The 72,089-nt window shown below is 44.7% G+C and overlaps 1 protein-coding gene across 2 annotated transcripts; it reads left to right on the plus strand.

The window, feature by feature from the left end:
* Positions 1 to 9,489: 9,489 nt before the first annotated feature.
* Positions 9,490 to 18,741, plus strand: LOC126545604 (uncharacterized). 2 transcript variants are annotated; one of them, XM_072286586.1, is made up of 5 exons: positions 9,490 to 9,717; positions 11,971 to 12,113; positions 13,082 to 13,150; positions 14,206 to 14,286; positions 16,605 to 18,741. In XM_072286586.1, exons 2-5 carry the CDS (start codon positions 12,065 to 12,067, stop codon positions 16,712 to 16,714), a joined length of 309 nt encoding a protein of 102 aa, XP_072142687.1. In that variant the 5' UTR covers positions 9,490 to 9,717; positions 11,971 to 12,064; the 3' UTR covers positions 16,715 to 18,741. The 2 variants fall into 2 exon arrangements, with proteins under 2 accessions (XP_072142687.1, XP_072142685.1); XM_072286584.1 differs by having other exon boundaries at positions 9,490 to 12,113.
* The last annotated feature ends 53,348 nt before the right edge of the window (positions 18,742 to 72,089 follow it).

Here is a 72,089-nt window from a genome sequence, read left to right on the forward strand (position 1 = left end):
CACCATTACAACACCAGTGGCCGACGGCCAGCATACTCGCTAACTAGTTGTGAAAGGTGCCTTCTTGTTTACATTTTAAAGAAGCTGTCCACTCAGCGGATTAAAACAGCAGACATCAGCAGACAGAGCCGACATCCTGCCGCCTAACGGCTGTTTGCACAAATGGGTCGGGAGACGTTGGCTGTGATTGGTGCTGGAGCAACAAACCATGCACTGACTTTTGCTTTTGCTTCGAATTGGGACATGCGAAACGGCGAAACTTGCTTTATGAAAAATTTGTAGATATTGAAGAAAGGCACTTTTTCTTACGCATATGCACATGCCAGCATGTGAGGTTACAGCCGGAATGGTGACACTATACATTTACTTTGGCTATCTATGTAAAACTGTACTTTTCTTTGCTGCCTCATAAATACCATGACAAACTACCACTCCTTCTTACTGTTTTATGAATCTGGTTATTCGGTGGTCTTTGATGTGTGTCTTAACTTTCCGTGCTTAGGGAAGTCAGTGTGGTGTTACGTTTCGCCTACGACGCGCGGTATAGCCGGCGCGGATGCAACGGACGCCGGGGCTTCGTTCAAAGCGGCGGACATTTTGGCCCGTTCAGCGCTGCCGCAACGCCTCCCCGCCAAACGCGTCCAGGCATATGTCAATGCCACGTGTCTTCGTGTGTGCGTGTGTGTGCATGTTGGTGCCCACGCTTGTCAAAGCGCGGCAGCCGGGGAGAGGAGCTCCCCAATTGTGAAGCGAGGAGGTCTGACCGGCGCCGGCCCGGCGGATGCGTCACTACTCGTCTCAACGTGCCCGAGCGGCGCCGTCACGTGCGCCCCATCCAGAGCCGTTCCTTCTTGCCCTCAACTCCGAGAGTATAAAAGCAGCTGCCCTCGGACGCCAAGAGAGCCTCCGATTTCTTCCGTCGAGTAACTTGCTCTCCCGTCTCTCCACTTCGGTCGACCTGACCGGCCGCTCTTTTGCGATGCTATAATAAACAAGTTGTTCTGTTAGCAGTCGACTCATCCTTTGCCCGGACCTTCGGATGCTTCCAGTTGTGCCCCAGGCCGCCAGGCCAACGCTACCCTTGGGGCTTGCGACCCAGATGCAACAACTGGCTGCCAGCGGTGAGATCGCGACAACGGAGGCCAGCAGCGAAGATATGCGGTTGACTGTATGCTGAGCAACACAACGACCATCCGGGAGCAGTGCAACGAGCCCTGTGTGATGACTGGTTGCCTGCAGCGGAACGACTGCGCTGAATTCTTGGCTGCGAGGTTTGGTGAGTGCGGGACTTTCTTCTTCTGAGTTTTGCCAGGCTTTTGTTAGTGTCAGAAACAGAGCTGGTAATTGTGGTTGTCGTTGCTGCTGGGTTAGTTTGCGGCAAGACAATAGTAGGCAGTAGAGAAAGCAGCATTCAGAGCAGCCATGGATTGGAAGTCGTTGCGCAAACCGAAATTGCTGGAGCTTGCAAGAGAGTTGGGTCTGGATGTCTCAGACAAACTCAGAAAACCAGAACTGCTAAGAGCTATTCTTGAGTTAGAAGCTGAGGATGACGAGCTGTCGGAATGCCTTGAGACCATTGAGGAGAGGGAGACGGCAATAAGACAGGAGCGCGAACGTAAAGAACAGAAAGAGCGAGAGCAACAAGAGAAAGAAAAAGAGCGCGACCGTCAACACGCTTTGGAAATGAAGCGTCTCGAGATAGAGATGGAACGCGCTCGTTATGGAAGTCAGGCACACGGTGCAGGAGAACGAGTATTGTTCAAAATGACTGACCTGATGCGGCCGTTTAAGCTTGGAGAGGACATTGGTTTGTTCCTGGTTAACTTTGAGCGAACGTGCGAGAAGCAGGGGTTCTCTCGGGAAACGTGGCCACAGCGCTTGCTCACTTTGTTACCCGGCGAGGCGGCCGACGTAGTCGCTCGCTTGAAGAGAGAGGAGGCAGAGGATTTCGACAAAGTGAAATCGAGTCTGCTAAAAAAGTACAGGCTGTCAGCGGAGGCGTTCCGTAGGAAGTTTCGGGAAAATGAGAAAGGCAAAAGTGAGTCATATACAGAGTTTGCCTACAGGCTTATGTCAAACATGCAGGAGTGGCTCAAAGAAGAGAAAGCGTTTGGTGACCACGAGAAAGTTCTGCAGTGTTTCGGGCTGGAACAGTTTTATAGTCGGTTACCTGAGAACGTGCGGTACTGGGTCTTGGATAGGCCCGACGTTAGTACGGTGGCTAAAGCCGCCGAGCTAGCCGAGGAGTTTGTGACGCGTCGGGCTCGCGGAGCTAAGGACGGTCAAAAGGGTGAATTTGGCTCCAAGTTTGAGAGGCCGAAGTTCACACCCATGAGAGCAAGGGGGGACCCACGTAGTGCGGATGCGAGTGAAAGCAGTCCGACCGAACGTAAGGAGATGGCAGCAGCCGAAGCCGAACGCAGAAAGCGGTTCGAGATGAGGCAAGCGCGCGTGTGTTATACGTGCCAGAAGCCGGGTCACTTTTCGGCGCAGTGTCCAGAAACGAAAACAAATGTCGTGTTTTTGTCATTATGCAGCACTGACGAGAACATGAAGCTTCTCGAGCCTTACATGCGAGACCTCCTCGTGAACGGGAAAGAGTGCCGAGTGCTTCGCGATTCCACAGCTACAATGGATGTAGTTCACCCCTCTTACGTAGAACCCGATATGTTCACGGGCGAGTGCGCATGGATCAAGCAAGCCGTGGAAGCTCATAGCGTGTGTCTGCCCGTAGCAAAAGTGCTTATTGAAGGACCTTTCGGGGCGCTTGAGACAGAGGCCGCAGTGTCATCTATGCTGACCCCCCCCCCCCCCCCCCCCAGTACCCGTACCTATTTTCGAACAGGTCCGATCACCTCCAGCGCGAGAAGGGGCTTTTGTTTGGTGAGGCTAGAGTTCAGGCCTTAACCAGATCGAGAGTTCGGGAGGTCGCTGCAAAGGCGGTAGTTGCGGGGCCGACGTTGTCGAACAATGAGAAAGGGTCGGAGGCGCAGCAAGCTGATATTCTGAGCACGTCCGAACTGAATACAATTGAGCCTGTAGCGTTGAAGGCACCAGATACTGGAGAGGATATGCCCGACACGGGAAAGTTAGAAGAGCTATCTGCAAATTTGCTCATCGCACCTACGTCAGATGGACTCAATAGGTTGCTAAAAGTCAGCCGGTCGGCTTTCATAGCCGAGCAAAAAAAGGATGGCAGCCTAGAAAACATGCGCTACAATGTCAAGGAAGGTATCCCCAAGAAAAAGGCTCGTTTTGTGGAAAGAGGTGGGGTCCTGTACCGGAAGTATCTAGACCGCAGGGGAGTGGAGTTCGATCAGCTGATCGTGCCTCAGTGCTACCGTCAGGATCTGTTGCGCTTGTCGCATGGAGGTTCGTGGTCTGGACACCTAGGAGTTAAGAAAACTAAGGACCGTCTCTTGCAAGAGTACTATTGGCCAGGGTGTTTTCGTGACACAGAACACCTTGTGAGGACATGTGACACCTGTCAGCGGGTGGGCAAACCAGGGGACAAATCGAGGGCGCCGTTGAAGTTGGTACCTATCACTACGGAGCCTTTTAGACGGCTCGTTATTGATACAGTGGGACCTCTGCCGGTAACAACCACGGGGTACAGACACGTTTTGACTGTGATCTGCCCAGCGACAAAGTTCCCTGAAGCAGTGCCGCTTAAAGAACTCAGCTCAGTTGAGATAGTCAATGCACTACTGTCCGTATTTGCGCGAGTTGGTTTTCCTGCGGAAATCCAGTCAGATCAGGGCACAGTGTTTACGAGCGCTTTGACGACAGCCTTTCTCGAAAGGTGCGGGGTAAAGCTGTTACACAGCTCAGTGTACCACCCACAGTCGAATTCCGTTGAGAAGCTCCACTCCGTCATGAAGCGCGTGTTGAGAGCCTTGTGTTTTGAACAACAAACTGACTGGGAGCTGTGTCTGCCTGGGGTGATGTTTGCATTAAGGACCGCGCCGCATGCGGCTACAGGGTTTTCGCCAGCTGAGCTGGTGTACGGTCGCTCGCTGCGGTCTCCGCTTCGCATGCTTCGAGAATCGGGAGAAGGCAGGGGCGACGACCCAGTCGTGGTGGAGTACGTGCTTAGGCTCCTCGAACGCTTAAAAAGGGCACAGGAGTTGTCAGGTGAAGCAATGGCAAAAGCCCAGCAGAGGGCCATGGTTTATTATGATCGGACAGCCAGGGCCCGTCGTTTTGAGGTGGGCGATGAGGTCATGATATTGCGCACATCGCTAAAAACCAAACCCGACGTGCAGTGGGAGGGCCCAGCACGGATTGTTCAAAAACTGTCGGACGTTAACTACGTGGTGAGTCTGCCAGGAAAACGGAAAGCACAGCAAGTTTACCACTGTAATCTGCTCAAATCCTATAGACAACGGGAAGCAGTGGTGTGTATGATGGTAAACGTTCCCGAAGAGCTTCCGGTCGAGCTTCCGGGACTAGGCTCAGTGACGAACAGGGAAGACACGGATCAAGTCATTAGTGACTTAATCAGTAAAGCACCGCTGTCGCCTGAGCAGAAAACCGAACTACACCAGCTCTTACAAGAGTTTCAAGGTCAGTTCTCTGAGAGGCCTGGTAGGACTTCTGTCCTTACTCATGATATAGAACTTACCTCCCCAGAGCCAGTACGATCCAAGGCGTACCGGGTGTCGCCCCGCCAGCGCGATATTATGGAGGCTGAGGTAAAGAAAATGCTACAGCTCGGTGTTATTGAGGCGTGCGAGAGTGATTATACCTACCCTTTGATTTTAGTTGAGGTACCGGGCAAGGAACCTCGTCCTTGCGTCGACTACCGCAGGCTTAATTCCATCACTAAGGATCAAATTTATCCCATCCCTAACATCGAGGAGCGCCTTGAAAAAGTTAGTAGCGCTCAGTTTATTTCCACCCTAGATCTTGTCAGGGGTTATTGGCAGGTTCCACTTACAGAAGAGGCTAATCGGTATGCGGCGTTCATTTCACCAATGGGAACACTCCGTCCTAAAGTTTTGAGTTTTGGTTTGAAGAACGCGCTATACTGCTTTTCAAGCCTCATGGACAAAGTGTTGCGGGGACAGGAAGAATTCGCTTTACCGTAATTAGACGACGTAGCGATATTCTCCGCATCCTGGTCTGGGCATATGGCACACTTGCGGGCAGTGCTAACCCGCCTGCGCGAAGCGGGCTTGACAGTCAAGGCTCCCAAGTATCAGTTAGCACAGGCCGAGGTTGTCTACATCGATCACGTGATTGGACGGGGTCGTCGCCGCCCCTCTGAAATAAAGGTGGCCGCTGTGCGAGACTTCCCGCAACCGCGCACGAAGACCGATATTCGGTCGTTCTTAGGTGTCACTGGCTACTGTCAGAGGTACATCCCCAGGTACTCTGATATCGCGGCTCCCCTGACGGATGCTCTAAGAAAAACAGAGCCCCAAACAGTCGTCTGGGACGAGACAAAGGAAAGAGCTTTTAGCGCCCTAAAGAGCGCCCTAACAAGCGAGCCTGTGCTACGATCGCCAGACTACACAAAAGGGTTCGTTGTTCAGTGCGATGCTAGTGAGCGAGACATGGGCGTTGTACTGTGCCAACGGGAAAATGGAGAAGTGGAACACCCCGTCCTGTATGCTAGTCGTAAGCTGACCAGTCGTGAGCAGGCGTACAGCGCCACCGAGAAAGAGTGTGCGTGTCTCGTATGGGTCGTTCAGAAATTGTCATGCTACCAAGCCGGCTCGAGGTTTATCATTGAGACGGATCACTGCCCTCTCCAATGGCTGCAGACCATCTCTCCCAAAAATGGCCGCCTCCTGCGCTGGAGCCTCGCTTTGCAACAATATTCCTTTGAGGTGCGTTACAAAAAGGGGAGTCTCAACGGTAACGCCGATGGCTTCAGTCGAGTCCCCTAACGTAGGAATCAGCCTCAAAGTTATTTGTTACCGATGTTTTTCTTCCTGAGGCAGGATTTTTAACATATTGCTTTTGTTTAGTGTTTCAAAGTCATGACGTGTTTTCTAGTGCAATTTTCCAATTTGTGGACGCGTTCTGAGTGCTGCTAGACTACGGTAAGGAACTAGGCAGTAGTATAAAAAGGGAAAGAGCCTGGCAGGGCTTAGTGAGGGTTGTGTCGTGCTTGCTGACTGAGCGGTTGAGTTTCGGCGTAGTTCTAACGCTTGCTGGGAACCAGAACAAAAATGGCAACTTTCCCGAAGTCACTTTGCAGTGTCCTGTGTGAACCTGAACGTGATAACGAGGCCTTCTCTGTGCGCTGCGCTCAAGAAACGCCGAAGGACGACCGCCTTCGGTTATGAGCATCATCGAGCGACATCCCTCCGGACAGCGGATGCAGTCCCCTGACCATCGGGATCTCTTTCTCCCGGCGGGGCGGTCTGTTACGTTTCGCCTGCGACGCGCGGTATAGCCGGCGCGGATGCGACGGACGCCGGGGCTTCGTTCAAAGCGGCGGATATTTTGGCCCGTTCAGCGCTGCCGCAACGCCTCCCAGCCAAGCGCGTCCAGGCATGTGTCAATGCCACGTGTCTTCGTGTGTGCGTGTGTGTGCATGTTGGTGCCCACGCTTGTCAAAGCGCGGCAGCCGGGGAGAGGAGCTCCCCAAGTGTGAAGCGAGGAGGTCTGACCGGCGCCGGCCCGGCGGATGCGTCACTTCTCGTCTCAACGTGCCCGAGCGGCGCCGTCACCTGCGCCCCATCCAGAGCCGTTCCTTCTTGCCCTCAACTCCGAGAGTATAAAAGCAGCTGCCCCCGGACGCCAAGAGAGGCTACGATTTCTTCCGTCGAGTAACGTGCTCTCCCGTCTCTCCACTTCGGTCGACCTGAGCGGCCGCTCTTTTGCGATGCTATAATAAACAAGTTGTTCTGTTAGCAGTCGACTCATCCTTTGCCCGGACCTTCGGATGCTTCCAGTTGTGCCCCAGGCCGCCAGGCCAACGCTACCCTTGGGGCTTGCGACCCAGATGCAACAGTGGCTATTATGTTCTGAAAATATCCGACATGCACAGCCAAGTTTGGAAGAGGAGAAGCAGCTGCATGAGGTAGTTGCAAGCAAATACGTAAGATCAGCAAAAACTTCGGCGTTGAGTGAGGCGCCTGAATAAATGTGTCTGGTAAAAAAAAAAGTTAGTTCTTCGATTACTAGACAAAATTACTTTGGTGTTGATATTATTCATAGAAAAGTTCAACGAAGACGACCTGATTAGACTAATAACCAGGCGTGGACATCATTGAGTGGGTGGGATGCCTACATTGTGAATGTGGCTAACCCCCGAAAGGCTGGAATGAACCCCATTTACTCGTACAAGCTAGATTGGCGCGCACTAGCCAGTATGATAGTGTGTATTGGTAAACAACCTTTGTTCGAGGGACCTCTATGTGCTCCTGTACAGACTTACAAGTAATCACATTCCTAATTCGCAAGCATGCTTCTCTGCACTGTACATTCGCCCACCTAATGGTGGCATCGTCCCACGTTCAAATAAATACCAAGTGCTAACTGCACATGCTGGTTCTTGTCTCTGGCACATGGTTCCCTCATGAGAGCCACATTTACATTTAGCAGGCCATAACGTAAGCAAACTGTGCTTGTGCACGCTGCTCGCAAAAATGGCTATGCCGCCATTAGTTTGGCAAATTGCCACGCAGAATGCTAGCTTGACAATTACGAAAACGATCTAGTCATAGACTCTTATGGTCTTATAGCCTCTTAAGGTGGCTAGTGGGTACTGAGGGTCGTGTTCTAACTTCGGCGCGGTAAGGTACTGAGCACGTGACATGAGAGGAGAGCGCTGCTGGTGTCACATGTACTTAACATACGCAGCCTTTCTGACGTCATGCGCTTCCATCCTTCCTCTCTTCTTTAAGACCTGTAATCCGCCTCATTCTCTAATGATTCGTCGAAGCAGGCGCGAAAACTACGGACGCAAGCAAAACAAAAACGCCAACTAAAACGCCAACTATCAAGTGAAATAAGGTGCAAGTTGCGGAAATAACCTACAAGCTGCAGAAAAGAAAAACATCACCAAAACAAATTGTGTGCACGTGATTTAGCGCAAACAAACGTGGTTCTGAACAAACACGTACATCGACTTGGCACAGAAAGGACACATAGCAATAACGGAAGCCAAATATGCTGGGGGGTGTCGACAGACAAAAAAAAAAAAAATTAAATCGTGGGGTTTTACGTGCCAAAACCACTTTCTGATTATGAGGCACGCCGTAGTGGAGGACTCCGGAAATTTCGACCACCTGGGGTTCTTTAACGTGCACCTAAATCTAAGCACACGGGTGTTTTCGCATTTCACCCCCATCGAAATGCGGCCGCCATGGCCGGGATTCGATCCCGCGACCTCGTGCTCAGCAGCCCAACACCATAGCCACTGAGCAACCACGGCGGGTGGTGTCGACAGACATGAGAAGAGTGGAAAAACGCTCAGAGCTCAACAGGGTGTCCCACGTAATTTTAGCCAAACTTTAAAAATATGCGAATGCCACGTAGCTGGACAGAACCAATGTAATGTTGTTTGCCGTCGCTTGTAGATACTAAGATTAACTTTCTCATTCTACCTAACTACATAAGTAGTCCTAACTGATTAAATAACTTTTCAAATATTATAATTAGATGAAAAGTGTCAATGAGAAAATTCTAGAGCAACATGGAAAACTCCCGATACAGCTTTCTGTTGCTCCATACGTGCTACATAAAAGTGTTTTTACGAGCGTGAAAGAAGCCCGTGAATACACACGAAGTGCCTCGAGCGGCCAGTCTAGCGGCAATTTTGCGTGCATTAACGGGCTTCTTTCACACTCGAAACAACACTTTTTATGTAGCACGTATTGGGCAACAGAAAGCTGTATTGGGAGATTTTCATGTCACTCTACAATTTTCTCATTGACACTTTTCATCTACTTACAGTATTTGAGACGTTCATTGATTAACACCCTGTATAAATGAATCAAGGAATGATTGGAAGCTCAGCGAGTTGTAAGTATTTATGAACCCGCCGTGGTAGCTTTGTGATTACGGCGTTGCACTGCTGAGCCCGAGGACGCGTGATCGATCCCGCCGCAGCAGCACCATTTCGATGGCAGCGAAATGCCAAAATGCTCCTGTAATTAGATCTAAATGCACGGTAAAGAATCCCCGGTGGTCATAATTACACTCTAAAAACTAGGAAGGGTATCGCAGGAGTGAAGCTGCCGGTTCACTCTTCAAAGCGTCGTTTTACTCTCGCAAAATGTCGAGGAGAGTGAAATGCATTGTTCACTCTGTCACCAAGGAGAGAGTGAAATGTGCTTTTCACTCTCCCCTTCAGAGAGAGAGAGTGAAAAGACTCTTGCGACAATAGAAAAGAGAGACTCTTGCGGCAATAGAAAACAAAACGTAGCGTAATCTTCTGCTTCAACTGTAGGTGGCTGGCCCCGAACATGGCAATGTATCATTCATGCACGCTGAGCAAAGAACACATCGTTTTGCTTCTAAGAGAACAGGCCGCCGCAGTTCAAAGGAACGCGTAGCGAGCGCTCTACTTTTTCACTCGGAGTGGCTCCACCGCGCGCGCGCGCGCTCAAGATCGCGGAACAACACAGCGCCGGAGAAAGTAGATCCATCCAGCGAGCAAAGGCCAGCCGAGGGAGATCGTGTGGCAGCCATCTCGCGTCGCCACGAAAACACGACAGTCGTTCGTCATGCCTTGGATATAACAACAAATCCTCCACGGTAAGTGAATTCTAACTTAGGTGCACATTCTCCGTATATGTCATGCTATCGCCAGGAAGTTGTCGCTGCGCTTAGCCGACGCGATTGACAAAGGACTAGGCGTACGCGCTGTCTCTTGATGTCAATCGAAAAAGCCAGTCGTCGCGATAACTGCATGTGATTTTATCACTTTGCCGTTGTCCGTAAGAGCTTTAAAAATCGCAAACGCTGCCAGAACTATGGTATGTTCAATAAGACGCCAGGCGAGAGGACGCTTAAAATGGTTAGTTCACCAGCCCGTGATTCCGAGCCTATGCGGAGCGTGATTAGCGTGCGTTTTGTGTGTTTGAATTTATTCAGTTTGGCAGTCTACTATGTACGGAACGCTGTTGAACTAAGGAATCACATAACAGAAGCCGTCATTTTGCTGGCAGCATGCTTTTTTTTTATAAATAAACCGCGCGCTTGACGGTGTCTCGCGCAGGGGGAATCTGCGACCACTGAAGTTACGTGCAGCACCAGTGCTAGTTAGAAACTTTGCCGCAGGCATTCAGCTGCATGCTGCAAGAGGTCAGTTGGGCGCGTTATCTTGAACTTACTGAAAACGCATGAGGAATGCATGTTTTATGCTGAAAAAAGTATAAACCCCATATAAGCGATCTTGCGCGCGGCAGCTACAAGCGACGCGACGGAGATGGCTGTCGCGTTCGCTCGTCGCCTACAAGTCGTACTCCGTGCGAGCGACGATTTTGAGCGACGCCTCCCCGGTGTTGCCGGCATGAGGGCTGCAGTCACGCGTGACGCGTGCTTTAGTAATTTACGTTGATGTATTTCACTATAAAAAGTAGCATAAAATATTTCCGGAGGTCTTGCAGTACGTTCTTATCCTTGCACGTATAAAAATTGGATCATTTGCTCGTTCCGCGCGACAATCGGTAGTATTTGAGCGATGTATGTACATCCAGTTCCGGCTTCGCGCTATTGGCTAGTCGCTCATAGCACTTCTGGGCGACGAGCGACGATTTCTAGATTTCCAGAACCGAGCCATCTGTTCAAGCGACGGCCCGTTTTGTCGCTCGTCGCCGTCGCGCACTAAATCGCTCTCACAGTGTTTATCCCTAAGACTGAACTGTTTTTGCTCATGTTGAAATGGTGTGATTATAGGTCTGGTTTTGTCTCCTGTTGCGGTTTTCGTGCACGGTGCGAAACTGAAAGGATGCTTATGTCTACGAACTCGGTGAATTGTCGAGCAGCTAGTTACGCATCGGCATCGAATATAACGGCTGCTGTGTGGAATTACAATTGCAGGGGCGCTTTGCATACGCTTATTGTTTTGGACATGCCTGTGCATTTGCTAATATGAGTTGGCGTGTCAGAGTTATGTCATATGAACAGCTAAAACAGCCTTCCTCTGGGTGTTACAAGCGTAATGTGTGCATTTTGCTATAGCATGGCAGATTATGATGTGTTTATCGCTTGAATATTTTTAGTAGAGAAATAAAATATCAAAATAAAATGTTGCTTTAATTCCGTGTTACCATTCTGTCGTACACAGAACAATAGGTTGGTGTAATAAACTAATAACTGCGGTTTAACTGCAACTTTTACATGCCTACAAGAATCTAAAATGCTAGATTTCAAACTGCAGCACTAGTCGGGTCTGTCAAAAATGAACTCCACTGCGCACCTCATGCATGAAAATAAGTTCATGCCTTTTAGTAAGCTTAGATGCAGGCCGCAGTGAACTTGTTAGTATTGAAATGTGGGTAAGCTTGCCATAACAAGCCTTGTTGCCCTTTTTTATGGGCACATCCATATATCCATTGAGCTGAAGGACAATATTTTCATCCCTACTGAGCATCATGTTTGCAGCTATAATCCTCAAATTATGGCTTCAGCAGTGGCACAACCAGGCATGGTGCGGGGGCGTGGGGGGGCACACTGGGCACGTGCTTAGGATGTGTCACAAGTGGTGTTTGCGATACACCAGACTCATGACAGACCTATGACGTCTGAAAATGACCAATATTCTATTCATTAGCAGGAGTATTCTAACATTCATGAAAAACAAGGATGAACTGTGGCTTGTTTTTTTGCTTAAATCTAAAAATTGAAGTTAGTTTAGCAGTTGACTGTTTCAGTCATTTGGATGTTTTGCATGCATTTCACTAGGAAGACTAAGAGCTAAGACTTTTTTATTGCCATTGCCTTGACTGTCTTGATGTTGTTTTGCACCATGTCCTTGTGTTGACTTTTGCATACGATATTTTTCAGGCACCCGCTTTATATAACGCAAGAAGGCAGCTGCAAGGACACGAGGATGTGAAAGAGCCAGTGCAGCGCGACTTCACGTAGTGCAGAGGAGCCAATGCCAAAAAATCAAAATACATTGGCATGTTATTTGGACAAGAAAACTAGTATGTGGGTATATTGGGTGTACCATTTGACCAAATGTCAACAAAATCAAGATACAGTATGTTACACGAAGATGAAAATTCTCACGTGCTCCAGGCAGTCATCTTAACATGGTATATTTATGTAATGTCTCTGATTGGAAAGTCAAATCAAGTATGCTCTCTCGAGACAAACACATAGCAGCAAGTGTCATTGAAAAGTTAAAAATGTGTTTTAAGAAAGCTGATTAGTTCTGAGAAGTGACTGCTTTTTGTCTTGCCTCTCAACAGATATAGCCATGTGATAAAGAAATAGTGGTACAATGAAATTGCATATTTGCTTAGCGACATGATACATACTTGCAATGAGCACGGTGCCTGTGTTTACTATAAAAAGCAACAGCCTATGCTCGGTTAGGTTAGGCCCACTACAACATGCAGGCATGGGTGATTGGCGCTTTTTTTATTTCTGTATCGTGAGGTTTCTTGATGTGCGTATAGGTGCAGTGGCACGCAGTATGGCTAGTACAAAAAAAGGGGGGGCGGGGGCAGATATATGTAGCTCACTGTACACGATACAGGGCAAAGGAAATCCGTGTTCAGCAACTATGTTAAATGCCATGTACATAAATTTTACAACGCTACTCGTTCGAAGCGCGCACAGGTGCATATTGAAGAAAAGTTTCCAGGGTAGATAATTTAGTTCGTAATTTACACTAATTTTGCTCTAACCATGAGACATAATAATTTGAATATACTGCACGGAAAAACCTAGAGCCAATTAAATTGTGTGTCAGCTTCGTGTGTATACATATAGTCTTCCCTATGCATTAGGTTTTTTGCGTAATGCATTAACAGTTGACAGCCTATCTTATGATGTGTACTCTGTTTACATTACAGATGTTTATTAGTTTACTCGTTTGTTTTGCGACTGATGAAATGCCGGCATATATATATTTTCAACATCTGACATAACCCTGTATGTTTTGCAGGGACAACCCAGGACGTGCATTTCTCAGCACCCAGTCAACTGCCAAAAGTGACTCAAACACAGGCCACCAGTAAGTGGACATCAGTTGCAATTTCACATTATGCAGTTGGCAGCTGCCTTGTACGGAGGCTTTTTTTTTTAATGAGATGGTGATGTCGTTCTAATGTACATTTTGACCACAAAGGTGCGATCATGTCTCACAGAGGCATATATGGTTGCTATTCTCTGCGAGGGACGTGTTCTCGTGTTCGTGAAGCATTTGTGTTTGGCAGTATTGTCGCCCAATGAGTCGGATATAAACACTAACTCGCCACTGCCGGCAAGTAGTTGCGAGAAACGCATTATGACGCTGTAAAGTTATTTCATTAATTCGAAGGAAAGTTTTGCAGCAGGAAAAAAGCTTGCTATTCCAGGTAAACATGTCTTTTTCTCACAGGTTATTTAGCCAAACTGTGGATGCATGAAATTCGTGACTTATGAATAGATTTTAATTTGTTCTTTAGTAATGCTTCTAAAAGAGACTAGAAATAGCATGTGACTACCTCTGCAATCAGCAGACCATACATTTACAGTCATAAGTGGCAGTTCCATGCAGTCTCGCACTTTATATAACCTTTCCTTTCAGCACCATTGGAACTGGTGGCTGCGTTTTCAGAAGGAGAAGTGAACTTGACACTGTATATGTATGTGTGAATTCGGTTTTCTTTGTATGTGTCGGCTCACTGACAAACAGTGCAAAAATCTGTTGTACCATGAGCCTGACGACGCCTTCTGCTGCTAGAAATGCGGCACTTCGTATTTTATAGTACTGCATGACATTTAAATCAAAGCTACCACATAAAATGATCAAGAAAACTAACCGCTGTTATAGCTGTTTTCCTCAAAGAACGCTTGTCCTTTATGGGCTGTGTTAATCTGAGCTCTCCACCGATGTTTCAGTAATATTATCCCTTAGTGAGTGAGAGATTGGGGGCAATTAATCGTGTTAGTGTTTAAGTGGTGTCCTAATTATGTGCATTTGTTCCAACAAAGTTGTCTAGATTACTTTATTGTGTAGTGTAAAGCTTATGAAACCATCAGCAACTACTGAGTTGCTAACACGCATATGGATTTGTCACTATACAGGTGGAACTCGGCTGTACCACTGCAGTGCTGCGGAAATTGCCTTCACCAGCGGCTTTGCAACAGCTGTTTCGCAGCATGTCGGTATGTGTTAATTTATAATTATGTTGGGATGGGCTAGTATTATGGACCACTGCTACTCTGTATTGTGACAGATCCATATGATAAGGGATGTAATGGGCACAGCGAAAACCTTTGAATTTTTTACTATGGTACATAAACAGGCTCTCCTTTTCGTCACAGGAGCAGGAGAGAAGGGCATGCAGGCACTCCTGAATGTACATATATTTCAAAACATGAGAAAAACATATACACACACACACACACACACAATTAAACTAAAGGCAGGGACGTTCCATCTTTCATCTTGAATTGAATTGTGCAGCGCAAAAATACAACACAGACCACAGAGAAGCACACATGTTAACAGGTTTGATACACACGTTAGTTCAACAGATTTGATACTTCAAGTGTGCTATTTTACACAAGGGGGAAGGGAAAGGGGAGAAAATCAGAAAAAAAAGTGGAGTGGAAAAAAAGGAATCGTGCCAAAAAGCATGAGAAGCATCGCGCAGCCATGATCACCAGCAGGACATCAAAAAAGCACTCTGATAAAATTACATACAGGACAACCTTACGTATAGTTTGTTTCAATCAACTCAGATCACATGCAGCCATTACTGCAATCAAGTTGTTTCCTTATGTCATATGAGGGAATGATGTGGGCCCAAAAAACTGTTTAGAGCTGAAGGATTATGTTCCATTCTAGCCTCATTGCCTGCTTTTTTATCATATTGTTATCAGCTGCTTATGTTAGGGACACAAAGTAAGAGTACGAACTGTTTCCCAATTCGCCATTCCACACAACATGTCTTTATGACTATATGTACATGCAGATGATCCATAGCTGAAAAATATTCAGTACAGTAGAATCTCATTACAAGATGCACTTGGTTGTAAGAGACATCTGAAAATGGTTTGGTTGGTTTTCCGATGTTTGCCACGTTAACAATACTGTATACAAGAGACACCTTTGTTACTAAGGATGACTTTTTAAGTATTCACTACTTCGAAGGGACACAACCCACACACATTCACTTTGTGCACCTTGTGTGCTCCGAAGGGCGTAAAGAACACGCAATCCTTACACAAGTCAATCGCGCATGTCTCTTTTAGCATGAACCAGAAAAGGAGGGCAACGAGGACAGTGCAGGGCAGAAAGTGTCGGCAGTTGAAGCTGACGAGCGTCTAAGAGCACCTCAAAGGTACTGCGAGCAATAAGGCTTGCAAAGTGAAGTGTTTAAATTCCAGAAGTTGGGAAGGAAGCTAACACAATCTACAGTCACTAAAAAGCTGTGAATGTCTTCTTTAAAGGGCCCCTAAACCACCGAGGTTGAAATTTAGTTGCGGTGTTGCAGTTCTACACAATAAGGCAATGAACAGGTAGCCACAAGAATTTTTCGAAACGGTGCAGTAATAGTGGAGCTACGTGTGTTTGATTATCGAAAAGTAGTCCCCACTCATTTTACTCTTTCATCTGGTACACGCCATATGGACAGTATCGTCTTTTCCTTGCCTAGTACACCTCCAAATGTTACGGGACAGGCCAACACCAACGAGCTCTGTTGCTGCCGCGCTGGCCCGTCGTCCTGCGAGGGGTGGCGCTAATACAACGGAACTGTATGGTGACTCGCGTTGAAGAGCCTCATAGGGAGACCCTTCTGTTGGCGTTTCTCTTCTTTGCCCCCATTGGCTGCCCACAATGGCATCGCGCGCAACGCGACGAGGAAGAAGGAGTGTGTGTATTTGCTTGCAGGCCTTGCCGGCAGTCGTACACTTTCGTTCGACCAATCGACAGCACCGGAAACTGGTGACATCATCAGAGACAGCCTGGTGACGTCAGGACAAACTGGGGGGTGCAGGATAGGTCCAGCGAGGCGCACAGGGTCATTTTCTTCATATTGTGGTGCTCCGGCAGTGCTACGCACTCTGGCATTTGGCTTCGTCGATCGTGACGGCATTCTGATTTCGATACGCGTGTTTACTTGAAATGTTCAAAAAATGTCGAGAAGTGGTTTAGGAGCCCTTTAAGCCACCCTGAGCATTTATTCCTTCAGATATACCAAAACATACTTTAGTGATGATGCATAATAAAGTGATCTAGTCTGGCTCCTCAGTGTCTCAAAATTTTTGGTTTCGAGAGACATGTTTCCCGTGCCTCTTGAATATCTTCTGATGAGGCTTTACTGTAATATACACAAACAATTGTGTAACTCCTCCTGCAAGTATTATTCATTAAGCCCGGTCACTTATGTGCAAAGTTTGTGGTTAAGTCTTGATCTCCGTACTTTTTAGAGCTATGTTTATTAATTCATGCTGTTCTTATTGGTTCTTCGATGCAGGAGACAATGCCTACGAAATTATTGGCCCTGATCATGAGAGCCCTCAAGGGGCAAACATCTCTGTTGCAGAAGTGAGCCCGGTACCACTTGGAAGTTACCATGACAGATGACACGGCAGCAATAGATACAGAGACTGCCACGTCTACTGCAGCTGCAACAGTGTACGAGGCAAGCAGCAGCGCGTCAGCAGCAGTGTCAGAAGGAACCACACCAGGCCTGGTAGAGCAACATGTGTGCTATCACTGACTTTTTTTGTAGTGGATACAACTCATTTGCTCAACATACAAAAGCTTTTCACCACGACTGTGAGCCAGTGTTATTGTGCAGCAAGTGCAAGACTAAGTTAAGTATTATAACACAGTACAAGCATCACTTTAACATATGAAAACATATTACAGTTGTTGCCTCCCCAGCCAGCCCACATAGCCACAACAATGTTGAACACATGGTGGGACACACATCTTCTCCATTAGAAGATAGTAGAGACTGTCAGTGTTGTTGTTAGATTAACTGGTCTTTGTAGGCAACTAGGACAACACAGGTGTCATAAGATTGTTGTTGATGTTGTTGTTGAAGAGGTAAAAAAGTTTGATGCAGCTGAAGTGCCAACTGATATTGAGCAAATCAAAAGCAACCACCTGAGAAAGCAACACTATCGAAATTTGGGTATCTATGTGCCGCCAACTCTGGTAAGAATGGCATAGGACAGAAGTGTGATGAAAATCACACAGACACTGCTGTTGCATCACTGGCCACAGTGAGCAGCGACTTGTAGGGAAAGAGAGTCGACTGAAACTAACATTATGATATAGTGTCATGCTCCCATGTGACCACATTTCAAGTTATTTTGCAAGATACAGCTCAACCTCCAGAAACGAGACTGCAAGTTGTCTGTAAAAAAGCTTTCACAAAAAATTATTCATAACACTATTAACATAGCAGTATCTTTTTTTTTTGTGTCGGTTCGAGGTTCCCGGCTGTCCATTAATGCAAAAATTGAGGAAAAAAAGAACATGTGTCGTACTTACACCTTTTTAACAAGTACGAGGGGGACAGAACTTTTCTAGTCATGCATCTTCATCATACTATCAAGTTTTTAAATGCCTTTTATAATTATTATTACCAGTTATATCTGAGTGCATTGTATGCATGTAGCAGGTGTAAAATCAGGTCAGTTGGATCAGATGCCTTATCTGCAAGCGAACCCTATATTCAAGAAATTTGAAATAAAATAGTTACGTTAGAGACGCAGTCTTTCAGCACTTTATTGCCTGTGGTTTAAGCATTGCTCAATACTTTTGTGGGTGGCAATTTCAACCGGCACAGCACTGCGCTTTGCCACAGTCACATTTGTCTTCAAAGCGGTGTTTACCATTTGTGTTGATCTGTTTGTGTATGCATAGAGCAAGTTTTTAATTTATATTTTTCTGCATTCTTGTGCTTGCACTAAGCTTGTATAAGGCAGTTACAAAATGTGCGGCACTATAACGAACTGTTCTGTTGAGCTTACACTTGCAAATAATCGTGTTCAGATGGCCGCACTTCTATGCGGGTGCACCGCTAGCTTTGTGTATGTTCTCATGTTTGTATAAAGCTTATATAAGCTAGTTAGAAAATGTATGTCACTAAGCATTGTGATATTCTTTAAAGAACTGCTTGGTTGGTTTTACACTTGTGAATTAGTATTGAGGTGGTGGTATTCCCATGTATGCCCACTGCTAGCTTTCTGTGTCCTCACGTGTTTGTATTAAGTTTCTACAAGGGAGTTACAGCATGTACGTCACTAAGCGCTGTGATATTTTTTAAAGAACTGCTTTGTTGGTTTTACACCTGTGAGTAATAGTACTCGTGTGGCACTAGTCATGTGTAGGTACACAGGGACCATTTGTATACATTATGCTCATGTAAAGCAGTTACAAAGTGTATGTCACTAATTACTGTGATATTTGTTGAATTGCTGTGATGGTTGTACACATGTGAATAATAGTGGTCAGGACACAGTACTTGCGGTGTATAGTTGAATTTATACACAGCCAAGACATGGGCTGTATACGTACCAAAAGAAATGTATGTCATAATATTGTTGTGATTATTACTGTTTGGATTTTAATAAACTGTAATAAAATTGTTTCTTGTATCTATTGAGGTATGGCAATTTGTCATGCAACCAAACTGAGGACCTGCACTTGTGCATACAAATAAACAGCTAATTTAAGAGTATACTGCTCATATTCTGCTAAACCAGTTTAACAAATCTTCTACTACAATGCTGGAAAAATGACAGAGCTGACTCGGATGCACAGAAAAAGTTCTGCACTGGCTGAAGGACTGCCCCACACTGGAGTTCGTAATGTTGCGTTTATTGGAGTAGAACAGAAAGTGCACTTCTATTAAAAATGCGACAGTCAGTGCAGAAACATAAGGCAGACGAGCGGATGTGGCACATTTTTTTCAGGGCCCTCCATGCCTACTACTGCATTTCTAGTCTTCCTGTGCTCTGCGTATAAGCCCCTGTTCAGCCAAGGTTTTTACTCCATGACGGTTGTTCTACTGGGTTCGTAGCAATATTGAAAAAAATTCAATGGTTTTCAAGGACTTTCGAGGCCCCGACACAGTAACTTCAAGGACCTCGTTCAATGTGTGTAGTAGTTTGGACAGGCAATAACTTGTTCAAGAACACCGTTAACTTTAATGCAAACAAAAGAAAACAAAACAAATCGCATTTCAGTGATTTCAAGGCATTTGAAAGACTGCTAATTTGCCTTTCACCGCCCACCACTAAACACACACAAGGAAGCATTTCAAGAAAGCGCTCAAAGTTTTTCTGCAATAGCACAATTAACTACTTGGACCTGCAACATTTGCAGTTTTTGAATACTGTTTGGTTTGACAGTGTATGTGATGTCATCTGTTGCCTCAGCTTTTTTCACCATCAAATAAGCAATAGTCATTTCTAATTTCTTTTTATTGTGTCTGTCGCTCTCAATTTACTCTTCACGGCTTCTCTTCGAATGCCTCAACTGTTGAGCTTCCTGCTTCTGCTCCTCCAAGCACATTTGTCGCCGGTTCCATGTGCATAAAACTGGTATCTGCAGCTCCTTTGTAATTTCAACTTTAAGGATGTCGCTTTCCTTCTATTACCTCCAGAGACAATTTTCTGTGACATGCGAAAGAGTGTCACAGAAGGGAAAAAAAGCGCTTGGCAATGTCTGCTAAGTCTAGCCAAGTGTACAAGTTTAAGGACTTTCCAGTACTTCTAAAAATTCAAGGGTTTTCAATGCCTTGAAAATGGCATTTTAGAAATAAAAGATTTTCAAGGATCGCTACAAACCCTGGATTCTAGCACCTAAATAATTTTACAAGCTTATTTTGGCATGGAGTTAGGAAATTCATGCTTTCTAGCTAACGCTGCACTATCTCTGTACAGTGAAGCCACGAGAGCGCAACTATTTTGGAGTAAAGAAAAATACTGAAAGCTTTTAATACCACTCTTCTTTTTTTCTATGGAGCTTCGTATTGCCTAGTTAAGTTTACGAATGCGCCTGGTTTTGGCGGGCGTTTTTTCGACATTTTCTGGAAGAAGCAGATGTCTAGCCCCCGTATTCAGAAATGTATCTTAATACAAAGCTCATGCTTGACTTGATATAAACGACGCCTGGTGCGAACGTCCCCCAAGACGCTCACTGCCTTTCTTTTGGTGCGTTCACGACTTGCGTCGTTTAGATCAAGTCAAGCATGGGCTTCAAGTTATGATGCATTTCTGCATATGGGGGTAAGCGTGCACAATTCCGGGCAACGCACTGTGCCATTGACACTGAGAGAAAACGGGGAAAACAGAGTTAACCACTTATGCTCCTAAACTTTCGCGTACCTGTGGTGTGCGTGTATCGTGGAAGAAGAAACAGCGCAAACACAAGGACGAAAAAAAGCATCAACCACACCAGCGCTTCGTGGTGTGGCATGTTTTTGCGTCGCCCTTGTGTTGCGCTGTTTCTTCTAAAATGCTCAACCAATTAGCCGGCAAGTCCATCCTGTGCATATATAAATTGAACACACGCCTGAGTGTAGATGGTCTTCGAAGCTTTTAGAACGAGCACTGCCACAGGATACGAGCAGTGCAAGCGTAACAAGTGGACACATTAGTCATTTAAACATGCGTGCCAATGCATTTGACGCGGCTATCGGCATAAGCAGTCTCCAAATGCTGGAATGCATGCGCTTCAAAACGCTAACGATCCGCTGCTAATGCAGGACAACAGCTCGCAGCGGACTGAACCAAACTCTAAACTAATGCACTTGAAAAGAACGTCTACACGGCAGCGTGAGGCACGTCGAAATGCCTGGTACTGGCGTCGCAGTTGCTCACCAGTATACGCGCGAATTAAATTCACATACGTGGATGGTTGGCGCAATACTTTGTATCCGCGTATTTTGGAGAACATGGACTGGAGAAGCACTCGATCATGAGCTGAACGGCACATTTGTTATTTTCCTGCGGTGACGACAAGCCGTGAATAGTTCTCACGTTGTCGTCTACGTTGTCTTCCTTGGTTAGTCGTAGCAAGGAATGGAAATGATGCAAACGCACACGTATTCCAGTACACAACAGCACAGCACACTGCAGAGAAACCCCACCCACCACAGCAGATTCATCAAATACGTTTGGTATATATATAAGCTCTAAAAGAACACGACTGGGCGTGGCGGCGCTGTGGTGTAATGGTTATGATGTGTGTTTCGAATTGTACAAATTCGAGTGTACGCGGGTTCGAATTCACATGATGTATAGAGCATTGTGATTCTTGATAAGTATGCGATTCCCTTGACAATTGTATTCTAATTAGATTGTGTGACTCCTGATTGTGAAATTTGCGAAGATATTTGCAGATTAAGTGTTAAATCGGTTTTTTTTTCTCCTTAGTGGCGTTCGTGACGCATACGCATCGGCCGCTTCAGAGCAGTCACGCCTCACGGTAGGCAGCAAATAGCCAGGAAAAAATGACTTTAAAATCCTGCATAACTTTGCTCACGCCTATTCTGAAGGCCGCTTGGAATCGGGCCAGTGTCTCTGAGGAGCCGCCTAGGGAACAGTATATCAGCGGCCCTAATTTGATCTGATTTCCTGCCTGCATGCGTGATCAGGACTTGGCTAAGAGGGTATTGGGAAGAGTACTAGCACTCTGTTCTGAAGGAGTACAAGCACTCTGTTTGGGGGAGTAGAAGTACTCGGTCTGGCGGTGTACTATTAACCCTGCGGGGAGAGTATTAGCACTCTGCGGAAGAGTACTAGCACTCCCTGTGGGAAGAGTATTATCACTCTGCGGAAGAGTACTAGCAATCCCTTGCGGTGGAGTAACAAAACTCTGTCAGGAGGAGTTGACCTACTCTCTCTCAAAGAGGGTCGATCTACTCTCGAAAAGAGAGTGAAATATGGGACAAGCATCTACTCCCTCAAAGAGAGTGCCCGGCACTCCCTTAGTTTTTAGAGTGTATCCGATGTTGCCCACTACCGCATACCTCATAATCAAATCATGATTTTAACATGTAATAGCCCCGAATTTATTATTATTACTAAGTGTAAAGTGCCAACTCGCGGCTACACTTCCTTGACCCTCCATGCATATTAGACTACCTGTTGGTGCACTTCCATGCGACGCAACTTTACTGCGCGGCTTGTTGCTGGACCTCCATCCACCTTCAACTACCTGTTGGTGTACTGTCATGCGTCGCAACATTACTGCGCTGCTTCTGGCTGGACCCTCCATGCACCTTCGACTACGTGTTGATTTCATTGTTTGGGCCTTATCTCTATCGCTCTTTCTGTGACACAGGCTAAAGAATGTAGGTAGTCAATACGGGATAAACGTTTATTTTTGCAGCTCGCTATAAAAGGAAGGTGTGCCTGCCTATCCAGAGATAGACCAGTTGAACGGAAATACATTTGGGATATAATAAGCTAGACACACCAGCAAATTTGTAGAATTCCGTATCAATTTTTTCGGTATCAAATCGGTATCAAAGTTTAATTTTAGTCGCAGCGTCTTCGAATGTGGGCACACAAGTCGTTGCCTCTACCAGAGATTGAAAATGCACCAAGCGGACCATCGTGTGACTCTTTATTGCCCTGTCGCAACTGCACATGACATCCCGTGATCGTCCGCGATAATCCAGTGGCTTTGGAGTTACGCTGTTGAGCCCAAAGTCGCGCGTTCTATGACGGCCGCGACGGCCGCATTTTGGTGGAGGCGGAATGCAAAAACGCCTTGTGTGGCGTGCATTACGTGCACGCTAAGGAACCCCAGGTGGTCATAATTAATCCTCAGTCGCCCATCACGCGTTTGTCATCGTCAGATTTTGATTCTCGCACGTAAAATCACAGCATTTAATTAAATTCCAAATTTTTTATCCCAAGTTTGCAGATAGAGAAGTTTTATTCCGACGCAGGAATGAAGAAATGGGACATTCTTATTCTCTAGGCATGCCATATCAGTAATTGCGCTAGCCTAAGCCAGTCTTCAATTTAATTTTTTTTAGTAATTCGGTTTTACGTGCCAAAACCACTTTCTGATTATGAGGCACGCCAATTATTCTTCAAATATTCTTCATAAAGAAGAATAGACGTAGCTCAACTGATATCTGTTGAGAGTGCACACGCGTGTGCACGATAGACGGGTAGGAGCTGACTTCGCCAGAGCGTGTGGAGACATTTTTTCCCTTATTTGTTGCAACTTTCGCGACATTTTAAATGATAGTGGACGTTTGTTTAACTTGCGTGCTCCTGATTCTCATTTTTTGGGCTTGCATTTTCGACATATGAATGTTCTCTAGTTCGCTCAGTTTTATATCGGTTAAATGCTCTTCCTCTAATTGGTTCAACATTTGCTTCAGATATACGCTCTAAATAATAGCAGTCTTGTCTTCCTCATCTTCCTTCAATCGCAGGAAGTTCCAGTCGGGCTCCATGAAATGAGTGACTTTGCCTTCTCTGTACTCTGGACGTCTTGATGATGACCTCGCTCCTGACGACAAGCTGCCGCGTTTCTGGGTCTGTGTTCCGGTTCGATTAATGTCACGCTTTGTTTTGATGATGCTTGCTCTATGTGTGCAGTACAAGTAACAGCAAACGACATAAAAGGTACCCAAGCGCGAGCGTTTGTGGTGACGGATAACGAGGGAGAATTACTCCAGAAAGACCGAAGAGATACATTGCGCAGGCTGTCAAGGGTTTAACCCCCGTTTGAGCACGTTATATGGGTTACAGTGTGTACGTGGATGACCCGTGCAGTCATTACTCTTGTATTCCATGATATGACACTCAGATAATGATTACGTGATATCGTGGACCATTGACAACTTGATTGCTTGTTAGTGCACTTTTGTCTTCGCTATGAATGATTATCTCCAACACGCGATATATTTATGCTATGCAATAAAGTATATGGCAATGTTCTGAAAAATCGGTAGACCAATTTGTCAGCCTTCTAAATTACGTTACAGTTGTGCATCTTTCTAGTTTACCCTTGCATCCAAAGGATGCAAGGAAGACCAATAAAGAGCCTCCACTGTTTAACTTCACGATTTTTAAGCTTCACATTTTGTACATTGAGCAAAGAGAGCTGCTGCTAATTACGAATGATTCGCTTTAAGACGCAGTGCCCAAAACGCCAAGCAGAACTCGCCTTTAACATTACATTGAATGTATCTTCGTTAGCAGAGGCACCACCTATCAGCTCATGTGGATGATCAAGGGCATTTCCACGTGCTCCGTCTTCGTACCGGTACATCCAGGCAGTTCCTGTGTTGTCTTTTGTCCTTGCTTATGTAGTAATTTTTCTCACACGCCCTAGCGTCCCGTGAAGCGTCGGATATCAGGTTGCAGGGCGCTCTGGTCGCCCTATAGCCTTTAGCGTGTGCACGCCTCAGAATCCACAGCCAGCGAGCACGTACGCCGCCGCTTCCTTTCTCCTTCGGCATAAACGCTTTTGGTGGATAGTCTGCGGACGACCAGCTAGAGGCGCATGGACACGGAGTGCAGTGTAACATTGGCGCATACTCCCTGTGCGTGATCACATGGTCACAGGTATTGACTCTGATTAGAGCGACTGGCCTCGTTAGCGGTCCAAACACTGGTGGAGGCGATGCTGCGCCGCAATCACGCGCCGGCCCTCGGCATCCTGCCTGCTGCAGAACAATTGGCGCGAACAACGAGGGGAAGAAGAGGCCCCGCACGGAAGGCCCGTGGCGGCTCTCCGCACGTGAGCCGTGGGCCGCGAGCGAGACTATCGGCCACCGCAGGGGTCGAGCCGCACCGCCGAGCAGTCACGAAGAGCGAGTTTTGCGGGTTCGCTTCGCGGCTCATTAGTGCAGCGCGGATGGACTGAGCCGACGCTTTTTTCTACGCGGACACATTCCTGGCCCGCTGCTGAGCTGGCAGAAAACGGGAGCGCACATGACGGCTCCCACGGACCGGGGCGAAATGGTTGCCGCTTTATCAGTGACTCTCAAAACGCTTTTTCGTGCTTTTCTTTTTTTTTTCTTCTTGAAAAGTATGCGATGTTAATGCCGCCTTCGACACAAAGCAACCCGAAGCGCTCGCCCGCTGATTGAGTATGGTCGCACGCGATTGCTTGATCATTGTCGCCAGTGGCGTTGGAAATGTAGGGAGCGTTTTCTGCGCAGTAATTTCGATTTGGTGCCGATGACCACGGGGCAACGGCCCGGCGTTTCGTGAGGTGAAGCTAGGGGCACCTCGAGCAGCCAATTTCAGAATGAGTCGTTTTCAAACAATCACAGGCGCACACTTTCTAATTGCGTCTGTCGCTGCAATTATGCAGACGGCTTGGTTGCCTCAACTGATCACTCGAGTGATGTATGCATGCGCAGACGCGAATGTATTGGAGTCATTACAATATCTAGGTTTCACCAAACTTTCTTGTAAGGAAGGAAATTACAAACTGCTTAATGAGAACAAATTAAGAAAACAAAGTAAAACTGTGGTCGTAGTAGCATACTTGATAAGATTACAATTTTTTCTTTGCACACCAGTATTTTCTTCTCCCTTTCCAAGGGAAGTGCCCCCCGGCAACCGTCCGTTAGTGTGGCATTACTGGGCGTATCGTTCGGAGGTTACGAATGAGCATATATTGAGCCATTAGAAGAAGCTTGCTTCTGTGATAACGTTGTCGTTGTCCGTCAATACCAGAACTCAAACAATACTGAACAAAAATCAATGATAACGTGTGCGTGTGTGCGTGCGTGCGTGCGTGCGTGCATGCGGGCGGGCACCCGCCCGTTAGAACGATGAGCTGCTTTGTCTACTTGAGTGACGGCATATATGAATGAACCATAAATTTTAAGCCGCCATCTGTATTGAGCTGAACTGCCCACTGAATAATGTTTGTAATGTTGTAATGATCCTACAAGTACAGAATTTTTCAGATTATTTCATCAAAATATATTAGCCATTGATGTCTGTCGAAGGAGATGTCCTTCACTGATTAGTGATGGCGACTCGACAGAAATCATTCATAACTTTTATTTTATGTGCACTTATTGGGCATGACAAGCTTATATCGAAGGCTACAGTGATAAAGCTTCCTTGAGCAAGAGCTCAGAATATCATTTACAAAGCTTTTTTCCAAACTGCTGCGCAATGTTATCACATGTTTAATGGCTTCGATCTCTTTTATAGTACGAAAGTGCGGTAATAACTATTGAGTCTTACCTAAAAAATTTAACTAGGAATCTGTAATTACGACACTATGTCGCATGTTCGCCCAGGAAGTCAATGCATTTGTGACACCTGTCCGGCAGCTTTTTATGTCCCTGCCAATAAAATTCTTCTTGTCCGCTGTTGGTACCACTCATTTACACCATTAGTTGCCTCCAAAACACTCCCGAATCGTTGTTGTTGTTGTTGTTGATGATGATGATTGCATCTCCTTTGAAAAGGGACGGTAACACATGCGACCAACCTCATTCTTTAATATGTTCTGGTGCGTTGATATGTTTAACAACTACAGCGAAGCTGTATGTGGCTAGCTGATTCGTCCATCCGTCCGTCCATCCACCTGTCGGCCGCCTGTACACTGCAAACTCCTCCGGCGCAACCCCATGCGCATGCGCGAAAAAAAAAAAGAAAGAGAGAGGTGCGCGATGAGCCAACACCATATAGATAGCGCAAGACCTGTTTATACTCCGATCCATGACGTCACGCTACCTGGCCCGAAATTACCATTGACAAGGCTGGCGTGATGAAAGAAACCGGTCACATCAAAATCACTGTTGCCTGCTCGGGAGCATCCCCATTAGATTCTATGACAGTTGGACAAGGTAACATGACGTCATGGATTGGAGTGAAAAGGCTGTGTGCTATCTAGGAGGTGTTGGATTAGCTGCGCCAGTAGTGACGTCGTTGCTCTCCGTCGCAGCCGAGCGCACGCAGCAGTTTCTCTTCGGCTCCTAATTCGGTAGGCCACGCGTCATACGCAGTCCTTAGGAGCAGGCAACTTCCGATCAGCAACGCCGCGAGCAGAATCGGGAACGAGCTCGTCTATACCGTGCCGATGCTGCCACCCGGGCACAAGAACAGGCTCGTGCAGCCGAGCGCAAGTAGCAACTGCGTACCGAGGATCCGGCAGCCTACCAAACCGTCGTTTATTGAACTGTCAGGATTAATCCAGTGATAAACACCGGGGCCACACGTTTCAGCTTCACTGGTTAACCATCTGTGCGGAGTGCTTGGGCGGTGATTTTCTTTAATGCTCTAAGCTACAATATTCGCATTTGCATGTTGACTTCATCGCGTGTTATCCCATCTTTGCGCCAGCGTTATTCCAGCCTTCTTTTACTTGTTTCTAGAGGCAGCTTCATTTATGTTTCTTCTGCTATCCTTAAGAGGAAGTTTTAGCTCTGGGGCTCGTATCGAAATACATGGGAACAGAGAAATCGTTTTTCTCGGCAATAACAGCACCGAATTCAATGAGGTTTGTTGCATTTAAAAGGAAAAGTTAAAACCTAGTGACTCTTGGAAATGAAACTTTAGTTAAGGTTGTGAATTCTTTTAATAAAATGTTTCGAAATTTCAAAATTTCGATAAGGGAACTATCACCTTTACAACTTCATAACTCAGCAATGAAAAAATTCTATCAATGAAAAACATTTCTATCTGCAGCACCTAATAACATATCTAAAGGAGACAAAGCTGATGTTTTATACAATGCTATGAAATTACCCTTACTATGTGAGAAATTTTTTGGCAAAACACTCCCAAATATTGTAACAAATTCACATAAGCTGTAAACTCATATATCAAATTTGACCGCTTTAGATGCTCTAACATATTCTGTTTGCAGGACCAAGATGTCTGTTTTTGGAGCAGAGTTACCCATTTGTATACATAGTGCTTCTATTTCTTTGAAAGAAACAATTTTTCTCAAATATTTCTAGAACATTTCAGACCCTAAATAAAATATGCGCCGCTTCGAACAGTCACTAGGATTTAACTTTCTCTCACAAATGCAGCAATTTCAATAGAAATTGTCCTAGGGGTTGTTTCATTTAAACGTTTCATCGTTTTACGTGTGTTTGAATAGGCGACATCGGTGCTGGCCCCGAGCTAAAGCTTCCTCTGAAAACGCCTTGGTTAAGACTACTGATTCCGCATTTGTCGTTGTATCAGTACACTGGCATTATAACCTAGTACGCTCAATGATTTCTAAACAATTTCCATACCGTATGCACGTATCATCTTCACCTTAAAATTTTCATCCCAGAACACCTGTTCCCACAGTGCCTCATCTGATTTCGAACAGTAACGCACTGCCATTTGAACTATCATAAAGCTTTTCCAATAGCTTCGTAAGGCAACCCAAGATAAAGGAAATGAATAGCATCTGTATTCTCCACTTGATCTTAAAATAAAGCTTTCACTCGTACAACACATATGAGCTGGAAAATTGGCTGAACATGTCCTTCCATCCGTTCATTCGGAATAATTTCGAAGAGCTGTTCATAAAAGAAAACTAATGGGAAGTGGTATGGAAAATCTATCCAGCATTCATACGGCTTCAAATCAAGCGCTCTAACCCCTCTAACCACTCTAACCACTGCTCCATATCGGCTTTCCGCTTAGATGAACAGTTATAAGTAAGAAAATGGGGTCACCGTGTCCATTCCCGGGTGAGTAGATTCCCGGTGCCGGGCAGAACGAAACGCAATAGAAAATAACGGCGTTAGGCACAGAGAGTGTTAAACCATGGAGGGCAAATAAAGCTCATCTAGGGCAAAGTGAGTAAAAAACTAAAGTGTCCTGAAATTCCTTCTGTGTGCAATTGTGTCAAGAGAGGATGTTTTGTGGGATAGAGAAAAAATTCTCTGCTATAGCGCTGAATCATAACGAACATACTGTATGTTTGAAACGTAACTCGGCAAATGTGTTATGACCCGAGATCCGAGTTGGGCAGCGGCGGGCGTGCAGTTCAGGAAGCGTTTCGCAAAATACAAGTTCAACGTTGCGTGCGATGAACGTGAAGCCTTCTCCTACGGGTTGTTCTGCTTAAGATCACATGGTAGTCTAAACTTTATCGCTGTTCGTGTTATTACTGTTTCTATTACTTAAGAAAAACTAAGAGTCTTTGGTACCTGTCGCCTTCTTCTTTTTTTCCTTGTGACCAGTACTAACAAATGCGCTTGTTTCTCTGCTCAGTAATAATAATAAACTTGTAGTGCATAGGCACCGTATTTGCTAAATTTCTTTTTTTGCCTCAGGACAAAGCTGAATGACGATATGCTATTGCACTCACGGGCACCATTCATCGCGGGATGGTGAATGGCCTGTATGGCCTATTGGCAGACCGCAGTTCTTAACGACTCACGCCAAGGTTAGCGCAAAATTTCATCTGCGAATTTAGCAGGCTGCGCCACTCTGGGAACACCATCCTAGGCCGCTATTTTGTAGCGATGCCTTATGCCTTATTCCATGCTATTCTTATCATCCATCACACACGGCCGTCCGATCCCATTGATAATGTGGGTAGACCGTCGCTCTGACCACTGGCCAAGCGCGAAAAGCGTGAAAAAGCATAGAATCGGAAAAGGCATCGCTACAAAATACCGGCCCTAGACTACAGATAAATATTCACAATAGCGTGCAAGCTATTCTGAGCATTACTGTCGCGTTGAGGTCCGGCTCTGAATGTAGCGCGTCCGTCCCGTACGCAGCTATTTTTATTGTTCCGTGACATCAAAGAATAGTCGGTTATATTCAGTACAGCCTATGGTAATGACAATGCACAACCTTCCAGGGCAACCCAACCGCCGGTAATTACGTTTAAATGCTCGGAACATGCGACAAAACCGTAACCACAGAAGTATGCTGCATCAGCGTGCTACGTACGTGCGTTCTTCCACGTCTGTATTTGCGGCTGAAGTTTCACATGCGATTTTACAGAAATCATTATATACGCAGAGTACAGCATCAATAGCGTGCGCAGCCCATCTCGCATGGTCATGCGCGTGAATTCACAGACCCTCGAGGATCAGTGATTACTACAAATAAGTAATATAACGTTGCAGACTGTTCATCTCGGGCTCTAGGGATTTCTCCTACATTCCTGCTAAGTTGCTAGACATACAATTGTTTGCCTACTATGTTACAACGTAAGTATATCAGGTCAATAGGAATGATTTAAGTACTGGATCACAACGGCTTTACGTACCACAGATTACGCCGCCTAAAATACAATCAGAAATAGCACTGGACGCAACGAAGTGACACCAAGGATGATGGTGTTGTAAATGCGAAGGTGTACAGGTAAAATGTTTCTGGTAGTTCCACTGTCTTGGTACCCTTATTGTGCTATCCAGCTTCTCGTCTTTTGGCTAAGGCGGCTGTCCCACTTTTCATTGCTCGAAGCCGCGCTTTATTTGGAGCCATCTCTGTGGTGTTATACAACGCGCCAACCCAGAGTGCCAATGTAACACACTTTACTAAGGAGCGTTTCCTCTGCGGCTTACCGAGCGCAAGTGGGCTGTCAACACGGTGCCAATGACGTCATCACTTACGCAACCAATCAATCAGCGCCGTGTTCTACACTAACCTTTCTCCTTTCGTTCTCAACCCTCTCACAGTCTCCTCTAAAGTTCCCCTTTTCTCTACCTACCGCCTGTACGCATTCCCGCTCCTTATCACAGTCGAACAAGTACGCCATCAAAACCCTTCCAGTTTTGTAAAGAAAGCCTGGCTTTAGTAGTGGAATGGCAGCTGGCTGGTCGCCCCCGCCCTGTATGATGAACGCGATGAGAAAAGTGCGAAAAGTAAGCACAAGCAAACTTAGCACGACCATCTGCTCGGCTTTTCTGGTGACTGCCGCCACAGTCCTGCTCTCTTTTTCAGCTCTCAGTGCTAGCAATCGCCGACTAGCTGCATGGACTGCGTGCGCACATCCCCGCGACGAATACCATGAGAAGACAAATTTAACTTTGCGTGATACGTGATAAGTTTTCAATGGCCTGTTAGGCACTCTGCGAATGCGACGTCTCTCCTCGCAACCGCGCAAGACATGTCTAGAGATTATCTTTTTAGCATACCATCATCATGCAGTGTTCAGAGTGTAGAATAATATTGAATGATGCAGTCAAGACTTAGGCTCACTAACTCTATTGCTGTGGCGCGATCTGCTAGGTCGAAAACAAAACACTTTCCTGACTCGGTGCTTCGGAGCCGTAGTTCAGGGCCTATTAGGGTCAAAATAAATATCTGATCTGAACAATAACGATAAAACATCGCTAATAATTTGTCCTCTGCCTAAAATTGGACTAAGCGATGGCTTGTTTTCACCATTGATTTCTTACTGTCCTGACAAAGAGCAAGTAGCAACGGCGAATCGGGATCAAAGCGGACGGTCCGAGTTACCGTAGTCCGGGCTGTTCTGGGCGCTGTCGTGTTGTTACGCAGCCCCGGTAATCTGTGCATTCGTCAGTGGTATAAAGGCCTCTTCACATGCTATGACCGTCACGAACAGAATTGCCGCAGTCGATGCGATTTTCGGTGAGCACCATGGAGGAAGGAAATAACTGAGTAGAGGTCCTACTCAGTCCGCGCGCTAGGAGAAAAGTGTGGAGTGGTATGGAGTGGAAAAGTGTGGAGTGGAGTTGTGTCACGTAGTATTTTTTCATGTGGCAGCCATGTTATCGAGCAACAACGTCGATTTGCTATGGTGGTGTGTGCTCCTGTTTGTGCTGCTCCTTATGTTTCGTAACGTGACAAAGGCGTCGCTTGGGCAGGTTTGCGTTAGTCTGCATATTTTGTGCAGCCGTGTTAGCGACACCATGTTCTTTCGGCTGTTGTTGTGGCCAGATGGGGCTCTAATATGTAAATAGCGTGAAAAGAGCTCGCGTACAACGCATACAATTTTATAAATAGCAGGTTCTCTCAGAAACAAATGGCAGCAATTTTTTTTCTGGGAATACGTACCGATATGCGTGTATACGTTTCCGCAGGATTGTACAAGGAATTGACGCATTCACTTGGCATTTGCCAGCCAACATGCCGTATCATTTGCATGCATGAGTGTAGGTGGTACCCTTGTTGACCAAAACCTCGTCTCTGCGCGTCTGTGTGTGTTGCTCAACCAGCATGCCGTAATAACTGCAAATTACTAAGTCACCTTGGTCAGAACACAAACACGAGGCACGTACGACATCGACAAGACGCCAAGGGCAAACTTATATAAATAAACTTCCCTCTTCAATCGATTTTGTTCCTACGCAGGTGCCTAATATTAGACCCGGCACAATAAGAACAAATACGTCATTAATCCTTCCGGCCGGTAAAAATTGATCAACAAGGGCATTTGGCGAAGGGAAATTCACGTTGTCAACATGCAATAAGTTTTGATGCGCAGTCGTATCAGTCGATTCACTCCCGCTGCAAGGGAACACTACTGGTATGCCACGAGTTGTTGAAGCATGCGAGTAGGGCTCTTCTGGCCTCTTGTCCAAGATGTCCTAAATTGGCATAGGGAAATCCGTGAGGGCCTGTAGAGAATTATCAATATGGCATATCACCCAATTGCTCTGGCAAGCTGCATCGGAAGGAAAAGACAGTGCTCGCATGTGTGGAATGGTATCTCAAGCTAAACATCGTCTACCCTGCCTTCATGGCAGGCTTTGGTCGAGCCTTTTCTTTATTAACAATGTTATTTGCCTCACAACATTTGTCTAACAAGATAAAATTTACAAGCGCACATCACTTGCGATCTTTCTCTATGTAAATACGCATATGACAATGTTGCCCATTACGCCATCGTCAACTCTCTCAAGGCAATCGGAATTGGCGCCCGTATGTTAGGATTGTTACAGGACTATATAATCCGCCCGGTTTTTTCCTTCAAACTGAAGAGGGTCCAATACCTGCACAACACTCGTACCGCGGCGCGCGTCAGGCAGGAATATTACGCTCCGCTAAGTTCGGTGTTACGCCCATCGATCTCTCTGAGAAAGACAGTCTGCCTATCCATATATGCAGATGACATTCGCTTGTCGACTTCCGGAGTTACTCACCTTTATATGCGTTCGCGACTGCAGTAATTAGCAACCCAACTGCAAACACAAGGCTTGATGGTATAACCACCGAAAAATGCGCGTTGCCTTCTCATGCAAATTCATGACAGCATGCTCGGTCTGCATTAATGACTCATGAATTTTTATTATAATAATAAATAGGAACCTTTCGTGGATTCCCCATTGCGCATATAAGAAGAAACTGTTGTTTATTGTACAGTTATTACGGTACAGCCTTCCAGTGTTGTCTAATGCCTGCAAGTCCAATGTTAGCCCTTTAGGGGAGCTGGCGCTCTTTCCTTCACAAAGACTTACATTTTCAGCGCCTCATTTTCGGACAGTCCGCTCATTATTACGTCTTCTATCAGGATATATACCGGCTGAGAGATCTTTATCGACCTTGTGGTGTCTCTAACAGCCACTATTTCTTACTACTGCGAGGTTAACTAAGAATGCCGATCACCCGAAAATAGTTTTAAAGTAAACCAATATTATTGAATGAGGCATATGATGACCCGATGCACATCTATACTGATGGGTTGGTCTTAACCGGTCTCAACCATCTCAACAGGTGGCGTTGTCATTGCTGCAATGCTAATCAAAATTAAATTTAATTTAAGTTTAAATTAAATTTCAACAGTACCTATGGCAGCCGACCTTACTGCCCTGGGTTCTGCTATATTATACGTCCTATACAATAGCGACCTCACAAATGGATCATATTTTGCGACTGAAAGGCAGCCTTCCAGAGTTTGATGTTTGGCCTACGCCACAGGAGTCATGAGCAATTGGTACAGCAGATGAGAAATGACGACCATCAAGCTCTGAAAAGGAAACCACATAATATTTTAGTGGCTGCCAGGACATACCGGTATTACTTATGACTACGCAGATGAGGCTGCCCATCCCGCTTATAAAAGAACCCGACCTGTCGCGATCTCCTATTGAGAACAGCCGGTGCAAGGAAACTTCGCGCGCACTTTTTGGTTGTCTTGTAGTTCATCGAAGCGTCGCCAATACATAAACTGGATCCTTCTTTCGAGCTGTAACTGCCGTCACGAATTTTACGCTCCGATGCAGCATTGTTATGCCGCCTCTGGATTGGGGTTGCATTAAAAAAAAACTTTATCGTTACGCATTGGAATGGGTGACCCATCTGTGCGACCCCTGCGATACTGAAGAAACTACTGAACACGTTCTGTGCTTTTGTTCCCGTTTTCACTTACAGCACCGCCCTCTCCGGGCAGCACAATTCGGCTGGTTGGACTCAATGCTGTTTTTAGAAGCGAAGCTAATTGGACCAAAGCCGTCCGCGTTGCTGGCAGAAAGCGACGAGGGCGTTGCTACAGTACCTGATATTGACTGGCCTATGCGACCGTTTATACAGATTTAGTGTGCACCTGCCGGGATCCATACTCCTATGAGTGATGACGTAGGCACGGCTAATCAGTTTAAATTTGACAGCAAGCATTTTACGAGTTGTAGACGTGTTGCAGTCCAAAAGATATATGCTGGAGCTGCAGGTATATCTCTTTAGCGTCCGCTTCCTCAGCAGATAGGATGTGCTGCGGCTCCACAGCCACGCACCCACAACTAAATCCTCGCAACACACGCGTAGACGCAACTGTTCTCAGTAATCACGCGACCTATTAGGCGAGGAAACGACGACGAACTCCAAACTTTGGGAAAGAGAGAAAGAAAACTTTGGTTTATGAAATTTATCTTCTTATATACTAAGAACCTCTATCGGAACAAGACTAAGAACCTTTTCATATATACCCTTTGCGCCACCGTAGCACATTGATTATGGATGATTGGCTGAGAATTGGCACATAGCCAATGACAGGTACCCAGAGACCAAAGTTGTCTACTTATAAGAAGACAGCAACCAGCACATACCTAGTGGGCCCGGTTGTCTATACATATATATAAATATGCCCAGCGAGGAAACGACGAACGCTGTTGCTCAGTGGCTATGGTGTTGGGCTGCTAAGCACGAGGTCACGGGATCGAATTCAGGCCGCGGCCGCATTTCGATGGGGGCGAAATGCGTAAACGCCAGTGTACTTAGCTGTAGGTGCATTAAAGAAGCCCAGGTGGTCTAAAATTTAGGAGTCCCCCACTACAGCGTGCCTCATCATTAGATCCTGGTTTGGCACGTAAAACCCCATAATTTTTAAACGACAAACGCCAAACCCAGGGGAAGAGTTAAAGAAAGCTTCATTTTAGAATAGTAAAACTGAAGGAACCATATTTCACTCAGTACTTCCTTTTAACGTATACCACCCCTGATCCAACGTAGCCCTTGAGTGTGCGTTTACACGCACTGTCCCCCCCCCCCTCTTACTCTCTCTTTAAATTATAAAGGTAAATATAATTTTGATCCTCTTACGTACCAAACATAGTAACCAACTAATAGCAAAATCCACTGTCTGGCAGCAAGGCCCGTTAAAAAAGTGTCATCCATCAAATTCTCGCAACAGCAGAAATGCAATCATTTTTAGTTAATGGTACATACTGCTGAGCTAACCGAAAAAAAGCAGTACTTGATCGCTGATTTACAGGAAAACTAGCAGTAGCTAATCCTGTTCTCTTTCAATGTTACTGAGCTGTAGTTACAGCCAATAGCATTTTTTGGCTCTTTCGCCGGTTTGCGTGGTCGGTGGGTGGACATTCTCCGCTGAGGTTACTGGCTCTCGCGAAACCGAGTTACAAGGCGCCTTAAGCCTGTTTCACATGCTGCGACTGGTACGATGAAAAATTGCAGGACGCTTAAGCTTCGCCTTCAAGAGTGGAACGCGATAGCGTTATCGCACCCCGTTTGCACCGCCTACTCAAACGCGCTACGCCAGCCAAACGTCGCGATCGGCACAGATAGCCGGGCCCCGACGCGCCATGAAGGCGGACGCGATCATGGGGCGAGTGGCGCGCCACGTGTCGGGGCAGCGCCGTACATTGCGAGGAGGGGGTCTTCTGTGTTTGCCGCAAGATGGCTCTGCGTGTGCGCAGAGCGCAGAAGAAATGTAGCGGAAACGTACTTCGCTACTCGTGAAACTGCGACTTCTGTAAGTTACATGGTCATAATTACCGATATACACCGCAGTATAACTTTCTACGGCGCGTTTCTAAGGCAACACCGCATTCACTAAAGGCGATTTTGTCCCGTTTTGAAGGAACGAACTCGTGGCTGAGTGGTAGCGTCTCCGTCTCACACTCCGGAGACCCTGGTTCGATTCCTACCAGCCTATCTTGCAAGATGTTTTTTATTTATGAAATGCCTTCTGGGATTTATCGCTCACGGCCAACGCCGACACCGACGCCGACGACACCGGCTTTTCTGCGACACGAGCTCCTTAACGCTGTCGCGTTAAAATCCGTGCAGTCGCACGCGTCGCAATGCGATTTTTCGATGGCCCATTTCACATGATTGCGATTTCAACAATGCGACTGGTGCGACGCCCAGGGTTGCTTACTGCCAGGTTTCGTCGCACACGCTGCACAATTCTTTTATTGTAATGAATAAAACGTTTACATTATAATATTACGGAGTTTTTTTTTTTATTAGGAGGAAGTAATATGGGGGGGGGCGTGTTTTATGATTCTAAAACGTGTTGAATTAAAGATTTGTTTTGGAGTACGCAACAGCGGTTTCTGAAGTATACAGTGAGACATGGCGCACGTGAACAGCTGGTTTAGCGCTGTGTGTTGTCTCATCTGCCTTCTATTACCGTTTCCTTCTGCCTGCGCTACAACAATCTACAAGATGACCTAACGAAAAGTTCATATAGCTACCCTCACCATGCAGTATTCAGAATTCGGCTGCCATTAAGTAGTCGTGTCAGCCCAACAAGGTCCTCGCGCTACCCGTGCTCGGCGTCAGCTTCTGGAAAAATGATGTGTGTATATTAATCGTGATTGCGCATATGCGGTGCCTGCTCCTAGCCATATTCTTGCGTCAAACGCAACAAGCACCAACACGAAGCCCACAGGGCCCCTGAACGAAGCTGCAAATGATATCTGTGATTACTGAATGTGGAATGAAAATTGTGTTGTCAAATTCAACCTTGGCGCTGGCCTGCTTCGTCCATCGCCGTGGGTGTGCTGTGAATATATATATGGGAGTCCTCTCTAAATATTTTTAAAGGCGCAAAAGCCGACGCATCAAATGATTTGAGCAGTTGCCGTCACTTTTGTAGAAACCTACGTTGTAACATAGCATTCCAAAAGACACGCTTCTCGTCCACTTTGTTATCCTGTCTCTCGCGCTGGTAGTATACTCTGAACTTCTAACAAGACGACCATATCAATACGTGCTATCCATAATGCAGGATCGTAAGCCCACGGCAGGTGCGATCGCCGTAGGGTTTTTCAGCTTTCTGCTCATCCTCGTACGCCGCTCATGGTTAGCCTGTTTTGTGGAAATAAATATTATTATATTACTAATATTATTAAATATTATAGTTTCTTCACTGTAATTTATAGCAATGATCCAGATTTCTTAAGCTAGTCATGCATTTATGCTTAAGCTAGTCATGCATTAGATCAACATTGTTATGACATGCTTATGGGAGTTATTTCAAACTAGATTGCTCAGCCAGAGAAAGTACAAATGAAAGTATCAATGTTTATTCCAATTTGGTATTCCTAAACAGATTATATTGGCAGAATTCTTTGCCTGCTTGCATTTTCTGCAATTCGATGTTCAAAGCTGGAAAAACTGATTCCTTTTCTTGCTGTCAGAAGGCTGCTTTAATTTCGATAGCAAGCTATAATTATTAATTTCGAAAGTGTTAAGCAATCACTATATCTCTAAGTTTATCAATGCGTTTTTGTTCCACAAACACAATTAAGTTTTCTTTCTTCCTCTCATTGACAGCCATGGAATGAAACTGTTCACTTTCATAAGTATCAGGATGCAAACATTCTGGAGTTTGTCCTGAGAAATTGTCTGTTTCCTATACTGTGCATGTTTGTATCAAGTTCTGGGGTGCTATGCAGGATGCGCCGAGTTTCTCGTTCACCCGAGTTTTACCCGAGTTTGCTCGACGGCAGTCAGTGAACGGAGATAGGGCGGGACGCGCAAAGGCTGCAGGCAAAACAATACGTAGACAAAAAGCCGCGTATGACAACATGAGCGCACCCTGCGCGGGACGCTGCTTTCACGTTTCAAGCGCAGACGGCTGCACAACGAAACGCACCAGCGCCGCGTATTGTTATCAACGGATTATCGCAACTTAGCAATACCGTGACTGTCCCGCTGTCTGTCTGCACACTTGCCGTGAGCCGCTTGCCACGCCTTTCGCGGGCGCGTCAAGGGCGTGCCTCCTCTTTCGGGGACTATCTTTCTATCCTCCATCGAATGCGAACAGGGTACATGCGGCGCATTCTTGCACTTACACTTTCGCCCAAACGAATACGTTAAAATACAACAAATAAAATAACGAACATTTTTATTTCTTTAAGTGTCTGTTTTTCGTTTTGAATGCTAGAAATTTCTGATGACAAACGGAGATCGAGCAAATTATTAAACTTTGCACTTCTTGCCACGAGTGGCGACAGTGAGGCGAAAGCTTAGAAGCGGATACATTGAAGCGGGTCGCGCACCCGAGGCAGTTCATACGGTGAGAAGTCACCTAGGGGCGCTACAGTACTATTCTCAATGATATCAGTGATCATCACTCTTTCTCTATTAGGGGAATAGAAACGCAGCGCCGCGGTACGGCTCTTCATCGCAGGCGCTTTAAGGCCCATGCTTTACCAACTAAAATGATACACTAGTCATAAATACGGGAACAACGGCTGTCGCTGCAAAAATGACGGTCCGTTGTGCCCGTAGTGACGCAGTTCAGTGAAAATGTACCAGTTTATCTTTGTGCGCGAAGCCTCGGCGATGCATTGCGAAGAAGTGCGTGCTTCCCAACGACACAATTCATCGCTTGTCATCGCTTGCCCAGTGAAAGTGCCTCTGAGCGCATGTACGCAGTATTTGAGTGTTTTGTGCGCACCAAGGTGCTTGCGTATTACTTATGCTGGAGCCAGCAGCGATCGCAGAAGGATACCGTAACGACACCGCAGCAATTGCATTTTGGCAGGTGAGGGCTCTTGTGTGCGGTTATGAAATGAGACTTCGAACTGAGGAAGGTGTTGGAACTGTTGAGTGCGCAGTGCTTGTGATGAAGAAATGTCATTGCACTGGGTCTTGAAGAGCGAGCGATTCTCGGACGCTGATCGTGTTTACGACGTTGTGGCTCCGATACATCACCGATGACAGAGCAGCCATCTCAAACGACTGCTGCGATACGCACTACTCAGCATCGTTTTCACCCTCGGTGCATCGACGCTTTGCAAGCAGCTAGAGTGACGTGCCGATAATTATTTACTGTGCGCTACGTCGCCACAATGCAGGCAATGAAACCGTGCTGTGGGGCCATCTGAGCCCGAGAAGATATATGCATAAGCCAGCGACAGTCAACGCTTTGTTTTTGATAGTAGTGCGCAGTACATCACCGATGACAGTGCGTTGTGCGTGTTTTATGTCGGTGGTGAATATTGTTGATGCCTGTCAGCTCGGCACCGCGTCGCTGTTGCCGAAAGATAAGTTGGGCGTGGCCCAACCGTGGTGGGTGCGCGCACAAGAGTTACATGCCTCGCGCGGGGCGTGACCTATGGCTTTGATTGACAGGCGAACTCGTGCTAAACTCATGCATCGCGAAACCCCTTCCGAGTTCAACTCGGGAACATGGCGGCGGCAGCAGCAGCCTGTGTTATTTCATCCAGCGGCAGCAAGCGTCAGTATGACCGTCTGGACCCGTTCACGTACATGACCGCCGTGGAGTTTCAGCTTCATTTTCGCCTGTCGAAGACATCAGTGCGCTGGCTGTGTGACGAGCTAGGCGAAGACTCTCGTATATGGAGACAGCGTGGCGGGCTTCATTCGCTCACCGTCGTAGAGGAAGTCCTCTGCGCCCTCAGTTTCTACGGGACTGAAAGTTTTCAGGGAAGCGTCGGCGCCGAGCGTTACATTGGACGTTATCAGACTACTGTGAGCCTCTGTGTCAGAGATGTCTGATGCGCTTATTGGTGCGGGAGTGCGGAAGCGGTGGCTGGATTTCCCGAAGACTGCGGCTGAGCGGGCATTTATAAAAGAACGCTACTTACTTCGCGGAAACATTACGAACGTAGTCGGGTATGTCGACGGAACGTACGTAGGAATTAAGGCGCCTTCAATGTCAGCGTTACTGTGATTAGCATTGAAGCAATGTCTAGACGCACCATATTGCCAAATTTGTCACTTCTGTGTAGCCGACTTAAATTTTGTGTTACCGACATCACACATGCGACAGCCTATGATAATGACTTTTTCGCTGGTTGCTGAATTTTTACAGATTGTTCTACTTATCTATCAGGGTGCCTTCCAAATGGCTCACTTTTTGGGGAAAGAGGTTAATGAAGTATGAATAGATAAATGGATATCGCAAATTGTGTGAAGTACCCTGTGAATGCTAATCTCATAAAGAACTTGGTTTTTCTTATGAGATTACTTAGTACTTAGTACAAGTTAGTATGCATAATGCTGAATTATGGTCATGCGTCATATATCGGCCGCACTATGAAACAGCAAGGCATTGCACAATTCGTTGCAGTGCGAGATGTGGATGTCGCACCAAGCCAGTTGTGCCTATGCATTTATGGCGAATTGAAAATGCATTGAGAACCTTAGTGTGCTGGCTTGCATGAAGAAAATACTTCAGAGTGTTTGCTGTGTTCACTGTTTGTGCATCTGCCAGTGGTTCAGTGTATTTTCTTTTTCTTTTGGGGGGGGGGGGGGGGGGCAGCGTTATTCTGTATGGACAAATCGTATATTTTCGTCTCATAATGGGGCTCTAATTCTTCAGCAGTAGAGCAATGCAGATCCACTGCTCTGCAGAACTCGGTGTGCGTGAAGATGTCGTGAACCACCAAGGCAAAATTATATATCGGGAGAAATGTGGTGCAGGTGCCAATGAAAAGTGGGTCTTTAACCCGCCATGATAAAAATAAAGATTGCAGAGGGAATAGACCTTTTGTACTGCTTTAGAGCAATGATTACACAAACTGTGACATGCTCAAACGTGTAAAAGCTTGCCGCAATGCCAAAGTAGGATGAGCGATATGTAGCGTATTTTGGCATTGAACGTGTCTTGTAACTGCTATTTTTATTATAAGCCTCGCTGTCACTCCTTTCCCCCTGGTACTCCCTTTACTGAAACGCAGCACTGTCTTTCTATTGTTATCATGATGATGATGGTAACGGCAGCAGTAAGGCTGGTTAATGCTTGCCCCTTCGATTCCTGCGAGTTGAGTGGTACAGAATATGGCACGTGCATACACCTGTGCAGCAAACTTTTATGCTTGTGGTGATTTGTTGGAGAGCGAATTCGTGTTGGGACATTTCAAAGATGTGCGCCATTGTGGCTTAATAACTAGAGCATTGATGAGGTTGAAGACTGGTTGTATTGGTATAGAAGCTTGAAGTTGAATTGCACAACAATTCGACGGGACACAAAGAAGAGAAATACACACAGCAGAACGCTATGCTGTGTGTGTTACTCTTCTTTGTGTGCCGTCGAATTGTTGCGTGATCCAACTTCAAACAGAGCATTGGGCTTCTTTGTTATTTGGTGTAGGACCGAGGAAGTGTGAGCTATTCGACACCATGCCAGTGCCTTGCCACACAATTATGGAAGTCTGAAGGTTTGCAAACAAAGCTTTGCTTTCAAATCCACCTGCTCATGTAATACAAGCACTGATTGAAAGAACCGTCATAAAAAAATAATGGTGAAATGAATGGCCTTTGAAAATTTGTATGTTGACACTAATGACATAATAGGTGCCACACCGAACTCGACAATTGTACTGGACAGAGCAGTTTGTTTCCTATGTGAAGCACAAGCTTCCATTACATGCTGTGCAGATAACCAAGCTCAGTTTGTTTTGACGTGCTACACAACATTCACTGTAATCTGTTTTTGATTCTAAAGTGCCAAACACCACCTCTTTTTCAAGGATGTCATGGGAATATTTGGCGAGACCTTTTTACAGCCCCTCATAATAGAAGTGTGGCCAGCCAGCTTTGCTTGGGTACCTTTATAGATTTCTGTTCCTGATCATTGTGTGCTATCAAGTTGCTAAAGTCTATGCAACCAGTGCAAGGCGTTACGTGATTCTATAGTCGGATACAACTTTAGGAGGCCGCAGAATCTGCACTTCAATGGCAGGTGAACACAAGCCTGCACGAATGGGCACACACTCTACACTGACGTCGTGCCGCTGGACGCACTAATACCCGCTCATTGGAGAGGGACTATTTCTTTAGACGTGGAGGCAATGGGCAGCTGCACTTTGGTCATCTGGGCGGGGCCTCTCCTGTCTTGTGAAGTTGTATCCGACTAGAGGATGCCGCTTTTCATACAACACAAAAGGACAAAGTGTACAATTATTTGGCCTATGAAATGAATACATCACAAGTGAGCTATGCATGGGCTTAAGCTGTGTGAAAATTAGTACATGCAAATATATCACATTGTTAAAGAATATGTGGTATCGAACATGCATGTAATGGCACGTTTACATCGGGGAGTGTTGCATTCATATGCACAGTCTATAGGTGATAGCATTATTAAGCTCATGCCGTTTCCCGTCTTTTCATTGTGAAATACACACACCATTCATCTTGTGGCTAATCAACACCCACTGTATTGCACATAGAAAGAACAAACAGCACAATGACGTATATGCTGCATTAGTGTCTTTTTCATTTACACGGTCCAAGAGTGGCACAGGTTGTCTTACGTTTTTGCCCATTTTGAAGAGACATCAAGTGCATGTTACAAGTGTCCCAATATGCACAGCACAATGTTTACTGCAATAATTTTGTTCATGCTCTTGAATAATAAACAAAATAATAAACTGAAAGCTCCTTTATAAGGTGTGTTCTGGGGGCTCGACTGGAGAGCAGTGAGGGCACTGATCCTACTGTTGCAGAGCAGCCCTCTGGACCTTGCCACACTCTCAAGAGCACGTGCCTGGCGCTCGCCTACTGCCACCAGGTGGTTGAGTGCCTCCAGCAGCAGAATGTTTTGCTGCAAAAAAAGTGGATTGTTGGAATGAATCAACCGCATATAAACCATTAGTTACAAATAAAAATGCTCATTGCACTATTGGTACTAAATGCCCTTAACTGTGGAAGCCTTTAGTGTATGCATAATAAAACAATTTGTCGGGACAACATTGCTTTATTTTTCATAACGGGTTGTTTTTTTCAGAGCCAATTGTAATGTTTATTAGTGTGCCAACAGCTGAGGTGTCCTCGCACCTTCACAAGTCTCTGCTGTCAGCACCACAAACCTATTTTTGTTCACTGCAAAACCAATGACGCTCCCTACAATCCCGTCTTATGCGAGCTGATTGCATCCTATGCCTACAAACATATTTTTGTCCCATTACGCAATTTTCTACCATCCTCGGCTGCAGTTCTTGACATCCATTCTGTCACGCTTATGTAATCACCTGTTATAAATTGGCAACAAGTGATTGAAGATGTGCATGGCCTGCCCGCCGATTCCATTTTTTTTTTCTTAATCTCAGCTAGCATATCAGTTGCCACGGTTTACTACGCCACTGTCTTCCTGCCTTAATGCTATCTCCAACAATTTTTGTTACTTCGCTTTCTGCACAGTCCTCGACTTCTCAAGTTTCTTTGTTAACCTCCAGGTTTATGTGCCATATTGCATAACCGGTAGAATGCAATGATTCTAAACATTTTTCAAGGATATCGGTAACGTGGCGATCACGATTCGGGAATGCCTCCCGTTGAAACCATGAAATTTTTGTATAAGTTTCCTGCTTTACATCAGTGCCTGCTATTGATATTTCACCTGGATAAAGATACTGTTCCATAGATTCTGCGGGCTGAATGTCAGTGATGAATTTCTGTTATCTCACCAAGTTAGTGAAGGTTACCTTTATGTTTTCCATATTTTCGCGGGCCCACGTACATGTAAAATGACGAACACTCATTGGTTCTCAATGCCTTTTTTAAACTGCTGGACATTCAGTTCGTTACTACGATAGTGACTTAATCCGTGCACTATTATTATGCTAAATATGAAACAGTAGAAATATACTTATCTGCAGTTTGTCGATGCCTCCGTCACTGTGTTGGTTGCGAGATCCATCGTCGGCATCACCTCCTTGTCGCATCGTAGCTATATCGGCTGTCTTCCTTTTGCACACACTATGCAATATTCGTGACACTCGCAGTCACGCAGAGTGGAGGAACTCAGCGCACTCACAGAAGCAGCACCGGATAAGTTGTTTGTTCAGGATTGTGCCGTGAACAGTAAGTACGCGTTGCGATCTGTAAAATCGCCTAAGCTATTCGCAGTCTTTCGGGGTGCACGGAAAGATTGCTCACGGAGGAACAGAACTATCCAAGAAATAGTGGTCATCGTCGAGCCTGATCACTACGTCGCGCACTGCAAGCTCGTTGTACGAGTTTGTTTACACTGGGCCTCTTCGATGTTTAGCCGCCATGCTCGCCCGATGAATGTATGTGATGACGCCACCACAGCGTTCCCTCGTGGTATAATGCGAAGCGTACTAAATAACAAATTAGTCGAATACACATTCAGTCTACATCTTGTAAGCTTTAAAATGCTTTTAAACGACGTCAAACTAACTAATGATATTGTACTAAATGCATTTGTTTTATAACTCGCTTGTGCGTGTAATGCACTCAGTGGAACGACAAACAAGTGAAAGAAGGCACGACCATGCACCGACGGTATGATCACGTGAGCCCCTGTTGGTCGACCGCCCAGAAGGCAACGCCCAAGGAATGATAGCCACCCAGAGTGAATCTAGATAAACCAATGAAACTGGAGGCTTGTGGAAAGATAAACTGTGTCTCCGTACCATTTGTGCTTTCATCTTGGGGTGTCGCCAGAGCTCGTGAAGATCCCGAGTTTCGCCAAACTCGGCGCATCCTGCATAGCACCCCTGGTGTTGCAATCGCAGTGATCTACGCATATTTTTATATTGCAGCAAACAAATTTATTGGACTGTTTTCAAATCTACAATGTGGCCACGCAGTAACAACGACATTAATAAGCAAAAAGGAAAACTGCAGATTCAGTGTACGCGTTGGAATCTATGCGGAGTTAAGTTTTTGTCAAGTGGTCGATTAAATGCTGTTAAAGTACCTGCGATATATACAGTTTGTCTTATTTTCAACAATCCAACATGTTATCTTTTGCAAGGTTTGCTTATGCACTGCATAGGTCAAACCTTAATGTCATGTAATCTTGATGCACTACACGGTTCACAAACTATACTGAAATGCAAACGGCAGTTAACGTACATGCACACTGCGAGACATCAACACAGTGACGTTTGCTGAGCAAGAAATGGTGCGAGGTGTATGCAGATGAATGAATTACATGTGCTTATGTACTTATTTATTTATATACCTCGCAGGCTGCAAGGTTGGAGTATTAGGTGAGGGGGAATAAAAAAGTAGTTACAAAAGGAAAGGCACAAAATTAAGAAAAAACCAGCAACAAAGCAGCACCAATACAATGCACCAAATAGCCCAACGTGTTTTACTGGCACAACATTATAGAATACTTAACAAACAATAACAGAAAAAAATACTGCCCATGCATCCTGTACAGATGGTAAACCAGTGAAGCTGAAATGTGCAGCCCCGGTGTTTATCATTGGGTTAATTCCGACGGTTTATTCAAGTCTTTCTATAATATTGGTTGTCTGTGTTTCTTAATGAGGTTTCGCACACGTTTGGCTTGGGTTTATCACATTGTTTATTTGTAATGCCACACACGGCACTTCGCATAACCACCATCATGAAGCGTGAAATGAATGGTTCACTGTATTAATCCAGCGGGTTCATCAGTCTTTCTGAATTATGTTACGCATTTGTGTTATGTAATGCGTTAATCATAGTATTATGACTCGGTTATGCACTGTAGTTACAATGTGACACATCGGGGCTGCACGTTTCATTAATTAAATACAGGGACACATTTTTGAACCTACTGGGAAGTCGGAGAGAGACTTCTGCACTCGCGCTCTGCTGCGAAGGAGAAACGACATTACTATCGGTATAGCCATGGCCCACCACACTTTTGCTGCAAGATAATTGGGACATCGTGATGTTGTCTTAACCCCGTCCCCCTTCGTGTCCCTTCCCTGCAATAATGCATAGATGAATGTATATGTTTTAAATGCATAAGCATTTCTATGTCTACCCAACAAGAAATTTCTCCGTCCGTCATGTAAGACGAATGCGATGGCTCACAACCCGCTAAACAATGGCTCATACCCTCCCCCCCCCCCCCCCCCCCGTCCACTAGGGTTTTTGTGATCAGACCACGAGTGTTTCACCTAGGCATATACAGCTTCACTGTAAAAAGAATGAGCACCTTTCTGCTAGAGACCAAGACGATCATGAGGCGTACTAAGAAATGAAAGTTTATTGAACACGCCGAGTAAATGCTGGTTGACAAGCAATAAATCGAAGTTACACGAAAAGCAGAAGCAAAAACTGGTCCACACAGATCCCAACAGGAAACGCATCCATCTCTGAAAGTGAAACAGAGGCCATGCTGACACAAGGTTCTCCCAGTGTCTTTGCATCTACAGCTTCCATAATTTCTCTAGGCAACCGATCTCCACAGAATGCTAGCTTCATCCTCTAAAATACACTCTCGACATCTGAGCGTGCATTGTAGAGGAAGAAGCTAGCATCCTGTGCAAATCGGCTGCCTAGAGAAATTATGGACGCTGTAGATCTAAAAACGCTGGGACAATCTTGTCAGCATGGCCTCTGTTAGAAATGGATGCATTTCCTGTCAGGAAACACACATTAATTTTTGCTTTTCCTTTTTGTGCATGTTCGGTTTATTGCTTGTCAGCTAGCATTTACTTGGCGTGTACATTAAACTTATGCTTGTTAGATCATCTCGGTTTCCTTGTTCGTCCTATGTGTTCTCTGGTGCAGTTTGCAGCCAGGCTATCCTTTTTTTTTAGATTGCAACAGCTCACTTTAGTGGCCCTTATGATGCTTCTGTGTACCTTATAAAATCTTTTATTTGGCCAATGTAGCAAGAATGTATAGTGTGAAGCAGTAAGAACAGTAAGCAGTAAGTACACTCTTCCAGTTCCATGCTATGGAACTGGAAGAGTGTGCTTGCGTAAGTAAGCTGTCAGCCTGTCTATTGGAATAACAACAGTGTTTCTTGAAAGATGCTGGCATGAAGGATTGGCAATTGTAATGATTTTTAGCCTGCACTTAGAATTTTTCTGTATTTTCTTTCTGTAGCATCATTATTTATGTTTGGCTGCATCAAACACCAATTTTTACCTAGCCTTCAAAGATGCGTTTTTTTCTTGGTAATTTGTATAACTCGCCAATTCATACCGTACAATACCTTGGACACAAGCACAGCATCTGCGACTTTCCATAGCATCCACTCGTCCACCCCCCATGATTTCAAGATTCTTTTCACCAGGTGTAGAATTTGCGCCCACGCACGGCATAATTGTTTCACGCACGTGCTGGCTCTGCCGTCATGGTCTTACACTAGCTGAAGATTTGTGAAATGTTGACTTGCGGGTATATTTGTCCAGCTATGTGGAGCACAATGGGCAATCTGGGGTAGTTCTTGATTCTAGTCTTTTTTTTTCAATGTCGACGTAAGCCGACTTATCAGAAAGCCAGAGGCTAGGCTGGCCAAGAAAGTCTGCAGTGTTGTCGAGAGCTTGTTGTATCATTCTTGATTTCTGTATAAGATAGCTTTCCCATAGACTGTAGTACACCATAGGCTGTAGTACTTCTTGTAGAATGCCCGTGTTGTTGGTGTAGGTGGGCCAAATGTACCTCCAACTCTCAGCTGCAATATTCTGTCTTTCAAAAAGTTACTGTTTAACTTAAGTGCTCGACCAGAAATCTTTTTGCAGATCGTTCCTCTTATAACAGCAGCATGAGGTACTGCTGTTAAAAGCCTCTTCACTCTCTTCATTCTTTCATAAGCGGTATTACACAATGCCCTGCAATAAAGTTTCTGCTGCTGATGGCCCACTCCTATCTGCCAGAAGGGACAACTCTTGAAAAAGGTTTTCTTTGTGCTCTGTGTGCGACGTAGTATGAGCATTCATGTCTAGACATTCATACATCTGCAGAACCAGCTTCCTGACGGAGTACTTGCTATACCTGATTATGATCATTTGTGCAGTGCTCTTAAACAATACATATTGATGCAATGAATGTTTCCACACTCGAATTAACACGAAATATTGTTGTTTTACAAGTGTGCCCTTTGCTTTCGATTGGTGTTAGATTTTGCATAAGCATGCCCCCCTATGCAATAATAGTTTAAGGGCTTTTTTTTTTACCTATGACTCCCATCTGAATGCGACTTCCATGGCTAGAAATTCAACCTCTCGCCTTGTGTTAGCAGCAGAATGCTATAGCCACAGTGGCAGGTGAATAAATTGAAGAACAACATTTTTGTCTATAGTTTCTTTTTTTTTTTTTGCCTGTTACGTAGGTAAAACTTGGAATAAGTTTGTCATTGCAAAAAAAAAGCAGTTTGTGGTCCTTTATTGAGTAAACCACATATTGTGTGTAGTTGAAATGCAGAAATTTGTTCTAAAATCCCCGGGTGATACGTTCTTGCAAGTAGAATGGTATTTCATTACTTATAAAGATAGTAATCACAGCGCATATCGTATATGGGTTTACACACTAATATATGTGATCACAAACTTATTGGAAACTGTTATTAGAAACAGTTAAGACATGAATGTTTCTGCATACTTGATCAGCTGTGAACGTGCAAGAACTGCTTGTACTTATAGGATTCACAGGAAGGGATGCAACTGGCTGACTTCATAGTTTTGATTTACTTTTCTTTAACGTGTCGTTGTCTACTGTTTTATCCCCACAAGAACAGGCTGTTTGGCTGATTTTCGCATTGCTGCACGAGTTTTACATGACGGTGCAGGAGGGTACGTTGTCACTGTGCCACTATAGCAAGCAAATAATTTACTTAATTTACTAGCTGTAGAGTTAATTACCTTTCAAAGCAAATGTTAATATAGGTGCAGTAAAGATACAAAGTCCGCAACCTATTTAATCTTTATTTGTTTCTGTGCAAGAAAAAAAATTCTCCAGAGAAGAGGTTCAACGTAATGTAATATTCGAAAAGAAATTAACGACGCTGTTTATTTATATATTTTATTTATTTATCACAGCACCCACAGCGCCAGTTTGGCATTACAGTGGGGGGGGGGGGGGGGGGGAGAAGTGCATATATCGTTGAGAAAAAGCAGTTAATATAGAATACATGAAAAAATAACTAACAGTTCAGGGCAAATCGCTGACACAACGACAAAAAAAAAAAGAGAGAAGCAGAGCATAACGTACATGCGCGAAGTGAAACAAAGTGGTTCTGGTGACGCAAGCACAAAGTACAGAAAAAAAATTGCAAGTCACACGGCTGAAGCAAAGGCATCACTTGAAGATTGCGATACAACATCGCTGGGCAACCTCTTCCACTCACTGACCATCTTAGGAAAAAATGACATCTTAAAAAGCTCTGTTCTACATCTATACCCTTTAATTTTAAGTGGTTGATCGCGCCTGGCAGAAGTGTACTCCGTTGGCCTTATGTAGTTATCACGATTGAGGCCAGTTTTAAAATGATATATATTGTGCAAAAATTTTAATCTGAACGTTTATTCTACGACTTTGAAGTGTATTCCAGCCTAATGTTTCCTTAGTTTGGGGTGCGCTAAATAAAATAATAAATTCAAGCCACGGATTTAATGCTATCGTACAAAATTCATTACGATAGCCTACAAGTTTGCTCTGTCAAAGTTAATAAGTTTGGTAAGATAACCAAGATGTTGCTGGCGCTCTTTGGCCGTTGTAGCCCTTGCGCCATAAAAGACTAATAAAATAATAAAAGATAACCAAGATGCATCGGGAAATTCACGCCTGAAAACCGACAAGAAAATGCAACTGAACGGTACCGCGTTTAGCAGAACGTTGAAACTTCGGGTCATTTGCCCTTGCCGAGATTGAAATTATTTAAGCTGCTCCGTAAGCACGATTTTTCTGTGCTATTGAACAAAAGAAAATGTGTCGCGTCTCCCTACCGCCCGGAAAGACTGCGGCGGGGCGCTTCGTCATCCTGTAGTAGGAAACATTTATTCTAGAAAATAAGATGAGCGATCTTCAGGTTGGTCGGGGCCCTTATACTAGGGGTCCGCTGGCTTGAGCTCTGCGGCTTGCCTGGAGTGTGGCAACCCTCTGGGCTGCCTACTCCGAGCTTGAGAGCAAGGCCTCCCATTCCTCTCGCGTTGTGGTTCCGTGAGTGTTGCCTTGGCGCATTCCCACGTGATGTTGTCCAGCGTGGGCTCGGCCCCACACCACGGGCACTCATCTGGATATCGCTGTTTACCTATTTTATGTAGGAGATGTAGGTGTGGGTAAGTTTTGGTTTGCAACTTCCTCCAAGTGACTTGTTCCGCTTTCCTTAGTTTCCGATGGGGCGGGGCGAATTTAATTCGAGCCCTTTTGTGATATTCAACGATTCTCGATCGGCTCCAGTCTTCCGGTTCGGGTTCGATGCTCGCCTCACTGTCGGGGCGCCACTGGTATGTTGCGTGCGCAGTGGCCATCACATAGGCGAGTTCATTTCCTCCGATGCCAGTACGACCTGGTATCCAGATGAGTTTGATTGCGCCAAGGTCCTTGGTTTTATTGATTATCTTGGCGGCTTCCATGCAACCACGCTTGAGTAAATATGCTTGGTGATTTTCGAGGTAAAATTTTAGGACAAATCATTCTACCATCTACTGGAAGACACTGTAGGGCAGACCTGTTTCTGTGAAAGACGCGAATAAAGAATCTTCCGAGCGTTGCTACTCAAGCATATTACGGTTGGTGGAGAGCTCGAAGGCGAGGAGCGCTTATGAACACGAGTGTGAAATTGCGTCGGTTCGCGTCCCCGAAAAATTTTTAAAGCGAAGCTTTCTTAATTCTTCCTGCACTTTGGTGGTAGAATTTAACCACAATCGACCGCGCATCTGCACACTGATGTCAAAACGCCGCGCTCGCACAGCTCACGGAAATCGTGCCACTATACTCCGTTCCATACATAGCAGTCAACTCTGCGGAGGCTAGACAGACTTCTTGCAGTGGCTTCGTTCGCACTTGGGTATAGTTCGATGTTTTTTGACCGAAATTGGGCGCAACTGCTTTTTATATAGGCTCAGTATTGAATGAAACAAGTTTTAACCCTTAGAAACAAGGACACTGTGATATACGGCTGCTAATGCGTTGGTTTTAGATCGTTTTTATTTTTGTTCTTTTGGGGCTTTTTATTTGCGACCAGTCGCGAGGAGCCTCACGTGCATGCTCGCGCGAGCGAACGCTGTTGGCGTGCAGCGAAGCAGGGACGGAACGCGCGGAGTGATAACTTTTCTTGACCGAACTTCTTGCATAGCTTACACAGCGTTGACTGCTATGTATGGAACGGACTCTAGATAAAAGATATTACATATCCGATGACTGGTTTCGCACCCAGTTTGGCAGCACAGAAGCCCAATGCCCTCACCATTAGGCCATGGATGCATGACCAAAGAGGCGGAATAAACACCCTAACAAATTTCCCTCGAGCAAGCTAGCGCTCTGAGAAGCTTGGCGCGTTATTGAGTTACTGTGCGCGCGCATATTCTGACGCTGAAGATAGAAGTACTGGATGCGTTCGTCGCCAAAATTTTCTGCGCGTCTACAATCGTAAAGTGGCGCTGTGGCATGTTTCTACAAGGTTGAGCACGTCGTGCTTTGTGAATCAACACGTTTTAATGCTCAATAAAGGGTCCGCTTTTTTTCCAAGCTCCACCAAGGTGGCTGAGGGAAGCTTTAGTGAATGAATCTGCAGCGCGACTCTTGTCACAGTGCAACATCTTGCCATGATGGCTATGGAAGCCTATATAGAGTCACCTATTTTGACAAAATGGGCGACATTCTCGTGTTTTTTTTGCACTAGATTGTTCGCTTCTAAACTACACCGGCGCGAGCACTGTTCACTCTTAACACCTCTATTTCGCAACTGTTCAATGGCGAATTCATATCTTTTGCAAAGTTCTCGCAGGTTTTCCTCTTCCTTTGTCAAGACCTCTCTTTCTGTACAGGCGGCACCTAGCTTGTTCGTCTCTTCAAACTTCTAGTTTATTAATTCTATGCTGCCCTCGAGTTCTCGATTTTGCGCAAAGTTCACGAATGTAAATGCTAGACATTGCGAGTGTCAATGCGAGTAGTCTGGGAGTGCCTTGTCTATCCGCAAGACAAGTGCACCACAACAAGAGTAATATGCTAAGCAATTGTAATACGAAGAAAATACTAGCACATATCAAGATGTTGAAGTAGCAACAGACGCGCGAAATGTTTGAGAATTCTTAAGCTAGCGCTCTGTTTCACTATTCTTAAGAACAAAATGGTGTTAAATGGCTGTGCCGATGAGTTACCTCTCCTGCCAGGTGGTCGACCCAGCTTGGTCACTGGTTATATCAGCTCCGCCACCATAACGTCAGTCATACAGCTGCGTTTCCGGCTGCACTATGCTCTTGTGCCCACGCTTGAGGTGCCGATGAACTTCGTTCGCTTGAGCAGCGCATTTGGCAATCTTGAGAGCTGCAGAACAAAATGACGGTGAATAGGTATGTCGCTCAGCTGCCTCTGCTGCCAAGTGGTCGACTCGGTTATACCAGCTTCGCCAAGGGGACGTTAGCCATCCAGCTGTGATTACGGGAGGGGTGTTGACGGGAGAATGAGTGACTTCGACTTGTTGAGACGGAATAGAGCATTTGAACGTAGTCGTGGTACGCCTGAAGGACAGGTCATATATTTGAATGTCCAGGCCGGGTCTTTCTCTTTTCTTTGTGTCGAGCGGCGATATCTCATCTTCTTTACTCATTAGCGGCGACACTGCAGCTGACACAGAAGCATGAAAAGGCTAGGATATTTGTCTACCCTTTTTTTATTCATAATCATCATCATAATTATCATTGTCATCATTAGACTATTTTCTATGTCCACTGCATGCAGGATGAAGGCCTCTCCCAGCGACCTTGAATTACATTTGTATTGCGCTAGCTGATTCCAAGTTACGCCTGCAAATTTCCTAATTCCATCCCCATCGCCTTATTTTCTGCCGCCCTCGACTACATTTCCCTTCCCCAGGCACGCATTCATTAACTCCAATGTTCAACTGGTTATCTGCCCTATGCATTACATAGCCTGCCCAAATTTATATCTTTCTTTTAATATCATCTAGAATATTGGCTATGCCCATTTGCTCACTGATCGATACTGCTCTATTCCTGTCACGCCGAACGTTACGCCGAACATATTTCGTTCCATCGCTCTTTGCGTGGTCCTTAACTTGTTCTCGAGCATCTTTCAATACTTCATAGTTTATGCGCCATATATTAGCACCGGTAGAATGCCATGATTGGACATTTCTTTTCAACAACAGTGGTAAGGCACCAATCAGGATTTGATATTTCGTGCCATATGCACTCCAACCCATTTTTATTCTTCTGTAAATTTCGTTCTCATGATCCTTCCCGATGAGTGATCGAGGTAGGTAAACATACTCCTTCACAGACTCAAGCGGCTGACTGGTGATCATGAATTCTTGTTCTGTTGCCAGGGTATTGAACATTATCTTTGTCTTCTGCACATTAATCTTCAAACCCACTCTTACACTATCTCGATTAAGGTCCTCAATCATTTGTTGCAATTTATCCCCAGTGTTGCTGAACAGGACAATGTCATCTTCAAACTGAAATTTGCTGAGATATTCACCGTTGATCTTTACTCCTTAGCCTTCTCAATCTAATAGCGTGAATACTTCTAAGCATGCAGTGAAAAGTATTTGAGAGATTATATTTTCTTGGTTGATCCCTTTCTTGATAAGTAACTTTTTTTTTACTTTTCTTGTGGAGAACCAAGGTGTCTGTGGAATGTACATATTTCCCAAACAATTCACGTATACCTCCTATGCTCCTTGATTATGCAGTGCCTCCATGACTTCTAGCATCTCTATTGAAGCAAATTCCTTTTCCAAAATCTATGAAAGCCATATAGACAGTTTGATTGTACGCCATGTCACCTGATTGATGACCTGGACGTGATCCACTATAGAATAGCGTTTCCTCAAGCCAGCCTGTTCGTTTGGTTGACTAATGTGTTGCCCTGACTCTATTGAAAATTATCTTGGTCAATATTTTATACAATACGGTAAGCAAGCCGATGGGCCTATTATTCAATTCTTTCACGTCTCCCTTCTTAAGGACTAGCATAATGCTGGCAATCTTCCAGCTCTGGTTCACTTAAGTCTTGAGGCATCGCGTATAAAGGGGCGCACGCTTTTCAAGCATAACATCTCTTCCATCTTTGATTCTTAATTAAATCAATTGCTATTTCGTCTTCTTCTGCCGCTTTTCCACGGCACATCTGTTGCGAGGCCCTTCCAACTTCATTCCTAGTTATAGAAGGAGCCTCTGTATATTGTCCATCACTACTTCCAATGAAGGTTGTGTGGCTGCGCTGGATACTCTACAGGTCAGTATAAAATTCTTCTGCGGCTTTTACTGTATCATCTGGATTGATGACGAAATTACCGTCCTTATATTTCACTGCATGAATCTTGCCTTGTCCTATGCCATGTTCTGATATCATGCCGCAGCCATTTTTACTGCTTCCTCAATATTTCCGACGCTATAGTTTCAAATATTGCTTAATTTCTTCTTATATATAAGCTTTCACATTTCAGCGATAAATCTTGAGAGATAATATCTATCTGATCTATTGAGTTAGACGCTTGCATGCTTTGTCATTTCTTTATTACCTCCTTCGTTATTGGCACAGCTTACCTACTGGTGGCCTTGGTGCCTTCCCTAAATTCATCATCATCATCAGCCTATTTTATGTCCACTGCAGGACGAAAGCCTTTCCCTGCGATCTCCAATTAACATTATCCTGCGCCAATGGATTCCAGCTAGCGCCTTCGAATTCCTTAATTTCATCACTCCACCTAGTCTTTTGCCCTCCTCGGCTGCACTTCCCTTCTCTTGGCACCCATTCTGTAACCTTAATGGTCCTAACCTATGCATTACATGACCTGCCCAGCTCCATTTCTTTCTCTTAATGTCAATTATAATATCAGCTATCCCTTTTTGCTCTCTGATCCACACCACTCTCTTCCTGTCTCTTAACGTTACGCCTAACATTCTTCGTTCCATAGCTCTCTGCACGGTCCTTAACTTGTTCTTAAGCTTCTTTGTCAGTCTCCATGTTTCAGCTCCATATGTCACCACCGGTAGAATGCATTGTTTATTCACCTTTCTTTTGAACGATAACGGTAAGCTTCCAGTCATGAGCTGACAATGTCTGCCGTATGCGATCCAACCTATTTTTATTCTTTTGCAAATTTCCTTCTCATGATCAGGGTCCCCTGTGAGTAGTTGACCTAGATAGACGTACTTTTTCACATACACTAGAGGCTGACTGGCGATCCTAAACTCTTGTTCCCTTGCCCGGCTATTGATCATAATTTTTGTCTTCTTCATATTAATCTTCAATCCCACTCGTATACTCTCCCTGTTAAGGTCTTCAATCATTTGTTGTAACTCGTCCCCAGTGTTGCTGAACAGGACAATGTCACCTGCAAATCGAAGGTTGCTGAGATATTCGCCGTTGATCCTTACTCCTAAGCTTTCACAGTTTAATAGCTTGACTACGTCTTCCAAGCACGCAGTGAATAGCATTGGAGAGATTGTGTTTCCTTGTCTGACCCCTTTCTTTATAGATACCTTCCTACTTTTCTTGTGGAGAATTAAGGTTGATGTGGAATCTCTGTAGATACTTTCCAAGATATTTACATAAGCGTCCTGTAGTCCTTGATTACGTAATGCCTCTATGACTGCTGGTATCTCTACTGAATCAGATGCTTTTTCGTAATTTATGAAAACCGTATAGAGAGTGTAATTGTACTCTGCGGATTTCTCGATAACCTGATTGATGACATGGATGTGATCCATTGTAGGGTATCCTTTTCCGAAACCTGCCTGTTCCCTTGGTTGACTAAAGTCCAGTGTTGCCCTAATTATATTGGAGATTATCTTGGTGAATATTTTATATAATACTGGATGCAAGCTAATCGGCCTATAATTTTTCAATTCTTTGATGTCTCGCTTTTTGTCGATTAGTATTATGTTGGCATTCTTCCAGTTCTCTGGGACACTTCAAGTCGATAGACAGTTCGTATAAAGGGCCGCCAGTTTTCAAACATTATGTCTCCTCCATCCTTGATTAAATCGACTGTTATTCTATCTTCTCCTGCCGCTTTTCCCCATTTCATGTCTTGCAAGGCCCTTCTAACTTCATCGCACGTTTTAGAAGGAACCTCTGTAACCTGTTCATTACTACTTCGAATGGAGGTGTCGTGGCTGCTTTGGCTACGATATAGGTGAGTATATAGAATTCTGGCACCGTCTTTACTATATCTTCGAGATTGCTGATGACATGACCCTGCTTATCTTTCAGTGTACATGTTGGTTTGTGCTATGCCAAGTTTCCTTCTCACTGATTTCAAGCTGCGTTCATTCTTTACTGCTTCCTTAGTCTTTCTCACGTTATAATTTCAGATATCCTTTATTTTCTCCTTATTGATTAGTTTTAACAGTTCCGCGAATTCTATCTGATCTCTTGAGTTGGAGATTTTCATTCTTTGTCTTTTCTTTATTAGGTCCTTTGTTACTTTTTTTTTACTGCTGATATATTTTCACTTTATTTCATCATTCATCATTAGTACAGAAGGAGGTCCCGGAGTTACAAGAACTGTCAAGGGGACCTCCTATAAGTAATTTAACAAAGTAGGAATTAATACATTATGGTAACATAGCAGCGACAGACATAAGAAAACACGAAGTTAATGAAGCAAATAAACAAATACAGAAAGGTGCTTACAATAATTGAAGTTCAAAACACAAGCAAATGAAACCGATACAGCGTATGAATAAATAAATATGTAGTAACTGACACGTTATGGAAACATAAGAATGACACATAGCAAAGAACACGAGGTTAATGTAACAGATAATTAGAAACAAATATATGCTTGCGATACGCAAAGTGCAAAGGTTATATAGACTATGCGACAAAAAATATAATACGCCTAAAAAGGAGAAAAAAGAAGACTAAGGGAGATATAGAATAAAAAATAAATAAAAGGTATCGATACATTAGGTAAATGCAGAATCATTAAAAACTGGAAAATAAATTTGTACACAATATATACTTATAGCAATGAATCAGTAGCCAGTAGTGTCGTTAGTAAATATTTCTTCGTATCTCTCCTGAATGTTAATGTTGTGCGGCAGGCTTTAATATGGGGTGGTAGTTTGTTCTAGTATTTAATGGCCGTAAAAAGGGAAGTAAATATTCCATAATTAGTGTTTATTCGAGGGAGCAAAAAATTGTTGTTAGAGGAAAATCTCGTATTGTTAGTGTTGGTAAGAGCAGAGTTATTAAATGCATCTAAAATTATTTCATGATTTAGTGTGCGGTATATTACTAAAACCAATTTGAGCTGGAGCATGTAACGTAATGGTAGTATTTTTAAGGAACTGAAAATTGGTACTGCATGTGACATGTTTTTAGAGAAATTGATGATCCTCAAGGCTTGATTTTATAAATGTTCCAGATGTATTATGTTCGAGCAATATGTGTTTCCCCAAACTGAGATGCAGTATTGCAAGTGACAATCAATAAATGCGTAATAAAGTGAAGCTCTAACGTTTTGTGGAAAATACGAGCGCGTTAGAATTAGTTCTACTTGGGAGAGCTTACCTACTGGTTGCCTTGGTGTCTTACCTTCCACTTCACTTGCTGCTTCTGAAGCGAGCCTAGTTACGGTTTCATTTATTGGCCCCTCTAAGTCATCTTCATCTCTCTGTTCTAAGGCTGCATATTTGTTTGCAAGTGCCAGCCTGAATTGGTCTGCTTTTATACCCTTACTGCGTCTACGTTGGCCTGTTTCTTCTTGACCGATTTTACTCTTTATCTGTTCAAACTGAGCTGTATCCTAGCCCTCACTAACCTATGGTCCCTGCACTTTACCCTACCTAACATTTCTACAACCTTCACTATGCTTCGAACGGAAAAAAGTATGAAATCAATTTCATTTCTAGTTTCACCGTTATGGCTTTTCTAGGTCCACGTTTTGTTCCAACGCTTCCTGAAGAAGGTGTTCATTATTCGCAGCTTATTCCTTTCCGCGAGTTCTACCAACATCTCTCCTCGACTGTTCCTAGAATCGATGCAGTAGTGGCCAATTGCTTGTTCACCCGCCTGCTTTTTCCCCACTTTTGCATTGAAGTCGCCCATGACTACATTTTACTGAGTTTGCACTTCCCGCATCACTAATTCATGTTACACTGTTACACTTACTGTGGCGAAGCGAATCAATCAATCAATCAATCAATCAATCAATCAATCAATCAATCAATCAATCAATCAATCAATCAATCAATCAATCAATCAATCAATCAATCACTATCTTCATCAAGCTGTTCTATTTCTTAATCATTGTGACTGGAGTTTGGAGCGTACAGGTTTGTAATACCTTTAATGCATACCTCCTATTCAGCTCTATTACGACTACTGCTACCCTCTCATTAATGCTGCAGAATTCGTCAACGTTGCCCGCTATGTCCTTATGGATGAGGAATCCTACTCCGAAGTGCTTTTTATCTGGTGGTCCTCTATAGCACAGGACGTGGCCATTTGTCAGCACTGTATAAGCTTCACCAGTTCTTCTAACCTCACTAAGGCCAGTGGTATCCGAAACAATGCCTGATAGTTCGTCAGAGTCCTGCGAGGATTGCTTCACTCGAGAGTGTTTGGGTGCTAAACGCTGCAAGGGTCAGTTTCCATTGATTATCTGTCCGGGTCCAGAGATTCTTAGCACCCTCTGCTGCGTTACAGGTCTGACCGCCGCCTTGGTCAGGTGCTCCGCAGCTGTAGGGGACTGAGGGCCATTGGTTAGTCGAATGAGCCATTTGGGTGAGAGTGGCCGAATATTGCACCAGGGAGGCCGATTCCTGTTCTGGTGAGGGAGTATCTTGTTGAAGCTTAGTGGATCTTGCTAATTTGGTTGTACCTGGTTTTGTATAGCCCTACTTGCTCTCGACGTTTTTGCCGATGTTTACTGCTTCTAATTTCAGCCTAGTTAAGGTTTGATTAATTACATCTACGCATCGTCATCTTCCGATTTTAAAGCTGCATATCTGCTTGAGATGACCAGCCTAAATTCGTTTGCTTTTACCTTTACTGCATCTAGGTTAGCGTGTTTCTTCTTGACTGATTTTGCTCTTTCTGTCTTCAAATTGAGAGCAATCCTAGACCTCACCAACTTATTATCACTGCCCTTTATCCTGCCAGCACTTCTCCATCCTTCGCTATGCTGGGATTGACAAAGTGTACGAAATCTATTTTATTTTTTTTACCTCCATTAGGGCTTTTTCAAGTCCACTACCTCTTACTGCGCTTCAAGTTATTCATTATTCCGAGTCTATTCCTTTCCGCGAATTCTGCCAACATACCTCCTCCACTGTTCCTAAAATCGGCGCTGTATTTGCGAATTACTTGCTCCCCAGCCTGCCTTTTCCCCACTTTTGCTTTGAAGTCACCCATGACTACAGTATACTGCTTGCACCATATTCATTGCTAATTGAACATATTCTTAAAACTGTTCTATTCAGTAAGGCTTCAACTGGGGCGAGTTGGTATGACATCATTCTGTTTGCTGCGCTATACTTTTATACATACCGTTCTATTCCTTCAGCATCATGACTGGAGGTTGCAGTGTAGGCTTGTACTGCCTTTAATCTATATCTCCTATTTAGCTTTATTACGATGTATGCTGCCCTCTCTTTAATGCTGTAGAATTCATCAATGTTGCCCGCTATGTCCTTACGAATTAGATGTCCTACCCCACATTATATCTTATCTGGAAGACTTCTGTAGCAGAGAATATGGCCTTTAATCAGCACTGTATAAACCTCACCAGTTCTTCTAACCTTACTAAGGCTATAATATTCCAAGCCGTGCCTGATAATTCCTCACAGAGTCCTGCTAAGCGAGCCCCACTCTAGAGGGTTCGCGTGCTGTACGTTGTTATGTTTAGTTTCCAGTGGCGGCCTTTGTCTGTTTTGTTATTCCCTCTGCCACGTCGCAAGTCTGACCTCTTCCTTAGTCAAGTGTTCCGCTGTCGCTGGGGAATGAGGGCCACGGGTTAATTGCAAAAGTCATGAGGGAGGTATTGGCCGAATTTTTAACCAGGGAGGCCAATTCCTGTTCTGGTGAGAGTCTTTGTCGAAACTTAGTGGCATAATGGTATTATCATTTGAGGCTAAAAATAACGAAAAATGGAATAGCAATACCACAGTAACTGGTGCGCCTAATTAAGCGATCACCCGCCGTGGTTGCTCAGTGGCTATGGTGTTAGGCTGCTGAGCACGAGGTCGCGGGATCGAATCCCGGCCACGGCGGCCGCATTTCGATGGAGGCGAAATGCGAAAACACCCGTGTACTTAGATTTAGGTGCACGTTAAAGAACCCCAGGTGGTCGAAATTTCCGGAGTCCTCCACTACGGCGTGCCTCATAATCAGAAAGTGGTTTTGGCAAGTAAAACCCCATAATTAAATTAAGCGATCGCTGCAGCTGGTCGTTTGTTGCACTTCCTGACGCAACGAGGAACGGCGCAATCTCACTTTCAGTTCCCACTATTTTGTTCTTTTAAGACAAGTTCAGGAAGACCTTTCTTAATTGCACAAGATTTCTTACGCGGCAAACGTGTGCAGAGAGTCATGTCTGAGATGTCAATCAATTAATCACTCAAACGTTCAACCAATCACTCAATCAATCAACCAACCAATCAAATGTTTATTTATGTTTTATGCTACAACACAAAGTGAAAAAAGGTGGAAGGATGAAAAGCGGTTCTATTGCAGCTTCACAGGGCTTGTGACACCTGTATAGCACCATTCATTTAGAATTTCACACATTTGCTCTTAGAATTTTTATGTTCAGGGTAAACCTTCACATCTATACTAAATAAGTAACAGAACGAAGCAGCAGCGTCTATTGCGGCACGTCTGGTCTGCTTGCACGGCCCATGCCACTCAGAATTGTAAAGGTGGCGTTAGATCGTAAAGCGGGGCGCGCGCACAATGAATGCGTGATAAGCAACCGAGGGGCAATGCGATTTCATGGCGATTGTTGTACCCTTGACGACGTACTCGAAGCTGCCAGGCTGAGCGCAACGCGAATAGGTGTATCGTATATACGGCTGCCCAGCAATGGACTTTGTGCGAAAGCTTATAGGATTCGGCAGAATTCTCAGGGCACTCGTCCCTACCCTGTATACGTTTCAGCGAAGATGGTCGTGACCGATCTGTCGCTTGCTGAAAGAGAGTGGCTGATCATCCGTGCAGTAAAGCAACCGACAACGTTAATAGGCAGTGCGCCACTCATAGACGGAAATGCTGTTGCCTAAAATAAATATTAGCCGCTAAAATACACACAGGAAGGAAGAATATACACGGCGATCGGCGCTACCAAATGATTTACTTAGGTTGACGACCTACTAATATGCACACATAGAAACTGTTGTCCAAAATATCAATTACAACTGAAAGACGCAAGTTCCGGGCACTTGAAAGGACGCCCACCTATGGGGAATCTGCGCTTCTGGCGCTCTCGCAAACATGTGCACTACGTCACAACAAACGTTTGCGTTTCGAGGTCAGACCGCGCTTTTTCTTCCTAGTATTCGACGCCATCCTATGGTGGTCTCTTCGGAGAAGCGCATTTGTCAGGCTGCAGTAGTATGGCCTAGTTTCCGCCTTTTCGAAATTTTGGCACAGCAGTTCACCATCATCTCCTTCTCGTGAGGCCGTTGGCGCGTGGCTTTGGCGCACGACGTACTGTCCATAATGCCGACGCGGTAAAAACAAGTCGATGGGCATACATCCCCTGGGCGGCGAAGGCTCTCACCAGCGGTTGAAAAATCTTGTTTCAGACTGATACTTAAGAAACGGCGTGTCACAGCGATACGTCGCAGAGTTTCCTACATTAGGCACACAGTGTCGCATAAGCCAACGAGCTGCCGAACACAACCTAAATCTCAAAAAAAAGAAAAGAAAACGGGGGGGGGGGGGGGGGGGGGAAGGCGTGGTGCATTTCTTGTTTTCCACATATTCCTTGCTTTTTTATCGACGGTTCGGGTAAGCGGCAGAATATTCAAGTAGGATTTTGAGATTGTCTAGAGTTGGAACCTTCACGGGACACTGGTTTCATAAAAATTTGGCAAAACTCTTTCCAGTGTTGCACACTGGTGCCGTTGGTGGGAACCAGCGGATATCAAAAGGACTAGGGAAGTAAGCTCTAAATGCATTTGCTGTAAAAAGCAATAGTATATTCCACGCAAAGAATGTGAATTCCACCAACTTTGGAACTTATGTTACTCCGATGTATAGTTCACGATTGAATGCAAAACTATGAGTGTAGTTTTCGCAAATAGCATGTCATGGGATAAGTACGTAGTTCATATTTAGTCATAGCTAACGATGGTTGTTGGCATCGTTTACAGACCTGAATATTACCTCCTGCAGGAGATTTTGAGGCTTCTCCATAACTCCCTATTTCTTTCACACTTAAATGAATATGTGTTAGTTTCGGGCGCGTAAATAAGTAATAAAAAATTGAGTAGGCTGAAAAGTTATTCGGAAAAGTACTCAATTTCCGTCCAGCAGAGCCACTACTGGCAAAACTGAGGATTCTATGCGTAATGCGTAGAGGGCAATTATAAGTGACAGTTGTGTAAATTACTATTTGTTTCGTATACCAAAAGTGAGGTTCGCTCATCTCTATGGAAAAGTGCGATTATATAATATCTAATATACGTATTTAGAGCTGAAATATTTATTGTCATATAATTACGCACCACGCTATCAGGCTCAATGATCAATTTTAAGCACAAGTTTACTAATTGTGATTAAAGATTACATAAATAGTCCCTCAAAATCTTTAGAGCTTGGTTGCGAACAAGCTTTCCGAAAATGAATAGCTCCTGTATGAAGAAGCTTTACCAGAATGCTAAATAAATAGATGCCGAAAAAAGGTCTGATGTTGTAGAAAAAGAAAAATAAGGTTTTTGAAGGACATGTGTGCCATAAAAACTTGAAAAGGGCATGTTGCAAGGAATACATGACTTAGCATAAAGATAAACATTCAATATGACTAAAGGCAAAAGAACACTAAATGACAGACTACAAGCAAAACTTACAGTTCGTCATATAGGCTTCCGCCACAAAAAAGAAAACAAAGTTTGCATTATGAATATGGTTCCCGTATTTCTTCGAAAAATGTTGTCGTTGTTTCCCTTCTGATAATTCCTATACTTTGTTTAGCAGAAGGCGAACAATAATAAGACTTTGGCAGTCGGTTGTTAAGAAATAATATGTCAGGTTCTAATATCGAAAACTACTGAATATTTCATTTTCGAATGCAACTACACATACTTCGTGCGCAATACTCGATTCATATCCGAAACTTAGAAAATTTGCCGACCCTTACAAATTACTCATCAAAGGTTCTAAATGAAAAACTACTTCGCATGAGAGTTAAAATGCAGTATACACAACACAGCACCTCCACCAGATGTCACGTGGTAGTGACCGTCGACAACACAGTAGCAAAATTGTAAATAACGAAACTGACTTTTATTGGGCGAACTTGTGCCCAGAAAAGCAAGTTACACTCAAAGCACAACGATAGCGGCGAGCACAGTCGGCCATCGTCGGAATCTCATCTGCCGGTCAAGCGCGTCGGCATGCGTCGGCTTTTATACGCGAGTCATCGAACTTTGCAGAGTATTGCAGAGAATCTGCGAATTCGCGTCACGCGTACAGTCAGATTACACAAGCTTCGGTGACAACAGACAACGCATAGAACAATCGATAACATTCCAGTAAGTTCCAATCATGCACGCGCGTCTTGTGCTGAGCGATAACATGAAGTTGTTAGCTGGTGAAATGCAGTCCTTAAGAGGAGGATAAATACGTACACGTGTCAACACGCCGCATATAGGAAAGTCCACGGATATTGGAATACTTACCTCTATGGCCACGCAGTTGCTAGAATACCGTCTTCCTACTGTGCAAAGTGTTAACGTCTCTCTTGCTTCTTATCTTTCAGTCCGTTTTCCTCTTTCTACAGTGCGGGGTGGCCTACCGGGCTCAGCCTAGTTAACCTCCCTGCATTTCACTTATGACTTCTCTCTCTATCTTTTCTACTGTGTTGAATAGTTATTTAACGAGAACTATTTATATATTAAAAATTAGCGTCAGAGATATGAAAGATATGTTTTTTACCCAACAAATGCAATAGTATTATTTGCTTAGTCTAAACTTATGTCGTTCATTTGCGATAGGCTTTATATAAAACCGCGCGCGTGGGAATATACTGACCGCCGATGCCTTTAATGGACTGAGTCTCTTTAGGGCCTAGCCAAGTATCCTAGAAATTGGGGCTGCACTTTAATTATGGTCGTCCGAGCATTACGGTGCAATCGCGGATTTCAACTTTTGCATGAAGTACGAAAAGATTAACGGTTTTCTTTGTATTTAGGAACATGCCGTCTGTGTGCTGTCACTCACCGTCTGTGATCATGCTGCTTCGTTATTATTATATTGTTTTTTGTTGGTGTTTTTTTTTTGTCACGCGCGTACGGGCATAAGAGCACTTTGAGCATTTTCATGCAGTATATTCCCTTCATTGCCCCCTTAATCGTTTATTACTTCTGTGCAATGTATGACTATGTTTATTTATTATGTCAAATTCATGCATTTTGTATTTTCATTCCTTTATACCTTTTTCCATTCACTTTTTGCATTCAGCACTGCACTGTATAATGTTATTATACATAGCCCTTTGCCACTTGCTTTATACAACTGAGAACTGTCGCGGTAATGTTTTCGACTTGTGCCTGTCAGATGTACAGAATGTAGCAGTGTCTCATTCTGACATTTCGCTTGTCCGTCCTGACAAGTTGCACCCCTTGCTTAATATATCCGCGTCCTTTTCAGCCGATGGAGTCAGCAAGTACCCCCGCTTAGCTTTCAGACATAGACACTATGTTGGCCTTTTCAATTTTTTCTCTGCAGCTGACTGGTCTCTCTTGACTAGCATATGCGACGTCGACAATCAGGTCGATCAGTTTACCGAGATCGTTGTGAATGGCATACCCCCCCCCCCATAACTGCATCCCCTACATGACTACATGGCTATGAGCCCAAGCGAAGTAAATGGATTATATCTAAGAGAGACATGTTCATAGTAGCCGCACAGCAACTGGCACTCTACCAAATTTACTCATTATATCCCCAGTACATCCACGTTTATACAGATGGTTCGTGTCATAAAAATTCATCGACTTCAGCATTCGTCATTCCACATTTAGCGCTAGAGCAAACATTTAAATTATCCCGGGAGACATCTTCCACCATGGCAGAACTATTTGTAATCCTGTGTGCTTTGAGTTTCATAACATTAGAAAAACATTCGCAAAAATGTGTTATCTTTAGTGATTCGCAAGCCGCTCTCACATTACTACAGAGCAATAAGAAAAATTCTTTGAACACTTCGATATTGTATGAGACGCTCAAAGAACTTACAAAAGCAAGCGCAATGAACCACGTAATTGCATTTCAGTGGATTCCTGGGCAATGCAATATTCCTGGTAATACTGCAGCGGACGCAGCTGCGAATCGAGCGCACAATAACGCAGAGACAACCAATCTTCCCCTATTGCGTAGTGAAGTCCGTCTGATCCTGAGACAGATTTCTTGTCGTCTCAGCGAAACTACCTGGTTCGACCAGCAAACTAAAAACTAGGAGCTATACTCAATAGACCCATGTATAAACTTATCAATGCCGGAAACTCTAAGAGACAACAGAAAATTTGAAACTTTGGTACACCGGCTGCGTCTTGGTACTGCATTTACGAGACGCTTCTTGTACAGAATAAAACGTGTCTCTAGTCCGCAGTGTTATTGTGGCCATCCAGACGAAGATGTGCATCATCTTCTTCTCGAGTGCTCGAAATACGATACACAAAGAACGGTACTGCAAGCTAATTTGTTTATATTAGACAGAAGACCATTCACTTTAAAAAAGATACTTGGCCCATGGCCAACTGCGGGCCTTCAAAAAAGAGCGCTTCTTGCTCTGAAAAAGTTTTTAGAGGAGACCAACATTCTGGGAAAATATTAAGTATTGGATGATCCGAATACGCTAAATGAGTTACATAAACGTTGATCGTGGTGCATAGTTGGTTTATGTGGTGATCGCAACTTTTACGCAATACATATAATTCTGTCCTGTACGGAGTGTATTACAAGTGTTGTTGTGTGTTTTGGCTGTTCAAAACATCGGACTTCATATATGCGTACGTGGACTGAACTCATGCACAGAACTTTGCGACTCATGTACTGTTGGACTGTATATCTTTTTGTGATCCGGTGTTCTACTGAGTGTTATATTTAGTGTCGCTATTCTCCCCTTTTGCGCAAATTTGTTTCCTCAGCCAAGTGACAAGGAGTAGCCGGTGCCACCACATAAAGGCGCCAACCTCTCCTAACATTCACTTCAATAAAAAAAAAATGTCCCCACTGATTCTCCGGGAAACTTAGAACTGCTATATAGCGTAAAGAGCGTGCCCACAGGAAAACCAAAAGTCCCGAGCCTAACAAGTGGATAGGAGAATTCCGCCTCTTGCCGTCCTTCTGAAATTACCAGTATAAGCGCGATCACAGGTCTCACGCACAGTCATTTTCGTAGAGGCTCCAGCAAACGTGGAGATTGTATCCGTCTGCTAGACTCCTGTGGTGGACAAATGCAAGCAGTCCCGGATTCTTTCGCAGCTCATTTTTCCTCAATATAAACCGTCACCTGACAGCACTGTGCGCCAGCTACGTTCTTCTGCACGACTTTCTAGCTCGGTACCATTTGGCGAGAATCTCAACATGGAATGTCTCAGGCATCATATAGGCTACATTTGCCCTACGGCCCAGATGGAATTCTGGCTACCGTTATCGAAGCCTACGGCAGTATATTTGTATCTATGCTGCCATCAATCTTTAATAACTGTCTAAATATTTTCACTTTCACGCATGCTTGGAAAACAGCCCACATTTTCCTTTCTTCTAATCCACTTCTCAAAACCAATGTTAGAACTTATCCGCTGATTTATATTTTCTGCAATTTCCAAGATTTCCGAATGAGCTATTCACAGTGTCTTGTCGTTCAGCCCACTAAATGTTATTGTTTCAAATCAGTACCGACTTATCTCTGGTCGCTCAACGACCACCAACCTTGTCAGCTTCATTATGCAGGTTTCCACGCCCGTCACGCAAAGGGGGCAAGGTTATGCTGTGTACTGCGACCCCAGCAAAGCCTTGAGGTAGTCAACCATCCTCTACAACTAGAAAAGCTAGCGCACTACGGCGTTGAAGCTGCTATTGTAGCTCTACTACGCAGCCATCCCCTCGATGTCCTGCTTCGTGAGCGTCAATGATCAATCTTCTTTTGCAACACGCTATCTAGCGATGCGCCTCAAGACTTCGTGCTGGTCCTCTTCTGTTCTTAATTGTCATCAATGACGTTTCCTCAGCAATACAAAAGCTTTCATTTCTTCTTCACGCTGACGACATCGAAACATTTAAAGGGATACACGATATTGAGGATTGCTTGCTCTGCAGTCAGAATGCTGTCACTTAAACGGGCTCACTCTAAATTCATCTAAAATCACAATTTGGTATCATTCGATTAAAACTAATAATATCATCGTCCCTTATTCTGTGTAGCGTGCAGTGTTGACTAGGGTTGCTGGAATAAGCGATCTCGTTGTGGTTTTTGATAGTACGTTAAAGAGACTGACCACTGCACGACTGGCAGCTCGAGGCACTTTGCGTGCATCCGCAGACTTCTTCCACGGTCGAAAAAATGCTTTTATGTTGCACGTGTTTATGTAACAGAAAGCTGCATCGGGAGTTTTTCATGTTGCTCCACAATTTGCTCATTTACACTTTTCATGTAATTATAATATTTGGGAAGTTGACTAGTTAATTCAGAGTGATTGTGCAATTTGGCGGAATGCAAAAAAAATATTCTGAGTAGCTCCAAGTGATGGCAAACAACATTACCTTGGTTGTATCCCACTGCGTAGCATTTGCATATTTTTAAATCTTGGTGCATGATAGCTGGGAAACTTTGTATATGGGTGCTCTCGTAGCATGGCACGAAAAGGGCTGAGCGCAATAGTGCACTTGATAACAAGTTTAGTAGTTGTGACACGTTTTTGGCCTATAGTATTCCTATTAATTGTGGCAAGGAGTACATCGGGCAGTGAGGTAGGTGTATCATTGATAGGATGCGTGAGCATGCCATTTTGCTTTCCAGAAGCACGGGCGGTAATCCACCGATACATTGTACACAATGTGGTTGCATCCCACACTTCAGTAACCTGTCAGTAATTTGGAAAGCTAAGAGCCAAAAGGAAAGAGAGATTATAGAAGCTTTTTACATCGGCAAACTTAGTTCGGACAACCGTGTGAGCGCTCCATTTCTGTTCTTGACAGGCAAAGAGCTGCGGTTTCTCGATAAAGATTGTCGCGTGTAGTTAGACAGGTTGCCTTCAAGTTACTTGCAGTGCTGTCACGCGTGCTCCGTTTGGTCTTTGTGGACGAAGTTTCTCAAACAATACAGTCAGTTGTTACACGACCCTTCGTGTTCCTTTCTGTGTCTTGCCTCGCGATTTTTTTCTATTTATGCTTTCCATTTGCTGGCATACCGTTACCAAGTACCATGTACAAATTCGACCAACAAGCCACCCTTATGAGCTCAATAAATACGTGATTCTTCCAAATATTTACTTCTTCAGCCGGACCACCCCATTAACAAATTGTTACCACTGAGTAGTTGCGTTGTGTGCTTGAATGGGGATACACCTTGGCAGCGAGGCTTGCACGTCCTAACTCGACTGCGCCAGTTCTGTCCCACGGCTTAAACTTTGTTTCAGGGCCTCCGCAGAATCACCATTTCCGTTGAAGCCCCCGATTCAGCAGCTATAGGTCAGCTTGCTGAATTATGATACACGGAGAGCAAAAATGACGGCGTGTCGAGGAAGGAAAATAGCAAAACCAACGAGTGTATCAGCAGGGCTTCTTGTAACATCAATACTGCGGTGGCTAATCTTAATGCCGCAGCCATCTCATTGCGCGGCAACAAGGGTGCTTAATAGCCCGGGAAATGTGCTTTTTGTTGGTGCCATGTTTCAACGTATGTTTGGCGCCTTTAAACAGATTACAACGCTCTTCCATTTTTCAACTTTTTCCCGGGGCACAATATGCATGATTTAGACTTTTTTGTCCCCGCTTAGCCAGCGGAAAGTTTGTGCCACGTGCATTTGCGTAAAAAATAACGTAAAAAATAACAAACTCTCCTCGTCATCCGTTCAGAAAAATGAATGTCATCACCTGCTCTTATCTAAAAAGAAAGAAGGAGGTATCTGAGTGAGTTGTTACTTGCTAGCATCTTTCCTCGCTACAGATTGGAAGGTCAATTGGAGTATTTATGGAATGCAAGGTGAATGTCGTGCTCTTTCCAACCAACAGCGAAAAAAGAAAAACGTACAAAAGGTGCATAAATAAAATAAAGGACCGTGTACGTAAACGCGCTGCCTCTGTTCCCGCTGTCGGCAAATCAACGAACGCTCGGATCTACGCTGCATCCACTAGACCAATTCTTATAGTTTCAACGCGACAGCGTTAAGGAGCTCGTTTCGCAGAAAAGCTGGTGTCGTCGGCCTTGGCCGTGAGCGAAAATCCCGGAAGGCAATTCATAAATAAAAACAACTTGCAAAATGGGCTGGGTGGGAATCGAACCAGTGTCTCCGGAGAGTGAGACAGAGACGCTACCACTCAGCCATGAGTTCGTTGGTAGAAAGCGGGACAAAAGCGTTTCTAGTGAATGCGGTGTTGCCTTAGAAACGTGCCGTAGAAAGTTATACTGCGGTGTATATCGGTAATTATGAGCACGTAAATTACAGAAGTCGCAGTTAAACGAGTAGCGAACTACGTTTTTGCTACATTTCTTCTGCGCTTGGCGCACACGCAGAGCCATCTTGCGGCAAACACAGAAGACCCCCTCCTCGCAATGTACGGCGCTGCCCCGACAGTTCGCGCGCCACTCGCCCGCTTCTCCCCTTCGTCTCGTCAAGAGCATGCCGAGCGAATGAATGAGCGGTGCGAACGGGGTGCGATAACGCTATCGCGTTCCACTCTTGAAGAAGGCGAAGCTTAAAGGCTAAGCCGCATGAGCGCGATTTTGTGCTCGACAGCGACGAGCGACGGCTTCGAGCGACGGATAGGGCCGTCGCTTGAACAGATCGCTCGGTCTTGTCGCGCGGTCGCTCGGTTCTGCAAATATATAATTCGTCGCTCGTCGCCCGAAAGTGCTATGAGCGACTAGCGAATAGCGCGAAGCCGGAACTGGATGTACATAACTCAAGTACTTCCGATTGTCGCATGGAACGAGCAAACGATTGAATTTTTACACGTGCAAGGATAAGAACCTACTGCAAGACTTTCAGAAATATTTTATGCTGCTTTTTACAGTAAAATACATCAACTTGAGTTAATAAAGCACGCGTCACGCTAGTTTCGGCGCCTATATTGCTGCCCTCATACCGGCAACACTGGGGAGACGTCGCTCGCATGGCGTACGACTTGTAGGCGACGAGCGAACGCGACAGCCGTCTCCATCGCGTCGCTTGTCGCTGTCGCGTGCAAGATCGCTTGCATGGGGTTTACACTTAAGCGTCCTCCAATTTTATTGGCATACTGTGAGGGATAACAAAAGTTTTTTCCAGTCTACAGGGAAACAACCTATGTAAATGGAGACATGCACATAAACATCACTCAAAACATGTATCATCTTAGGCAGCCTACGAATTCGCGGCCTCGATTTAGACAAAGCAATTTAACATTGTGACCCACCGCAGCTTGAGCATGCACGACGCTCAAGTATTGCCATTAGCTCTTTCAACGACCAACACTCTCTACTAAATGCATCTGGCACCTGTACTTCCTATTTTTCGTTACTTTTGTTGTCATTGTGCACCGGATGTAATCGTATTGTAGCACATTTGGTGTACATGTACCAAATAATGCAAACAAGGCTTTCGTTGCCGAACGCACTCCGCGAAACCCTTACAAAATGTTTTATAGAAAGTCCATAGACAGTCTATAACATTTGTCTATGAAATCTATAGAGTGTCTATAGACATTTCTTTAGACTAGTCTATAGACAGTATATAGACTTATGGCCATACATTTTTAGACTTGTCTATAAACAGTGAGTCTATAGACTGTCTATACACTGTTATAGACAGTCTATAGACTTATGGCCATTCTTTTTATATACTAGTCTATAAAAAGTCTGAGTCTATAGACTGTACATAGACTTATGGCCATACACTTTTTATAGACTAGTCTATAAAAAGTCTGAGTCTATAGACTGCCTATAGACTGCCCATAGGGTGTCTATAGATTAATTAAAATTCATGTTTGTAGACAGTTGTCTGCAGAATGTCTATGGACAAGTGTATAAGCTTGCAGTTCTACTTTTGTAGACTGAAGTCTATAGAATGTCTATAGACAAA

This window comes from Dermacentor andersoni, chromosome 1 (assembly GCF_023375885.2).
Source record: "Dermacentor andersoni chromosome 1, qqDerAnde1_hic_scaffold, whole genome shotgun sequence".
Taxonomy (NCBI): Eukaryota; Metazoa; Arthropoda; class Arachnida; order Ixodida; family Ixodidae; genus Dermacentor; species Dermacentor andersoni.

Coding starts and splice junctions, on each gene's coding strand:
- LOC126545604 (XM_072286584.1), top strand. CDS start 12,065: ATGCCAAAAAATCAAAATACATTGGCATGTTATTTGGACAAGAAAACT. Junction 12,114..13,081: donor TTATTTGGACAAGAAAACTA/GTATGTGGGTAT, acceptor TATGTTTTGCAG/GGACAACCCAGGACGTGCAT. Junction 13,151..14,205: donor GACTCAAACACAGGCCACCA/GTAAGTGGACAT, acceptor GTCACTATACAG/GTGGAACTCGGCTGTACCAC.